This window comes from Benincasa hispida, chromosome 8 (assembly GCF_009727055.1).
Source record: "Benincasa hispida cultivar B227 chromosome 8, ASM972705v1, whole genome shotgun sequence".
NCBI lineage: Eukaryota > Viridiplantae > Streptophyta > Magnoliopsida > Cucurbitales > Cucurbitaceae > Benincasa > Benincasa hispida.
The window spans coordinates 42,870,601-42,922,611 of record NC_052356.1 but is presented as its reverse complement, the minus strand read 5'-3'; the positions used below and the strand labels follow the sequence as shown (position 1 = coordinate 42,922,611).

Sequence of the window (52,011 nt, the reverse complement as noted above, 5' to 3'; positions counted from 1 at the left end):
TGACCTAGGAAGTTCATTGCTTGCGATTGTCTTGTTTTATTTTGTGCTAAATACCCTTTAGAGCTACTCGAGAGAGAGTCTAAAGAAAGAACCTAATGACTCGAGAGAGCTAGGTTAGAATCTGGACTCGAGAGAGCAATATTAAAACTGTATACAAGAGATAGGGACTTAGACATAAGCTTTGTTTGTCAACCTGCATCGCATGCATCCTAGAGATGGGAATGATATTATGTGGTCGCCTTATTTGTGTCTGTGTCATTTTGTCATCACATAAATAAGAATAGAGGCTTATGTGTAGGTCCTATAGACTTAGCACATATATCACATGCGTTCTAGCCATAGAAGCTGTGGCATTCGCACCGAGTGGTGGTTTACTGTTGTATGCATGTTGCATGATGATACGTTATTTTATTAAGTGGAAATACGGATGATATGCGTTGATGGATTGCATTGTGCACTCAAGTTTCCCCAGCGGAATTCAAGTGTAAATTCCTCTGAGTTTCCTGGTAAGTCTAGGGTCGAACACAGGGACTTGTGAAAATAGTTGCGTTGATAATATTTATGAAAACTTTGTGGTAGCCAAGTAAATAAATAAAGTGTTGGGTGTGTTGTTGCGTTAATGAAAAAGAAGTAAATAGAGGCGGCAGATTTGAGAAAGAGAGTTGCATTGATAGATTCAATGAGTATGCGATGAACGAATTGAGAAGATCTTTAGCTAGCATTACTCGAGAATGCGTCAAACTTTGCGATCATGTTACAACCATGCACAGCAAGTCATTTCCCAATGTAAATGCGATGCTTTTAAGTCTAGGACGCATGTGTTGAATGCAAAATGTCCATAGAGCTTATCCCTAAGTCTCTACTCTTGTCCTATGCGTTGATGCAAAATGCATGAAAGCAAGGTGACTGCATACAATCATATCTTATTGCTAAGATGCATGCGATGCGTTAATAACAAATAGTGTTCATTCCTAAGCGCCTATCTCTTGTTTATGCATTCTAATCTGGTTCTTCCAAACCTAGATTCTGACTTGACCTTCCCAAGTCTAGATCTTGTTCTTAGACTACCCTCCCGAGTATCTCTAATAGACGAATGAAGCATAAGTAAACAAGATAATCACAAAGAATGAAGATTCCCTAGTTGTGCTATCTAAATGCCTCTCAACCCATTCAACTACTTTAGCTACTCATGCATGAGTTACAGAGAGTGAACAGATGTAGAGAAAGACGTTCCATTCTTATAACTGAATTGAGTACAAAATGATAATGGAAAATAAAGGTAGAGAGCCTGGTAGCAATTCCTTGCTGACTGAGGCTTTTTACACTGAATCTCTATTCTGATCTACAAATATTCCCACTTCCGCAGGCGTCGGCCCTCTCTCTATCTTGGAGCTTTCGGTGCTTTCCCAAGCTTGCCGGAACGATCTATCGGCCACCTTCTTCATCGCGTCCGCCTTAAAATGAAAGAAGACTATGGACAGAGACGTGAACTTGTAGAATGATGAAGTAATTGACTATTTAACCCCATCTCTGAAGAATGCACTTGGTATTTATAGAGTTTCCATGGTAAAAGGCGGCTTCTCTCTCCTGGTTGTACAGATGGGACAGCTTTAATTCCTGACTGATGCGCCGGATAATTGTCACCGATAAAGCTGAATATACGCATCATCAAGCTTCATTGCCCAATCTTTCCGCGAAGGTTTTACCACCTTCTGAAGTATCGACTTAATTTCACGATTGGACACTTCAGCCTGGCCATTTGTTTGCGGATGGTATGTGGTGGCCAGCTTGTGGAGGATATTGTACTTACGCAGCAGCTTCTTTATATTGTGATTGACAAAGTGTGATCCTTCAGCACTATTGATGGCATGGGGAGTGCCAAAACGAGTGAAAATATTTTCCTTGAGGGTGGGAGACTACCGCCACATCATTTGCGGCGAATGCAATTGCCTCTACCTATTGGAAACGTAATTGACGGCCAATTAAGATATAATGCTGCCATGCGAAGGAGGGAATGGTCCTCACCCATGAAATTCAATCCCCCAGACTCAAAATAATTCCAGCTCCAAGATTAGTGTTCATTGGTATTGCGTTCTTCCATGAAATGTTGCCGGTGCGTTGACAACCAGTATCAGATTTCATTGCATAGTCAGCAACATCCTTTAAATAATGAAGGCCAAAAGAAATCCCTTTGCAAAACTTTAGCTGCAGTACATTGCCTCTCCAAGTGCCCTCCATATGGCGAATCGTGGTACTGTGACATTGCATGTTGAGGCAGCATTTTTGGTACGCAATAATCGAATAAATTTGGTCTGCACCTCTTCTACAGATTCGGCTCATCCCCAATAATAGTGTTTGCATTCATGTTTGAGCTTCCTGTTAATGGTAAAGGTGTAATCTTCATGGGAAATGTTCACAAACCAAATAATTAACGATGTCCGCATACCCAGGAAAATTCTTCTATGTGAAATAGCTGCTCATCCTGGAACCACAGCACTCGCTTTAGATTCATTGCGTGCCTTGGGATTTTCCAATATGGACAAAGTGATCCGCAACTTGATTTCTCTGCCCCTTCTGATCAATTATCCTCGATATCAAATTCTTGAAATCAGAACGAACCCATCTGATCAACCTTGGTTTTTGCGTCATTCTTTGTCATCAAATATTTGATTGTCGAGTGACCAGTGTAAATGAGTACTTGGTTCTAATAGATATGCCCGAAATTTTTCCAATCAAAAATCACAGCCAGAAGTTCTTTTTCAGTGGGTGGTATAATTGATTTGAGTAGGGTTTCAGAGTTTTTACTCGCATAATCAATGGGGTGCAAAATAGTTTTCTTCTTTTTGCCGCTATGCGGTCCTCGCCATACCGCTCTTGCGTGCGACATGATTTCGAACAGTTGTGTCCAATGCTGGCGTAATCAAGATGGGTTTTGCGGTAATCAACAATTTTTAAAACTTGGAATGCGTTGAGGCAATGGTTGTCAAATTAAAACCTTTTATCTGCCTCTAACAACGCACTCAGTGGTCGTGCTATTTTAGAAAAAGTCCTTGACGAATCGTCTGTAAAATCCAACGTGCCCCAAGAAGCTTCGCACAACCTTCACGCTGGTTGGAGGTGGAAGCTTTTCAATTGCATCGATCTTTGCTTTGTCTACCTCCAACCCTTCTCGGGATACCTTGTGTCCCAACACTATACCCTCTTTCACCATGAAGTGATATTTTTCCCAGTTGAGCACTAGGTTCGTCTCTTCACATCTTTTCAGAATTTTCTCCAAATTGGCCAGGCAGACTTCATAAGTGTTCCCATAAACGGAGAAGTCATCCATAAATATTTCCACTGAGTCTTCGAGAAAATCTGAAAAAATCGCCATCATGCACCTCTAGAATGTGCTCGGCACATTGCAGAGACCAAACGGCATGCCGCGAAAAACGAATGTCCCATATAGACAGGTGAATGTGGTCTTGTCTTGGTCTTCAGGAGCTATCATGATTTGATTGTACCCGACATATCCATCCAAGAAGCAGTAAAAATCATTCCCTACTAGTCTTTCTAGCATTTGATCAATGAATGGCAGAGGGAAGTGATCTTTCTTTGTGGCCGCATTCAATTTACGGTAATCCATACATATGCGCCATCCAGTGATTTTTCTTTGCGGTATTAATGCATTGTTCTCATTGGGGACTACCGTCATTCCACCCTTCTTCGACACACATTGCACGGGGCTGACCCTCGTGCTATCTACAATGGGATAGATAATGCCCGCATCCAACCACTTGATATTCTCCTTTTTAACGACCTCTTTCATCGTAGGGTTGAGTCTGCGTTGATTTTCAATAGTTGCTTAGTGGTCGTCCTCAAGACGAATGTAGTGCATGCAGTACGCATGGCTAATTCCTCTGATGTCAGCGAACGTCCAACCAATTGCTCGCACATGTTTCTTGAGAATGCTTATCAATGCATTCTCTTGATCTTCGTTGAGCGCAGAGGAAATTATCACTGGTAGCTTCTCATTCTGCCCTAGAAATGCGTATTTCAAATGTGTTGGTAGGGTCTTCAGTTCAAGTGTTGGTGGTTCCACCAGGGAAGGTTGCGTTGTTTTTCTTTCTTCTTTTGGCTATTCTTCTTGTGTTGCAATCATTTCTTCTTCTTTGATTGTGTTTGCTACGATCGCATTGCAGGCAGTTACGGATGCGTTGGCATCCTCTTCTTTCCACTCTTCATTAAACTTTTCTTCTTCAATCAAATTCAGGTCATCGTCAGAATCTTGTAGGTCTTCCTCATCCGGGAATTTCATGGCACGAATTATGTTAAATTTGAGCTTCTGTCCATTTATACTGAAAGTGATTTCTCCCTTGTGCACATCAATTTGCGCACGACCCGTTGATAGGAAAGGTCGCCCCAAAATGATGGGCACATTTTTGTCGGCCTCATAGTCTAGAATGATGAAGTCAACTGACAAAATAAATTTATCAATCGTGATCAGCACATCCTTCACCTTACCTTCTGGATGAACTAGAGATCTGTCAGCTAATTGTAGAATCACTGATGTGGGCACGAGTTGCCCCACATTTAATTGTCTAAAAATTGACAACAACATCAAATTATACTGGCCCCCAAGTCACACAGGGCTTGCCCAATATAGAGTTCTCCTATGGAACAAGGAATAGTGAAGCTCCCAATATCGCTCATCTTTGGTGGAATAATTGATTTGGAACTTTGCGTTAATGCCACTGTGGCAAATTTTCCAGTGCCTCTTTTCTTAGTTACCATGTCCTTCAGAAACTTGGCATAGGCAGGGATTTCTTCAATCGCTTCACTGAAAGGAATGTTAACATGTAGTTGCTTTAACATAGATAAGAAGCGTTGATACTGTACCTCTTCGTTTTTCTTCTTTCTTAGCCTCTAAGGGAAATGTGGTAACTGGACTTTCATGGTTCCCGTTTCATTTGACTTTTAGGTCGACGCAACCTCAGGTTCCACTGCTTCGTTTTCTCTTTCTCCTTCTTGCGTTATCGCAATCTCGGGCTCAGTTGCGATGGAAGTTGTTCTACTCTGATCCTTTTTTTCTCCCTCCACAGTCTTTCCACTGCGCAATGTCACAACCTGACATTGCTCCTTACTTGATCCCCCTGGGTTGCGTGGAAGCTCGATAGAACTTGGCAACGCCCCTTGCGGTCGACTCTTCAGCTCATTCGCGTTGCGGATGGATGTAGCTTGACTTTGAAGTACTGTCTCGTTTTTCTCTATATATTGCTTCAATAGGCTCTCTAGAGAAGAAGATTGCGTTGGTTGTTGCGAGCTACTTACTTGATTGCTCTGTTGACCGTTGTTGCGTTGAAAGAATCCCGGTGGCCCTTCTTTTTGCGCCACATATTGGAAATTTTGTTGTTGATTCTTCCAAACAAAATTGGGGTGGTTTTTCCATCCGGGGTTGTAAGTGTTTGAAAAATGGTTATTCTTTACAAGATATACAGACTGTGGATTTAGCGGGCAATCTTCCATCGTATGCCCATCATCGCAAGTCATAAACCTCGCGGTGTTTTGACTGATTGCGTTAATTTGCCCACCTTACGGTGTTGGGTTGCTGATCGTCATTCCTTGGATCAAATTCATCATTGCGGTCATTTGGTTTTGTAATGAAACAATGGCACCGTTATTTGCATCGGAATCTTTGAGTCTCAATCTCTGGTCATTCTCCCTTCAGTCTTCATGGTTCTTAGAGATGCGGTCCAGAATATTCTTTGCCTCATCGTAAGTTTTGTCAAGCAGATCACCAGCGGCTGCCGCATTGGCAGCAGTCTACGAAGCAAGATTCAAACCGTGATATAAAATTTCAAGTCTGGTAGCCCATTATATAGAAAATCTCGGACCAACCTTTTAAACCTCGCCCAGGCATCGCTGAGCGATTCGTCCATATCTTGTTCAAAATTTGTAATAAGCTTTCTTCGTCTTGTGTTCTCGGTAGGTGGAAAATACTTTTTCATGAATTTCTCCACTACCTGCTCCCAAGAAGTAATCTCTTCTGGTTCGAGTGAATAAGCCCATTTTCTGGCCTGATCACAGAAAGACAACGTTAGTCGAACTTCTTCAGCAGAGATGTTAGGGAACACAAAAGTATTGCATATTTCAATAAAAATTCGGAGGTGGGCGTGCGGATCCTCGTCACGCCTTCCTCCGAATTGACCTACAGTTTGGATCATCTGCAGCATCACCAGTTTCATCTCGAATCTACTTCCGTCGAGGGTAGGCCTCATGATTCCCAGAGAGAAATCATAGAGGTTTGGCGACGCATAGTCCCTAATGGGCCTATTGCGATCGTTTGCCAACAGAATCGGATTCACCATGACATTATTATCATTTGGTGCTCTTCTTCCAGGCTGCTCCGCCATCTCTTCTTTATCGGATTGTGGTTGTTTTTGGCGGTCTCGTAGTCTCCTTTGAAAAGTTCTCTCAATCTTCGAGTCGTAGTTTGCCAAAGATTGAGAGTTCTGCAAAGAAATCACAAAAATTACCGTTAACAACTATTTTGCCGAAGTCCTCAGCAACGGTGCCAAAAACTTGATGCGTTATTTTATCAAGTGGAAATACGGATGATATGTGTTGATGGATTGCGTTGTGCACTCAAGTTTCCCTAGCGAAATTCAAGTGTAAATTCCTCTGAGTTTCCTGGTAAGTCCAGGGTCGAACACAGGGACTTGTGAAAATAGTTGCATTGATAATATTTATGAAAACTTTGTGGTAGCCAAGTAAATAAATAAAGTGTTGGGTGTGTTGTTGCATTGATGAAAAAGAAGTAAATAAATGCGGCAGATTTTAGAAAGAGAGTTGCGTTGATAGATGCAATGAGTATGCGATGAACGGGTCGAGAAGATCTTTAGCTAGCATTACTCGGGAATGCATCAAACTTTGCAATCATGTTACAACCATGCATAACAAGTCATTTCCCAATGTAAATGCGATGCTTTTAAGTCTATGACACATGTGTTGAATGCAAAATGTCCATAGAGCTTATCCCTAAGTCTTTACTCTTGTCCTATGCGTTGATGTAAAATGCATGAAAACAAGGTGACTACATACAATCATATCTTATTGCTAAGATGCATGCGATGCGTTAATAACAAATAGTACTCATTCCTAAGCGCTTATCTCTCGTTTATGCGTTCTAATCTGGTTCTTCCAAACCTAGATTCTGACTTGACCTTCCCAAGTCTAGATCCTGTCCTTCGACTACCCTCCCGAGTATCTCTAATAGACGAATGAAGCATACATAAACAAGATAATCACAAAGAATGAAGATTCCCTAGTTGTGCTAGCTAAATGCCTCTCAACCTATTCAACTACTTTAGCTACTCATGCGTGAGTTACAGAGAGTGAACAGATATAGAGAAAGATGTTCCATTCTTATGACTGAATTGAGTACAAAATGATAATGAAAAATAAAGGTAGAGAGCCTGGTAGTAATTCCTTGCTGACCGAGGCTTTTTGCACTGAATCTCTATTCTGATCTACAAATATTTCCACTTCCGCAGGCGTCGACTCTCTCTCTGTCTTGGAGCTTCCGATGCTTTCCCAAGCTTACCGGAACGATCTATCGGCTACATTCTTCCTTGCGTCCGCCTTAAAATGAAAGAAGACTATGGACAGAGACGTGAACTTGTAGAATGATGAAGTAATCGACTGCTTAACCCCTTCTCTGAAGAATGCACTTGGTATTTATAGAGTTTCCATGGTGAAAGGCGGCTCCTCTCTCCTGATTGTACAGATGGGACAACTTTAATTCCTGACTGATGCGCCGAATAATTGTCATCGATAAAGTTGAATGTACTTTGTGACCGTTATTGGCTGTCAACTTAATTTGGATCTGATTGCCGTCAGCTTTTTGTCCCATCGCTCTTAATTGTCCTTTTCATCCGAATGCGTCCACCATGTTGCGCTGACCAAGTTGCGGTGATTCTTCTTAGGCGAATGTTTACGAGCACGATCAACACAAAGTCTTGCGGTGAAGTTGCGCTCGACCAATGTATTCCTATGATCGCAATCTCTACATTGCGTTAACGTAAATTCTGCACAAAAATGTAAAGATCAACTGCTCTAATGCGTTGGACACATGCAACCGCAATATTATAGAATTTATGTTTAATGGACGCAATTTAACATATTTCATCAACGCAATCCAACATTGTTTAATAACTTAGTGCTATGATAACGTGCATTTCTGCCCGATATCACATGATCGCATAGCATGAACGCATCCTAGGAAGTGTTAGCCGAAACTTTTCTCAACCCGTTCACCGTATACTCATCGCATTTCCCGTTTAATCAACTCTTTTCAAACTCTGCCGCATTTTTTTATTTTTCATTAACATAAACAACAATCCCAACAATTTATTTATTTATCCGGTTATCGTAAAGTCTCATAAAAATTACCAACGCAACCTGTTTTCACAAGTCCCTGAGTTCGACCCTGGACTTACTAGGAAATTCAGTGGAATTTACACTTGGATTCCGCTGAGGAAACTTAAGTGCACAACGTAATTTCACCATCGCATATCATCCATAATTCACTTGATAAAATCAGCCACCAGCGATCGTTTAGCGTGATGTGGATGATCGTTTAGGCGGAGAAGAGCTATCGTACAGTCTCTCAATTTTCTTAAGCAATCATTTTGGATTCTCCAACGCGCACTTCACGAAATCTTTTGGGCGAATGATGGACGATGCAAAAATGAAAAATATTCTTTGTATTTGATGAGTTTTCTGTTCAATTTTGTGCTTTAATTCATAATTATGTTTTTTCTTGAATCTTGTTTAATTTAGACTTGCTTTTATGTGTTGGATTGATGCTCTTATCATGATTGCATGTCTTAGCTAGTTAAATTCAGGCTTGCACATATCCTTGTAATCGTCCATGCTTTGAATTTACCCTTGTAGCACAGATTAGATGAGCATGTTTAGGTTTATAGGTCGGTCTTGAATCTCTGCATTGCACGTTTAATCCAGATTTAAAGATTTTCTTTTAATTGATTAGTTGAACATGGTTGTCCTGACACTTAATCAACATAGTTGAATCTTGAATCTTAATGCACCCGTTTCTAGTTCTTTATGGTTGTTGTGGACCCCATTGCATCTAGGAACATGTAGGTTGGTTGAGGCACGGTCTTTCCACCCTTAATTACGAATTAGGACGCTTGATTGGTTCAGATTAATTGATTTTCAAGCTTGTAGAGATTAGTTAATTTGCATCGATTGGGTAGTTATGCATGCATAATTCGAATATATGATATGTTGGCTGAAAACAATGATTTAGTATACATTGAATGGCTACTTGATCCGAGAACTAAATGAATCCATTGTCATTCCGTATATCCCTTGCAATTTTCTTTTCTTACATGTTTTCAATTTCAAATCCAAAAACCAAAACCCCATTTTTACTGTTTTTCCATGGTCAAATCTAACCCAAAAGAAATTAATCCTTCGCTTCTATGTGGTTCGACTCGACACTTACCACTGTTGCTATGTTTTAGCAGTAATATGAGTAGTTCCGTGATTTTATAAATTTTCTCTTGACTAGATTTGAAGCTTATTAACGACGTAGGTTTCGACCCTGTCAATCTTCAACGCAGGATAGCCTCATCAACGTATGCCATCCGATTGTCACATGCCTCAAGACCGACACTTACACCATCGTTCACTTCTTGGCCGCCTATCCTAGTCCAACGCCGCAACATGCCTATTGCTAAAGGCTTGCCTTGCCATCGCATCTCTTAGTTCCCTAACCTCGCAAGGCTTGATCATCGCATGTCCCCTATCAACACATGAAATGCTCTTGGCTAAGCTCTTGGCTATCGTCCAACAACCAACTTAGTGTTGCACGCCTAAGCCATGCCTAAGCTCTTGGCTATCAACACATGGGCCACCGCCTCAAGCCATACTTTTCCTAGCATCGCATAGCTCACAACTGCATGCCTCAACACATACCCAGCACCTTGTGCCCACACTCGTGCAACCCCTTGGGCCGCATGGCTTCTCGGCCAACGCATGCCTTGGCATGTCTTATGCCTAAAACATCACTAGCCTTGCTCGCTCACACTTGCCATCGCCTAAGACACCTGCCACCCCTTGCCCATGCCCATTGCCTCAGGTCTTACTTTTCCGTATGCACAATCCAGCCCAACTAACCTCTTTTGGCCTTTGACTAGCGCATCATCCACCCTACTCAGCCAACATTTAGCCTAAAAATCAACTTCTTCTTCCACACCTACCATGTGATCTACTAACCTCCATTGAGCATATCTTCCACCCACAAGGCCTTACGCACTAACACATTAACTCTCCAAACGCAAGGCCCATTTTGGCTTCCATACTTAGCCAATTTTTCTTGCTAAAGGTCTCAATACCTTGAACGTTTTCCATTTTTTTCCCACAACAAGCTTGTCCTACCAACATATTATCAACTTTTCCTTAATTTTGATCAATATGTTGATTACTTACTAATTATCACACTAAGTAAGAAAACTAGGGTTTGGAGTTTACATTTGATATATTCCAAAGTGTAATCCAAGGAGTATGAGAGCCCAACTCCAAAAGTACATTAGAACTAATCGACACCACTTTTGCTTTGTGTTTTCCCATATTCTTCTATAGCCTCTTTTTTATCTCATTTTTTTCTCTATTAAAATTAAGACAACAGTTAGCATAAAATACAAAAATAACATTTTAGTTTTAGGCAAATAGTTCAAACATAGAACTTGTTAGAAATCTTGTTGGCAAGAAGTTTTTAGAATACAACTAACAACCCAAAATTGACATTTTATTTTTATAGTTTCTAAATGATGTTTCCAAAGTTTTCCAACACAACATGTTGACTCCACTTTTTTTTCTTTTCTTTCTTCAAATTAAAAGAAAAAACAAAAATTTTAACGACTTATTGAACGCTGAGGTGACTAATTTTAAAGAGTGTGAGAATTAACGTATGCTAAAAAAGTGATTTTGAACACTAATCAACTTTGTCAAACACATAAAGCGGTTAATTTTTCTCTTATGTTTGGACTCGTTTTTTGTTCTCTGAAAAGCAATCTAAAATACAGATTAAAAACAACTCCATTATAATTGGCTTTGTTAATGGCTAAGAACGGCCATTAAAGGTTCCTTTGGATGACATTGTAAAATCGTCATTGTTTATCCCTTATATGTCAATATTTGCATTTTTTCTATCAAAATAGGCACATTTTCTCCAAACCCTCACAATTTGACCTATTTTGCGATTGATTTAGGTGCTTTTAACATTTATATTTGTTTGTTTAGTGTAACTTGGATTATAATATGTTCTATTTGTGCCAATTTGGCATAAATTTGAAGTTTCAAGCCTAGAAAAGAAATGTTGCAACCATTGAACTTGATAGGACAATATTGAGATGCTACATATTGCGCCTAATTTCTAAAATTTTCGGAAGAGTCGTTTGAGTTGCTAAACCGGTTGGCTACTATTGCAACACATGAAGTCTATTTCAAAGTGTCTTCTCCAATTGGTATCCCCAATGAAATAGATTTTAGCATTATTTTAGATTAATTCAACTTTCATATGCAAGGTTTTGAAGATAAAAGTAGTTTTTGGTATCTATGATACTTAACCAACGAACTAACTAACCCTAGAGACGACACTCGGACTAAATTCACTATATTAAAACTTGATATTGTACTCTTGTGTGATTTATTATTGTTAACAATTTTGAAAAGAGTAAAAATAAAAGTTAATAAAATTTGTTAATTCAACCCTGAGGCTAGTTTCCAGGTAGATGTGTTTACTCACAATCCACACAAATACCTCAACCTAGATAGATTGTCCATGAAAGGGTTTCCTTATAATAAAATTTTATTTTAAAATCATTAATGGAGTCCCAAATTAAAATTAAAATCTAGATTAAAACGCAATTGAACTTTACTGTAGTTGGAATGCCCAAATTAAATATGGAGATTTAAATAAGGGAAACTATTCACACAAAATAGCAAGATTTAATCTTCTTTTATAGAGATTGTTAGAAACTGATAGAAGTCTATCATATTATGTGATAGACACTGATATAGAAGCTTATCAATGTGTATCAATATTTTTTTTATATTTATGTAAATTGTTTAATATTTATTCTAGTTGCAAAATTTTCCTTTCTTTTTTCTTTTTCCTTATTTTTCTTCTTTTTTCCCTTTCTTTTAAGCTAGAGTTTATTTTTTATTTCCTCACACCTCTTTATTAATAAACAAAAGAAAATTACTAAAGTAATGAAAATATAAAACACAAATTAATTAAATAAAATCGAATCGGACCAACTTCGGTGTATACAATAAGTTTTACCCTTGAGATTTGAGTTTTGCTTCAATTTGGTTCATAAGATTCAAAATTTTACATTTTAACAACAATTTCTTGTTAGATACTCATTTTTCAATATTTTTAAAAGTGATGAAAATAGTGAAACTTAATTAATTATATTATCTAATTATTTTTAATTTATTAATATACATTAACGCTTAATATGAAAAATGAGTATTTAGTAAAAAATCAAAGTTAAAAGTGTAAATCTAGAAATCTAAGAACTAAATTAAACTAAAACTCAAATATCAAAGACAAAATTATAACAATTTGAAATCTACAAACTAAATTGAATCTAAACTTAAAAGTTAAGAATTAAATGTTTAACAAAATTATGAACCAAATAGAAATTTTATGAAAAATTAAATAACCAAAAATATAAATTCCCCTACCGAATATGAAAAGAGATGCTTTGAATGGGACATCCACGTGGAGTTTGGAGATGATGAAAATGATGGAGTGGAGAGGGTAGAATAGAAAAAACGATTAGATCGGTAAAATAAAAGAAAAAGAATGGTTGTGGGTAATTTCTAAGGAGGCTTTATTTTAATATTGTAGTTGGAGAAAATAATCAGAAGAATATAGAAAAATAGTGTAAAGATTAAAAAAAAAAATGCAGGTTCGAAGCTACGTCCTAGACATGCACACTGCACACCTACCAGCCCGCCGTGCGTCTGGTCACATCGTCGGTGTCTGCCGCTCGTCTGATCACATCACCGGTCGTCTCACTGGGTCAATTGGTTGCAGGTTGAAAGCTCGACCACTTTTTTTAACCTCCGATTTCTCCTCTTCCACACTCTTCTTCACCCACAGAAAGAAGAGAAAAAAAAAACCTCTGATTTCAATCATAACCCACACTCCTTGACCCACTAAGGAGAAAAAAACTCCTCGGCTGCGATCACCCTAGTTGTGAGGTTTGTATACTCTCAACTATTTTTTTTTAAAAAATAATAAATTATAAATTTTATCCATATTTTCGTATTATTCTATTATTTTTTATATATATATGTTTCTGGCTATTAGGTAACAAAGAAAAAAAAAAGTATACTTTTGCTAAACTAAATCCTTAAAATGGGTTATAGATTTTGTCCATATTTTCGTATTGTTATATTTTTTTCCGTAGTTTTTATTGTTGTTTGGAATCAAAGAATAAAAAAAAGTACACTTTCACTCAAATATATATATATATTTTTTTAAAAAAAAACAAGTTATAGATTTTATCCATAATCTCATATTATTCTATTTTTTCATCATTTTTGTTGTTATTTTGATAACAAAGGAAAAAGAAAAAAAAGGGACCAAGGGACCATTTTCGCTTGCAAAAAAAGTAGGACTGATGTCGAATTTGTGAGCTTTTTTTTTTTTCATTTTTATTAATTTTTTATTTTTTATATTTATATTATGTTAGATCTACCATGTTAATGTTCATATTTATTTATTTAATACTCGTTGAATTCATGAATATTTGTATTTTGAGTTTAGGAGTTTTTTGTCCTATAGTTTTATGGGGTTTATAATTGAATTTTCTTTTGCATTTTAAATAATATTAAATTTTGTTAGTATCAGAGTTTTTTTAGCATGTAAGGTTTTCTTAAAAAAAAAAAAAATAGTATTATAGTTGTTTTTCTAATACAGAATTAGTTATTTGAGTGGATTTTTTTTTGTTGCATTTTAGTATTAGAGTTTGTTTTTTATTACAATATAATTATAATTTGAGTTTTTTTTTTTTTTTTTGCGTTTTAAATAATATTAAATTTTGATATTATAAGAGTTTTTTGGGTTTATGGTTTTCTTAAATAAAAAGTTTAATATTAGGGTTTGTTTTACAAAATTAGTAACTTGAGTGTGATTTTTTTATTACAATTTTTATAATATTTGATTTTTTTTTTTAATTAGAGCTTTTATGTTTATGGTTTTCTTGAAAAAAAAAACTAGCCTAAATGAGAGAAAACCAATTAGAAATAGTATATAGACATCTTAATCTAACACCATCATGATCAGTAAAGTTTATGTCATTCTCCATTCCTAATGAACAAGCGATGAACACGATGTTTTCAATCGCAATGTCGCTCCCAAATTCAGTGCATTTATATGTTAATATAAGTAGGGTAGACTTGGATATAGACTTGAATGCACAACCCTTTAGTCAATTTGAAGACTCTAATTAATATATTGACCATGATCTTAAATCAGTTGAACCAACTTGTGATGATGAAGATATGGTGGTTGTAAAGGAAATCGGATATGAGATTTCCATGAACAGCGGAACAAAATTACTCCAAATCACAATCATAAATGAACATAACATTTACAATCGACTTCAAACAAGCGGTTATACAATTAACAGAGAAATTACAGCATGAATAAATACAAATGCAGAAAGGAAGTACCCTACGAACATTTGCAGCTTGGTCTCCACGCTCCGTTGTGCATGAACTCTCGAACTACACGACCGCAACACAACAACAAACACAACACAAACACTTTGCGCTCATCCTCAATGATCACCTTGGTCACAAACTCCTCCGCAACACGAACGGCCTCCAGAAAATCTCGACGGTGTCGAGTTGAGTCTGACACCACCAACAAGGTTACCTTGGTATTCTCAGTGTGAGAATCCAGAGGGTGGACTCTGTTCGGACTTGGAATGAGGCAGACAAAGGAGGAAATACCGATTGCATACACAACTGGGCAAGTAGGAGATGACGGAGACCTATCGTATAAGTCGATGCCCAATCGTTTAGATAAAGCTATACGATCATCTAGAAAAGGCTATACGATCGTTTAGCTCATCGTTTAACTCGATCTGTCGCCTATAGACTTTATACGATCGTTTACTTTAGGCAAGCGATTGTCTAGCAAAGCTATGCGATCGTTTAACTCGCCACTGCACGATCGTTTAGCTCGTCCAGCCGTCGTTTAGTAAATCTGTATTTACTTTGACGACTACCATGAGTTTCTTTTTGCCGAGAGAGAAATCTCAAAACTTTTTACAAACCTTTTGTAAAACTCCTTTCAAAATAGGAAAACCACTTTCCTTTTAAAACTCACGGTTACCATTAATTTAATAACCACCCACTCACTTGGTTATTAAAGAAAAAGAATTAATTATCCAATAATTAATATTATTATAAATATAAATGATAACCAACTTATCATACTATATTTATAACCTATAGTTTTAATATTTCATCTCATGAAACATACAAATCATAGTTCTTTTTCTATTCCATGGTACTTAATGTAAATCTCATTTACATCAATATTCCACTAGATGTATCTCATACATCATACCAATTATATCAGATACAATCAAAATACCTCTTGTCAATTCGAACATTTCGAATCAATACCAATAACTGATCCTCAACTAAATCCATTGAGCTACCAATGGGACCTCATGAACCTGTAGCTCGAAGCTCCAATGGTACGTGAATAACTAACTAAACTCTTTAGTCACGGATCCACTATCCGTTAACTGCCAGACACTCCACTAAAGATCGATAACTGAACTCTTCTTACCACAGATATATTATGTGTCCATCTTAACTAATCAACAGTAGGACAACCCTTCACATATCCTAAAGTCTCATGTTCTGTGGTTTGTAAATAGTACATACGAACACCTGTGATTGTTAATATATGATATTTACTTCACATCTTGTTGTTTTGCTCAGTTATTTGTTTTATTTGCTTTACCACAAATTAATAAACATAAAATCCCTGGTTATCTGTATGTGACTCAAGCATGTATGTGGTGACATACAAGTGGATCATGTCTTGAATGATAACCAAAATGGTCTGTAGTATAATTATGAGATCTGGAAAATGGACATCAAGATGGCCTTTCTGAATGGAAATCTTGAGGAGACCATTTATATGGTGCAGCCCGAGGGATTCATAGCTTAAGGTCAAGAGCAAAAGGTTTGCAAACTAAATCGATCCATTTATGGACTGAAACAGGTGTCTCGATCTTGGAACATACGATTTGATGCTGCGATCAAGTCGTATGGATTTGACCAAAACGTTGATGAACCTTGTGTCTACAAGAAGATCATCAACGCTTCAGTAGTCTTCTTAGTATTGTATGTAGACGATATCCTACTCATTGGGAATGATGTAGGTCTACTGACTGCACTTAAGAACTGGCTAGCGACCCAATTCCAAATGAAAGATTTGGGAGATGCTCTGTTTGTTCTAGGTATCCAGATCTTTCGAGATCGTAAGAACAAAGTTTTAGCATTGTCTCAAATATCGTACATTGACAAAATGTTGCTCAAGTACTCGATGCAAGACTCCAAGAGGGGTCTATTACTGTTTAGGCATGGAGTCACTTTGTCTAAGGAAATATGTCCTAAGATGCCTCAAGAGGTTGAGGAGATGAGACGGTCCTATATGCGTCTACCGTTGGCAGTTTGATGTATGCAATGCTTTGTACTCGTCCAGACATCTGCTACGTTGTGAGTATAGTCAGTAGGTATCAGTCTAACCTAGGCCAGGGTCACTGGACCATAGTGTAGAACATCCTCAAGTATCTTTGGAGAACGAGAGACTACATGCTCGTGTATGGTTCTAGGGATTTGATCCTTACAGGATACACAGATTCTGACTTTCAGACTAATAAGGACTCTTGCAAGTCCACATCAGGGTCAGTCTTCACTCTTAATGGAGGAGCTGTAGTGTGGCGAAGCACTAAGCAGGGGTGCATCGCCGATTCCACTATGGAGGTTGGAGTACGTAGTGGCTTGCGAAGCTGCTAAGGAGGCCGTTTGGCTTAGGAAGTTCTTGACAGACCTGGAAGTTGTTCCATATATGTCTAAGCCCATTACCCTCTATTGTGATAATAGTGGAGCAGTGGCGAAATCCAATGAGCTAATGAGTCACCGGCGCGGTAAACACATAGAGCGGAAGTATCATCTGATCTGCGAGATAGTGTATCGAGGGGACGTGATTGTCACGTAGATTGCTACGGAGTACAATGTTGCTGACCCATTTACGAAGGCTCTCATAGCTACAGTGTTTGAGGGTCACCTATGAAGCATGGGTCTACAGGACCGCTCGCGGCTGAACTAGGGCAAGTGGGAGATTTTATTAGGCTTTAATGTGCCCTAGTTTATTGTTTGTACTAAGTTTTTGTACACCCCACTTCGCTTTAGGACAAGTGGGAGATTGTTGGGGTTGATGCCCTAAAGTCTCGTGTCCTGTAGTTTGTAAACAGTACATACGAACACCTGTGATTGTTAATATATGATATTTACTTCACATCTTGTTGTTTTGCTCAGTTATTTGTTTTATTTTCTTTACCACAAACCAATAAACATAAAATCCATAGTTATCTATATATGACTCAAGCATATATGTGGTGACATACAAGTGAATCATGTCTTGAGTGATAACCAAAATGGTATGTAGTATATGGATATAAGAGGGAAATCTTATCTTAGTAATGCTACGGACGCAACTCGCTTTGTGGAAAGGTCACAAGTGTGTGACTTGCCACAGATGATCTGATCCTGATCATTCGTGTTGGGGACATGCGAGCGGGGCGTCCTATACAAAGAGTTTGTATAAGACCTGACCACGAAGTGCTAATATTTCGTTATATAACACCGTTCATGACAGAGATTTCACTTCACTAGGATGACCATAGGTAACATGACCTCAATCCTGAGTGAGTTGGGAACTTCTACCATTGAGGGTGGTCCTTTGATTTGTATGGGTGTGAGTGGTTAAGTCGCCAATTCAAACCTACCATTTTGTAGATACGTCTGATTTGGGAGCTGGGAACTCAACTACACAAGATGAAATTCACTCATTCCCCGAGACAGGGGTAAGTAGATAGATGGCTCCCTTAAGGGCTGATTTTGGGGCTTGAACAATGTGGCGCCACACACCTTATCTTGGTCTGAGAGGTGTTCACACATAATTGGACTATGTTGTATTGTTCATTAGAGGAATCAGTGGTACTTAAGGAATGAGATGTAACTACAGGGGCAAAATGGTAAATTGGCCCAGCTGTACTTACGAGCATCTGTGAAGGGTCATTGTACTCATGATTGGTTATATCCAATGGACACAAAAATATATATGTGGTAAAAAGAGTTCAGCTGTTGGTCTTTAGTGGAATCACTGACAGTTAACGAATGGTGAATCTCGTGGCTAAAGAGTTTAGTCAGCTATTCACGTACCGTTGGAGCTTCGAGCCACAGGTCCATTAGATCGCTTGGGTAGCTTGGATAAAGTCGAGAACCAGTGTTTGGGTTAATTTGAAATGTTCAAATTGACAAGAGGAAGTNTGGATAAAGTCGAGAACCAGTGTTTGGGTTAATTTGAAATGTTCAAATTGACAAGAGGAAGTACAATTATATATGATATAATTGGAATGGTTAATTATATATATGATATAATTGGCTAAATGTATGAGATACATTATTTTGGAGGAAATTATATATAAATATAATTTATATCAAGTAGAGGAAAAATACTATAGTAGATATATGATATCAAACTATATGATATAAATATAATATGATTATATTTATTAAATAAATTAATTGATTAATTATTTAATAATTAACCAATTAATTCACGTATGAACATGGGAACGTGGGGGCCGCGAAGGTTAAGGTAACCGGCGGGTGAAAAATTGAAAATCCTTTTAATTTTTGAAGAATTAATTCAGTCGTGCTTTGAGACCCCGCACCTCAGAAGAAACTGTGAAAGATCGATCACCGAGAGCCTATACGATAGATTCTCATTCGTCTAAACGATCGTCTGGTTCACGCGTACCCTAAATGATTGTATACCACTTTCCTAAACAATCATATAGTACTACTATATGATAAGCGTCCCCGCTATACGATAACAGAGTTCTTCTTGTGCGCGCTTGTCGTCTACACAAAATCCTCTCCTCCGTCCTCTACCAAACTCACTAGAGCCCACATTTTGAGTTTTTGATGCCAAGGATACTTGGGTTTCCCTGGTGGTGGTGTTGTCCCTGAAGCCTTGTTCATGTACGTTCGGATTGTGTAGTAATAGTCGAGTGACTCGTCGGGTGTTGGTAGATCGGTGGAGTTTTCCGCTGTTGTGGGTTCACACACAAACGAAGTCCGTCTTCCTCTGGTATAACCCCTTTCTTTACATTTTATCGTATCCTGAGCATGCTGTTGATGAGTTTTAATATTCATAACTGTTAGTGTAGAATGTATATAATTTATATTTCGGTCACTGTTAAATCGGAGCGATCTAAGCCCGCTCATGGAACTCTCGTTTTGAGATCCTTCAATATGTACACCTCAACTGAAAAAAACATCAAGGTTAAACATGAAATAAATGTGTGTTTTTTTCCTGTAATCTCGATGGTAATCTTGGGGTTCTTTTCACCAAAAACATAAATCTAGATTAGACGTGTTTCAACTCATATATTTTGACCAATTGGACACCTTTTTTTATAGTCTCAAACTCTCTACCATGAATACAGAAATTACAGAAAATATTCATCTTCCACACCACAAATACACGAGATCAACCATACCACAACAATACAACTCATCAAATCAAACAAGAAAGAAACAAATAGTATGGTACTTAAGGCTGAGACGTGAGATCAGAGGACAAAGGTCTACGATTGATCGGAGGACGAAGATCTACGATTGATGGCAAATGGCAAGACTGAAAACTCCTTTGGCTGACGACAAATGGAAAACGAAGATCTACAACTGACGGCAAACGACAAGACTAAAGACTCCTCCGACTGACGGCAAATGGCAAGCAGTGATCTACAGTTGACGGCGAATGAAAAACTGTGATTTACGGCTGTCGACGTCAAACGAGTTTGAAAGTGAAGAGATCTGAATCATCTGATAAATGAGAAAGAAAGTAAGAAATCTTAGGCGGTGTCCGAAACTAAAACGTGAAAGAAGAGAATAAACATTAAATATACTATATATATATAATTATATATTTTTAATATATTCATTTAAAAGCGGTTTGGTTCGACTTCAAATCGGTTTTTGTATTTGAAACTGAACCGAACCGCATTAATTCGGTTTCAACATATGTCCAAACCAAACCGAACCACATTAATTCAGTTTCGGTTCAATTTTGGTACAGTTTCGGTTCAATTTAATATTCAGTTCGGTTTCAGCACTTTCATTGATCAACCCTAGGTCCCTTGTTCAAGACTCTGAGTCAGCAGTAGGAAAAAAAAAAAAAATTATTGTATTGATGACATTTTATTATTTTCTCATTCTGGACAATAGTTTTGAGATAATGATATCTTACAACATCTTTAACTAATACAAATCTAATAATAGTCATGACCATAATTTTAATATTAAAGATGAAGTATTGAAAATTTATTATTTTCTATAATATCTCTCAAATTTAGAATGGTTAAAGATGGAAAAAGTGTTACATACTTTTACAATTAAAAAAATATATATGGTATATGTTTTTGTTTTTAAGAAAAGGAACCGAAAAGCGTATGTATATATATTTTTTTTTTAAAAAAAAAAATTAGTCGCAAGTTGAACTTGTGACCTCAAAGGAGGTCGCATGTTCAAAACTACAATACTTTCTTAAATATTATGCAAAGGTACAATACATTTCAAATTTTTTCCAATTTATATTGTATTAAGTGAAGTGAGAGAGGAAAAATTGAGGATTTTAGGAAGAGACACGTGGAGAGCATGAAATGACATTTGGATTAAAGAAATGTTAATAACCAACCACCTCTCCATAAATTTTATAGGTTAAAATAACGTCTCCATTCTACTAAGAGTATTCCATTTTAGTGTTTCTTATATGTAATAAATCTTAAATTTAATTTCTCTAAATTAATTTTTATTATAATTTACTAAATAATAATAATAATTTTATGTAAGAAAATAAAATATGGGAATATGTTTTTAAAATTGATAGTAAATTTTTTTATATATAACCTAAAATTAGAATTAAAATTGAATGAATTTCAATATCCATTTAAGAAAACTTGTGCATGGGTGGGATGATGGGTAAAAATAACGGTAAAACTCTTTAATTCCCAAAACCATGGGTACAAATATACTTTGAATTTATAAATAATAATTATTTTTATTCTGTGTTTCTCCTCTCGCAACTCTGAATCTCATCATTCATCTTCTTCCTTCCCTCTCTCATGAAACCCTATCCCTTCTCTTTCTTCATTTTCTCTGCTTCTCCATTATGTCACGAAACCATCCTCTCTGTTTCTCCATTTCTCTTCTTCTCCATTTCTTCTTACGAAACCGACAAAACCCACCATATCATCATCTTGATTCACGCTATTGCAGTTCCCAATGTTGGCACGGAACTCAATAAATGATGGATTGGGTTGCTATCGTTTTTTGCGTCATCCAGTATTATCTTGCATTAGAATACGCCATGAACCTCCATAACGATAATCTTCAACGTTCCTATCCTACTCAGAAAGACCCACAAAATTGTGCTTCATATTTATACGGACACCTTTGCTCTACAAAGCCACCGAATAGATTTCACTTGAGGAAGAAGATAGAAGAGCAAGAATATGGGATCACTTGGAATGTATTCTGCATCAGTAGTAACGAAGAAGGGTAGCAGAGGCTACGATGTTCCAGAGGGAGTGGACATTCGAGGACGCTATGATGAAGAATTTGCCAAAATTCTCAACAAGGAAGCCGTGCTGTTTGTGGCTGATTTACAAAGAACTTTCAGAAACCACATCAAGTATTCGATGGAATGCCGCAGAGAAGCCAAGAGGAGGTATAATGAAGGGGCGTTGCCGGGGTTTGATCCAGCGACTAAGTATATAAGGAATTCTGAATGGACATGTGCCCCAGTCCCGCCAGCAGTTGCTGATCGGAGGGTGGAGATCACTGGACCTGTGGAGCGGAAGATGATCATCAATGCACTCAATTCTGGAGCTAAAGTTTTCATGGTCTGTTCTCTCTTATTTTCCCTTCTAAGAGTTTGTTTGTATATTTTAAGAGAATGTAGTTTGATGAAAAAACAAATCAAAATCGAAACAGGCGGACTTTGAAGATGCACTGTCACCAAACTGGGAGAATCTGATGAGAGGGCAAATTAATCTTAAGGATGCAGTAGATGGGACTATAAGCTTCCATGACAGAATTAGAAACAGGGTTTATAAGCTGAATGATCAGATAGCCAAGCTCTTTGTCCGCCCTCGAGGTTGGCACTTGCCTGAGGCTCATATCTTCATCGACGGCGAGCCTGCCACCGGCTGTCTTGTGGATTTTGGGCTCTACTTTTTCCACAATCATGCTAATTTTCGTCGCTCTCAAGGTCAAGGTTATGGCCCTTTCTTTTACCTTCCCAAAATGGAGCACTCTAGGTAAAACTTCATCCAAATTTTATTCTGTAACCAATTTGGCAAGTTTTTCTGAGAAATTGAGCTGTGTTTGCAATGAGAATCTCTTGTAGATGATGCATAATGGTCTCTGGTAAAATAGGCTAGAAGATAACTATATGTAAAGAATGAAAACCCCTGAAAAATAGACGTTAGTTTGAGGATAAAAATTACTCTCTGTTGAAAATCAGTACAAAAGAGTGGAATTCTACAATCGTGTCTGCAAAGTATAGATCATATAAACCTGATCTAATCATCTAAGACCAACAAAAAAAAGTCTCTTTAAAAGCTAGATTCTAGGGCCTTTTTACTGGGGTCGTAATAGATTCAGATAACAACATTCAAACAATTTGATTAGAAGAAGTATTAGATAATTAGTAGTATATTTTAGTTGATATTTGTTTAGTTGTTTATTTAGATTAATTAGTGTTTAATTAGTACTTTAGAATTAGTAAGTTACTTATCTTATTGTTTAGCCATGTAATAGAGAGCTTTTGAAGTATGATTTTGAAATACAATGTTGTTCTTAGAGAGTTCTCTCAACTTAGAGATGGACTTTTCTTGTTTGGCCATGAATTTGGCCTTATACATTCACCAATTGCATCACAATCTTACAAACTGTCTAATATGTGATGTGTAGGGAAGCTAAAATATGGAACAGTGTATTTGAGAGGGCAGAGAAGATGGCAGGGTTAGAGAGGGGCAGCATCAGGGCCACCGTGCTAATTGAAACACTTCCAGCAGTGTTTCAAATGGATGAAATACTTTATGAGTTGAGGGATCACTCTGTGGGATTGAACTGTGGTAGATGGGATTACATATTCAGCTATGTCAAGACCTTCCAGGCTCACCCCGATCGTCTATTACCTGATCGGGTCCAAGTCGGCATGACCCAACATTTCATGAGGAGCTATTCTGATCTCCTCATCAGGACTTGTCACAGGCGTGGTGTGCACGCCATGGGAGGCATGGTATGTATAATGCACAATGTTGCATCTAATTAGACTTCACATCCAGAGTTTTGACAGCTACCTTTTGTATAGGCTGCTCAAATTCCGATTAGAGACGATCCGAAGGCAAATGAGGTAGCACTTGAGCTAGTGAGGAAGGACAAATTGCGGGAGGTAAAGGCAGGACATGATGGAACATGGGCAGCACACCCAGGACTAATCCCAGCCTGTATGGAAGTCTTCACCAACAACATGGGGAATGCCCCCAACCAAATCCGGTCCATGAGCCGTGACGATGCTGCAACCTTGAACGAGGAAGACCTCTTACAGCGACCGAGGGGCGTTCGTACAATGGAAGGGCTTCGCTTGAACACCCGAGTTGGAATTCAGTACCTAGCCGCATGGTTAACCGGAGCTGGCTCTGTGCCTCTATACAACCTTATGGAAGATGCAGCCACAGCAGAAATCAGCAGGGTTCAAAACTGGCAATGGCTAAAGTATGGAGTGGAATTGGATGGAGATGGGCTTGGTGTGAGAGTGAACAAGGAACTGTTTGGGAGAGTGGTGGAAGAAGAAATGGAAAGGATTGAAAGGGAAGTTGGGAAAGAGAGATTCAAAAAGGGAATGTACAAAGAGGCTTGCAAGATGTTCACAAGGCAATGCACAGCTCCAAGTTTGGATGATTTTCTGACCTTAGATGCCTACAACTATATTGTGATACATCATCCAAGGGAATTGTCCAAGCTCTGAAAAGTGAAAATCACCACCAAAACAGTTCCTTTTGCTTCCCTTCTCTTCTTGTTGGTGAAAATAACGTATTTGTAATGTAAGACTTTGTCGATTTCTTTTCCAAGTTGTGTGGTTATTTCAAGAAATCCAGCAATCGCAAGCAAATTGGAATTCGGTACTTCTCTATATATAATCGTATTTTTGGCCGTTAGCTTATTTAACTCTCTTTATTGAACTCTCACATCAACTATGTTCATTTTATAATTTTTGTTTTCAATCTGGAAGTAGATAATAAGCATATTTAGAGTACACCTCAGTTGACATGAGTTAGCGATCTAGCGGTATGTGATTTGAAGATAAGCGATCTAGAGGTATGTGATTTGAAGGTTATATTTAAGTTGGGACCAAACTGATCGTCTTATACCATGAGAAGTCCACAGTCTAGCTTGATCTCTAATTTCTCTCTCACATAATCATAAGCGTTTTAGCCCAGCAAGAGATTGAGTGTATTACAACATTCAAAGATTGATCTTTACAATTACAACAAGAGAGATGAAAAGCGGCCTGATTCACAAGGTTAAAAAGCCCTTATACTAAGGTTGAATTATGCAGAACTTTCTAAAATTTGTGATAAATTTTGAGGTAAATATCAAATAATTTTTTAATCAATTAAAACTATAACTTAGTGGTTTTGTTAATTTAAATTCTAAAACTTTTAGAAGTGATTCAATTTCATTTTTTATAGTGATTTGTTGCTATTTTTCTAGATTCTATCTAAAAATTACCTTAATTTCACACTTAAATAGAATTATCTTTTTCTCCCCAATTTGTATAAAAAATAACCAGAGAAATTATCATGCAACCCCAGTAGAGAAATGAAGAAAGATAAATAGATGATTTGTATGCTGGTCCGATTTTTAACTCGATATTGTATTGTGATAGCTTGACTTGTTATTTATGTATTTTGGATTAGCATGTGGTTTGTAAAGACTTTTTGAGTGCTTTTAGTGTCTTCTGTATGTTCTTCTAAAAATTTTTGTAGTATTTCGAGTTTTAAACCTTAAACTAAAGTTTTTCGTGTATTATGGGCATTGATTGTTGTGGATGTAGATGGATGAAGAGAGTCCATTATCAACATAGATGATGTGTGACAATCAAGCTGCAATAAGTATCACAAAAAATCCAGTTCATCATGATCGAACAAAACATGTTGAAATTGATTGACACTTCATCTAAAAAAGGTCAACAACGAAGTGGTTTACCTCAACTATGTTCCTACTAAGCATCATATTAGCAGATATACTTGCAAAACTTTTTATTAAGACCTACATTTTAAGATTTGAATAGGCAAGTTGGGTTTGTATAATATATACCACCCATCTCGAGGAGAAGTTGTAATTTATTAAAGTTAGGGTAGTGTTGTATTTTACTAGATTAGGAAACTATTTCTCCTTTATTTTGGTTTATTTAAAGATTTGATTGAAGATTATTTCCTTCTTTTATTAGGCTAATTTTTCTTATATAAATAGATGAGTCATTTAGTCAAATGAATAAGATTAGAAATTAGAAAATTTGAGAGACTAAAACGGAACTTTAAGTATTAAGGAATAAATTTGCCCCCTAATATATATATATTTGGCCAAAATTAAAAAGAATGGACAATGATTAAGTTCAGCCTAATCCCATATTTCTCTTTTTTAACACATAGAGAAAAAAATTTAAAAAAAAACCATTTTTTTAAATAAACAAAAATTACTATGTGAATTTATTTGGACAACTATCTAAGCTGTACAGAGATAGATACAATGCAGAGAGCATGTAAGTATTTTTGAAGATCTACTTTTGTCCTTTTCTTTTTTGGTCTCCTTTCATTATGCAAGCTTACTTGGTAGGTACATGTTTGGAGTTGTCTGCTTCCTATTCTCACCAACAAACCCCATAGACACAGTATATATAAAATGAAAACCACTCAACCCAAAGGGCTACCTACCCACCCACCTTAGCATTTACCATTAATGATTCTAAGTTTAATCTTTTTAAAGTTTGAGTTAAATTAATTCCTAAACTTTCAAATTAATAGCTAATAGATCATTGATAAATTCAAAACCTTTAAAAATTAATTGCTTTGATAGATATAAATTTCACTTTTATATCTAATGAGACTTTATGTTTTCAGTTTTGTGTTTCTAGTAGATTTGTTTAAAAGTTTAGAGACTACATTTGTAATTTCAAAAGTTTAAAGGACCAAATAGATACATACACAAAAATTTAGGGACTAAATTTTCAAATGAAGTTATGATTTGAATTCATTGATTTTTTTTTTTGTTAGTTTAACCATATATGGATTGAGATTTCGAACCTCTAATCTTAATGTTAATGTATTTTTTAAAAAAGAATAATGTTAATGTATTTTTTAAAAAGAATAATAGTCTTCATTCTATAATTATTCAAATGGATGAATTTTGGTGACGATAATATAAACTCTTTATTGCAAGTTATTTGAGGAATATAATAAATAAATTTTGATATACAGTAAATTTTTAGGTTTAAATCATACTTTATGAATTTTGAATCTGGTTCTATTTTGAACCTTAAATTTTCGTAAATATTCGTTTTAGTCTCAAAAGCGTTTATTTTAGTCTCTACTATTCAAATTAAATGTAATGGAACTTGTATTTTTGAGTGACCAGACTCTAGATATATTGAGCAAAACGAAGGTGGAGTAAAATGACAACAACCAACACATCAAAATAAAATCGTGTTTTCAATTCTTTCGCTTCGCCACGTTATTCAAAATTAAAACTCTAGATTTTTTAGCATAACTAACTTTTTTGGTAGCCTAGTTATAAGAAAATATAAATCAACTCGCCATTTTGTTAAAGAGTTAACAAAACCTTAATATATCAAGGACTAAAATAAGCACTTTCTAAAAGTTCAAAGATTAAATTGTTCATTTTAATCAATTTACGGATCAAAATAAAACAATATTCAAAATTTAAGAATTAAAACGAATATTTTTAAAAATTTAAGGATCAAAATAGAATATTATTCAAAATTTAAGACTAAAAAAATAAGATTAAGACTGATTTTTTTTTTTTTCAAAAAATGAAGTGAGTTAAAATATTAATTAAGATCCATGAATATGAGTATTGATTTTAGTAATTGTGATACACTTCATAATCTTGACCTCTTACTACAAAGTTTTAGTTAAATAAAGATTAAGATATATAATAATGAGACGTTATGGATCAAATAAAAATTATATTAAGCATAAAAAAGGACGTAACTATCATTTTAATTAAAAAAATTTAATATATCTTAAACTACATCTATCTTTTTTAAATCTTTCGATGACAAAGGAAAAACAAACTCAAGCATTACTCAAATAAAAAGGGACATTAGTCTACCGTCTATCTCGTAATAAAAAAACGTATTTCTTTCCTATAATTAGTTATTTTTTGTTTTTTGTTTTTTATTTTTTACTTTTAGATAGAAGTGAAATTATGTTGAAATATGTCAGGTTAAAGGAGTTGTTTTTCTCGGTACTAAAAGAAAAAGTTGTTTTTTTTCCCAACAAAATAAGGAGTCAAAGTCAAGGGGCATAACTGTCATTTTGGAGAATAGTTGGTAATGACCGTCGACCGATGCTTGAGTTAAAAGTATCGTATTGCTTTAATTTGGCCTTTAGGGTTCTCTCCCCTAGACCAACCTCTTTTGGAAAATCCGTTAAGAAGACACAAAAACAAAAAGAAAAGCACAAAAAAATTCAAAAAAAAATTCAAAAAAAAAAAAAAAAAAAAAAGCTTCGGAGCAGAGCAACAATGGCGGCCAATTCGGCAGCAGTGGCCTTGGAAGACGTGCCCTCCGTCGATCTCATGACGGAGCTTCTCCGCCGCATGAAGTGCTCCTCAAAGCCCGACAAGCGTCTCATTCTCATTGGTAATCTTACCGGACTTTCCGTTTTTATGCTCTTATACTTAGATTTCTGGCTTTGTATTTGCTTGTTCTGGGTCAATTTGCGGTAATCTTGAGGTTTTGGGGCGTTAGATGGATGTAAAGCGGCCAGGGTTTGCATCTATGCCTCTTGTATCCTGTTTTTCTCTCTTTCAAATTGTTAGGGTTAGACTCTACATCTGGAGTTTAGCTCTTTTTTTCAAGTTACTTTTATCATGAATGATGGGTTTAGGTGCTTTTGAAATTCCCATTTCGAGTAAAAGGGTAATGTTTTAACTTGGATCCCACTAAGGATTTTACGTTTTGAGGAGATTTAAGTGAAATGGGAACTTACTTTCCTTTGTGTTCTCTTCGACGATGTTCACTTACGAACAGATTGTTTCTGTCCGAGGGAAAATTATTACTGTGTTATTTTTGTATATTATCTTATCGTTTTCAATATGGAATAACAAATTTTTTAGGGGAAAAAAGCAAATCAACTAAGAGTTTATGAGCTGCCGCCTGCCGCTACCATATTTGTTTGCACATTGCGAACACACAAGTATGATGGATTATGATATAATTTCTTGAATTAATGCATAATGGTTTGTCAAACTTTAAGAATACTGGATGTTACCGAGCGACCGTTTCTGATTTCTAATTATTCCTTGGAAATCTGTGCTAACTGCTAAGGACTTAAAAGTGTTTGAACTGATTAAATATGAATATTTTCCTTCGTCCTTGGTTGTTGGGAAAAAATGGATTAAGGAATCTAGCTGAGAGGCTGATGCAGAAAGGGGTTAATCTTGTGCTTACGAATACATCTAATAATGCAAAGACATCTAGTGGGATAGAATTCTAGTTTCTCTATATTTGTAATACTATTCTGTTTGGAGTGCTTGTGACACTGGTCAACTGATTTTCATTGCATTATTTGGTATGTCGTAATTTATGATAGTTATGAATATCTGGTGTGTTGCAGGTCCACCTGGATCAGGTAAGGGGACTCAATCACCAATCATCAAGGATGATTACTGCTTGTGCCACTTGGCTACTGGTGATATGTTAAGAGCTGCTGTTGCTGCTAAAACTCCTCTTGGTGTCAAGGCTAAAGAGGCTATGGACAAGGTAGATTTTTCCTCATGCTTTCTGCTATTAGTTTCTTTTCCATGCTCCATACTAATTTTATCTTTGCTATCTCGTTGAAGTTCTTAAAATTTCTATATTGTAGGGTGAACTTGTGTCTGATGACTTGGTCGTTGGCATCATTGATGAAGCAATGAAGAAACCTTCATGTCAGAAAGGCTTCATTCTTGATGGATTTCCAAGAACTGTAGTCCAAGCGCAGAAGGTGAGAGAATCGTTGGATCTTTGTATGTTCCATTTTCTCTGCTTGTATAATTTTAAGTCCATACGCAAGTATTATGTTTTTGAATTACTCCATTGCAGCTTGATGAGGTGCTCGAGAAGCAAGGAGTGAAAGTTGATAAGGTACTCAACTTTGCTATTGATGATGCAATTTTGGAGGAGAGAATCACTGGACGATGGATTCACCCATCCAGTGGCAGAAGTTACCACACAAAATTCGCTCCTCCAAAGACTCCTGGTGTGGACGATGTAAGAGAATTCACACAACTTATCTTTATCTAGAAATAAAATAGAAGTTGATATTTCACCCCAACAACCATATATGTGCTTTAATGAGCTGCAGCAAAAATTAATTACCCTCTTATTTTGTGTTCAAGGCAACTGGAGAGCCTTTGATTCAACGCAAAGATGATACTGCTGCTGTATTGAAGTCACGCCTGGAGGCATTTCACAAGCAAACTGAGCCGGTATGGTTGCTTTATGTTTTCCTTTCATCTATTCAATGAGGATGAACCATCATGAGTTGGCCTAGTGGTAAATAAAAAGGTTTGGGTTTGATAAAGCGGTAAGAAGGAACATGGTTCTATCCATGGTGGTCACTTACCTAGGATTTAATATCCTATGAGTTTTTTTGACACCCAAATGTTGTAGGGTCAGGTGGGTTGTTCTGTGAGGTTAGTCATTGCATGTGTAAGCTTTCCAGAAACTCATGGAGACAAGAAAATATAAAAAAAGTCAATTCGAAATGGGGAAAAAATGTGCCTTCTTTTGTCCTACATAATATATGCTGTCCTGTGGGGTTGGGCAAGGGTCAGTTATTTAGTTTGTGATAGGAAAGCAGACGGTAGACACTATACATCCATTCTCTATTGTACAAGTGGGGTTTTTTCTCCCCTTTTTCTTTTATTCTCTGCTTTAGTTTGTGATAGCAAAGCAGATGGTAGACACTAAACGTCCATTCTCTATTGTACAAGTGGGATTTTTCACCCCTCCCTTTTTCTTTTATGGAAAAATAATTCTAAGCAGTGATTAGAAGACGTTGAGTGTGCCTTCATGTTTCTAAAATGTTGTGGCATTGCAGGTGATTGAGTATTATGCTAAAAAGGGTATTGTTGCTAATCTGCATGCGGAGAAGCCTCCAAAAGAAGTTACAGCTGAGGTTCAGAAAGTTCTCTCATCATAGAAAGAACGAATGAGTTCATTTGCAAGGGGAAAACGAACCTCCTGAGCCCCTAGTTAGTTTTACTACTTTTTAGTCCTTTTACTGTTGAATTGTCTGATAATCATTCTCATTTGTTTTCCATTTTTTGAACTTCCATTTTCCGGCTGCTATTATCGAACTTTTTGAGGGCTTTGAATGAGTCGAAAATCATTAGAAATAAAATATTTTCCTGGACAAAAGTTGACCATTCTCTGATTGAACTTTTTTCTTTCTTTCTTTTTGTTCTTAGTATTATGTTTGTTGAAGAGATTTGCCTTCTGTAATGTGGCAGATGAAATGATTGAGTTAGATGAATTGCTTCTTGAATTCTATCCATTGTTATAGTTGGGCAGGTGATGAAATCAAATGAAAAGATTTATGTATGTTTTAAACTAATTGTGGTACTACAGACATCTTCCAATACTGGGGAAACATAAAATGAAAACAAGATCGAAATAGCTTTTGAATGGAATAAAGATATCATTTTTTTTGGTAAGTGGCACTTTCATATCACTGGAAAAGAATAGATGTGTTCGTGGCCCATCGTCCTACACGATCATTGTAGAAACTCTATTTGATCTAGAAGTTAAAACTCAGAATCACTCTATTTTCATATACATTATATATTGGATAGAAAAGTCGAGGTGTACAACCACATCCATGTGATTATTTCAAGCTATTGAAGTTGATTTCACACTCATGCTATCTTTAGCTTTGATGGATACCATTGCGGCCTTGACTAATGCTCTTTACACAATCAGGAAAATTATCAATCATAAGCTTAGTCTAATTAATCCTATGCAATCATCCCATATCCTCAACAGTTCTCATACATATGTTGTTAAAAGGTTTTAATTAATGTAACCATAAGAACTATCATTAATGGATGCTATGTTAGTATTAACTTTGAATTAATTGAAGATGTTACATATCTGTAAGGTAAAATGTTCAAACTTTCATCTTTTATATAATTAAACTAAAAACAAAGGTTTAGTTATGCAAGTTACACGCTCGAGAATGGACTTTCATCTAACATGATTTACATACAAACAAAATAACCAAAATTCTGAGAAAATAATGATAAATTCTCTTAGTAGACAACGGTTGAGATGATTTACATGTAAACAAAATAACCAAAATTCTGAGAAAATAATGATAAATTCTCTTAGTAGACAACGGTTGAGATAAATTCAATGATCGAATAAAATGGTAAAAGATTGATTCTCAGTTGGAGCTTTTTTTGCCGCCAGATTCAAAAGGCCATCCCTCAACTGGAAAAACGGTCATCCTTCAACACCCTTTAATGTCCAATTTTAATCTCAAATTCAAAACCCCATTTCTCATAATCTACATTTCAACCTCCTCCTCCTTCTTTCTTCTTCTTGCAAGACTCGCAGAATTACAGAGAAAATGAAACATTCCGCCATGACCAGACCAAGAAACAGCAGAAACTCCTTCTCAACTCTAAACCCACCACCATTCTTTGATTTGCTATCACTCACCATTCTTGCTTCCTTCTTCTCCCCCAAGAAATTCCCCAGAACTCTAAACCCTTATCTCTCTCTCTTCTTTCTCTCCCTCCTTACTTCTCTTGTTTTCTTGGGAATCTCCACCATCAATTTCCTTCATTCATCCCCATTTTATGCAGACCCCTGTTCTCTCAAATCCTCAATTTCCTTCCCTTCAATGTCTTCCTCTTCTCAGTCTCGCCTTCTCCTCTCTCTTCTCTCTCCAGTGGCTTCTTCAGCCAACCAGAATTTGCCCAAGTTGTCAACCAGTGTAGTGGTTCCATTGCCAGCCCATGGAGTTTCTTCCAATCTCTCTGATGAAGAAACAGAGTTTTGGAAACAACCTGATGGAGAAGGCTATAGGCCTTGCCTTGATTTCAGCTTTGAATATAGGAAGGCATCTGCTAAGATCTCTAAAGAGAAGAGGAGATTCTTGATGGTGATGGTTTCGGGTGGATTGAATCAGCAGAAGAATCAAATTGCTGATGCTGTTGTGATTGCAAGAATTCTTGAAGCTGCTTTGATTGTCCCTGTTTTGAAGGTTAATCTCATATGGAAAGATGAAAGGTAGTGATTCTTTTTTTCCCTTCTCTGTTTAGTTCATTTCTTTTCATTTTTTGGGATGTTTTTAGAAATGGGTTTTGCTAATTCTGCAGTAAATTCTCGGACATTTTTGATATCAAACATTTCAAGAAGACGTTACGAGCTGATGTTCGAGTCGTGTCGTCTCTTCCATTCAAGCATTTCAAGTCGAAAGAGACCAAGATTCCTCATGATGTTTCTCCTCATTGGATTCGTTCAAGATTTAGAACCCAAGTGAGAAACTCTTCCAACATGTTTGCTGCAATTGGAGATTAACATTTTTCAGTTAATGGCCTTAAATTGTTAGTTAAGACTTTATGTTCTTTCTTGTAGCTCAATAAAGAAGGACTTCTTGTACTAAATGGGTTGGACTCTAAGCTCACCAAAAATCTTCCCTTTGACCTGCAGAAGCTCAAATGTAAGGTAAACTTGAAAACTTAAATTGGCTCAATCAAGAAGTCATTGAATTTGTGAGTTGACCATTTGAATGAATTACTTCTTCAGTCCTGTTCGATAACCATTTCATTTATTGTTTTTGATTTTTGAAAATTAATCTTATTTCCTATCAATTTTCTATAATGACTTACATCTTTTAAGTGCAAGGGTTGAATTCTTAGCCAATAAATTTCAAAAATAAAAACAAGTTTTTAAAATCTAGTTTTTTTCATAATCAAAATTTGACTTTGTTTTTTGAAAATATTGACAAGTAGTAGATAAAAGTAAGAAATTTTGAGGTTGAAGAATATTTATATGCTTAATTGATTACCAAACACCCCTTCATCCTTAACTTTTTCTCTTCACTTTTATGATCAGGTTGCATTCCATGCACTAAAATTTGCAGCTCCAATTCAAGAGCTTGGAAACCAGCTAACAAGGAGAATGTGGATTGAAGGACCCTATATAGCCATCCATCTCCGTTTAGAGAAGGATGTTTGGGTTAGATCTGGTTGCCGTACCGGTTTAGGTTCGGATTATGACATCGTCATTGCCGAAACTCGGAATTTGCAACCCGAGTACCTCACGGGAAGGATAAACATGAGTCACATTCAGCGTAGACGTGCCGGATTATGCCCTCTAAATGCTTTGGAAATTGCAAGGTAAAACAGTGAAACTATAACTTGAGAAGTTTTGAATCAGAAGAAATGAGAAGAAAACAAACTTATATGTTTGGTGATGATAAAAATAGGCTCTTAAAGGCTCTCGGAGCTCCAAAACAAGCAAGGATTTACACTGCAGGGGGAGAGCCATTTGGAGGAAAGAAGGCTTTGCAACCACTTATCGCAGAATTCCCAAATATAGTAACAAAATACACATTGGCAAGAGAAGGAGAGCTTTTACCCTTCATTAACAAGTCATCTGCCATGGCTGCCATTGATTACATTGTGTCCTTGAGCAGTGATGTGTTCATGCCATCCCATGGCGGAAACATGGGTCGAGCTATGCAGGTAATCTGACTCAATCCTGTTTATGAAAGTTCATAGACTTATCAGACACTTTTAAAGTTATGTTAGAATGCCTTGAATTTGTTATCTGGTGCTTTGAATGATCAACGTTGTATTCATATTTATGTTTTTGCTCTATTTACGATTTTAGCCTTAAGGTTTAGAAGAGTGCATTGTATAAACTCTTTAACTTTATTGGTGCTCCTGACTCTATAATCTGAAATTTTCTCTCTAGTAAAAACTGATCTCTCTCTCTACCCAATGATGTAGCTAACGCATTGTTAGTGAATCATGTAAATATGTGTCGATTCTCTATTATCTTATGTTTTCTATTTATCTTTGATTGTTGATTTCTTAACATGTTCATTTTTCGTGATAGGGGCATCGTGCATATGTAGGACATAGAAAATACATAAAGCCAAACAAAAGAGCGATGCTCGAATACTTTGATGATGCATCCATTAGTGAAACCGAGCTAGGAAGCATCATGAGGAAGATACACAAACGGTCTCAAGGCCAGCCTGAGCCTAGAACAAAGAGGAAAGACCGTGATGTTGTTGCATATCCTGTGCCAGAATGCATGTGCAAAGCTAACGCTGCTTCTCTTATGATTTAAAATCTTCAATTCAATACAACAAAACTGCATTTTGATTGTAACTCCTTTTCTTGAGTGTTAAAAATGGAGAAACTCGACCACAAACTTTTTGATCGTTAACACATACTTATGTTAGGCTCATTTTGGCACAGTTATTCTATTTCCAAGAAAAACACGACTTAGTTTAGAATTATTGTAGCTTTTAAAATAATTGTTGTTGGTTGTGTTTTTAGAAAAAATCAACTAGGAGAGGAAGTGAAATAGTGTTTGACACATTTTAATTTTAAAATAGAAAAAAAAAACGAGTTACGGTATTTGGTAGATTATTAATACTAAATTTGTATAATTTAGTTATATGAGCTAATTTAGATTATTTTTTTCATATTAATATCTAATTTACAATTTATCATAACATAATTATTTAAAAATTTATATGGTTTAAATTGCAAATAATTGTTTTTAATCCGAATTATTTGATAGAAGTTTTTTCTTTAAAAATTAATTGTTGTAAAAAATTTAATCAATTAAAATTTGTAAATAAATGTGAGAAAGTAAATGAATATGGAATGATAAACTCGAGATTGGTAAACAGTTAGGGAAGGTAAAAGATTTTTAGGAAAGCTAGATCTAAAATTTGGTATATTATTAAAAGCTAGAATAAATTTAAAATTGATTAGTATAATAATAAATAATTTAGTTTATCAAACCCCTTAAACGTAATATTTTTCACTATAATCGCTTTTTACACTTCCAAACAGGGCATAAGTCTCTCTTTAAGGCACAATTTGGCTAAACTTTCACCATAGTGATGAGGTGGCTAATTTCTTCAATAAAATGCTTTTAGTTACCCTGTTAATGTTGGCCAATCATGAACTATAGCTGACTTAATGTTAATGTTAATTTTTTTTGAGTACATAGTTAATGTTAATTTAATTATAAGGCAATTTATAGACATTTACTTCTAGAAATTTTTCTAACTTTGATAAGCAATGGTAATCTATGGTTTTTTATGTTTTGTTTTGTTGCTTTAAGTTAAATTTTTAGAAACTAAGTAGTGCTAAGAAAATTGTTTTTTGTTTTTCAATTTAATGTGTAATAAGTCTCTATAATTAAATTTGAGGATCAAGATTGTATATTTTCAATACACATTTGAAATTTTACCCAATTAATTTTATAAACAAAAATAAATAATACGGTTGACATACTTATCAATTACCATTATTTGAGTGGAAAAAAATGCATTTGAAGTAGTTTAAAAACTAAAGTTATAATATATTTTTCATGTCATCTAGTATATTATATTCAACATGAAACTTTTTAAAGGTGTATTTTTTGTATAATTTAACTAAAAAAACATAGGCCAATACAATACTACAAAGTTGGATATTTTGTTAATTACTTCTTTGGCGAAATTATGTATTCATCTTTATTTCCAATTTTACCCATCAATGTTTCTTAATCGTTTTTGTAGATGAATTTTGAATATCTTATGGAAAAATTAAGACAATTTGATTTGGTAGCCATTTCCGCTCCATTTAAACAACTATTTAATTTTTAATTTGGATATTTTCAAATAAAGAAAAATGAACAAACTTATTTATAAATATAACAAAATGTCACTATCGATCAGTGATAGATTCTTATAAATGTCTATAACAATCTATCACTCATTGATAGATATTTATCGTAGTATATCACAATTTATTACTAATAGACAATGTCATTTTTCTATACTTGAAAATATTTTCAGTAGTTTTACTATTTAAAACAACTACCTATTTTCAAAATTTAAACCAAGTTTTGAAAATTTAAAAATAGTTTTTTTAAAATTTAGCCAAGAACTCAATTGTTTATTTAAGAAAGATGAAGATATGATTAAGAAAGTGATAGAAAATAAACATAATTTTCATAAATAAAATATTAAAAACTAAAAAGTTATCAAATGAAATATTTTTCTTAAAAAAAGTTGGGTTCGCTTCACAAAATTTCTTAGTCATGGTTTACAAATTTTTTATACACACATTTGAATTCTTAGTTAAATTTTGAAATAAAAATAAAATTTAAACTTTTAACGGTTGATATAGTCTTTTTTCTTTTCTTTTCTTTTTATGCTTTTTTTCCTTTATTTATCATGTATATACTTTAATTTGTTAAAAAGAAATCAAAATCTATTTTCTTTTATTTTCATAAAATTTGGCTTGTATTTTGAAAACAATCTATAATATTGACAACAAAATATAGATATCAATAGATATAATGACGCTCCAACTATCTCAATAATAATATAATATTATCCACTTTAGACATAAAGTCTTATGATTTTGCTTTTGGTTTCACCCTAAAAGGCTTCATACCAATAGTTGTTTCTCTTAAATACCCATGATCTTTATCTAACCAATGTGGAACTTTGGTCGCATTTCCAATAAAAATTATAAGATTAACTTAAAAAGATAAAAAAAAAAAAGCAAAAAATCAAATACTTAACGAATAGAGTTCATATTGTTCAAGCCATACATGTAGAAGACCCCGAGATGTTCATGGGATAGTGACAATAACATATGGATATAAATAATTATTCTTCCTCTTCATAAAGTTGTATTTCACCTCATATATTATATAAAAAAAATAATAGTCTATAACATGATAAATTAAAACTCCAACTTCGAATTTCATATACTAAAGAGTCTGACGACATTTAAAAAGATTAAAAATGATGATATGATATAAAAAATAAAATTAGGAGCTTCTATTATTTTTATATATTTAAATAAACTCTAATTAATTTTATAGAAAATATATGGTTTTTTAAAGAGTAGAAATGTAATAACTAATTATTGAGTTAGGCTTTTGGTGATACACGTTAATTTATAGTACTGAGTGTAGGAAAGAAAAGTAACTAAAATTTCTAACGACCTCTTTGGTAGGCAATTCAGATTCAGATTCATCGAGTTCAGCGAATACGTGTTTGGTTGACGGTCTGGATTCTGTTTCCGAATTTTGTGATCTAAACAGTCCAAATTCTGAAAACAACTTTTTTATGTTTTCAGTGGATCCAGATTTGAATTCAAAATTTTGAAATGCAGAATTATATTAAAAATGATAAAAAACAATAACACAATTATACTATTTCATGTTATAAACTCAATTATTTTTGTTAAATTTAAAATATGTATATTGTATATTATAGAATATTACAAAATAATAATTACACAAAACCTTTAACATAAAACAAGTTTAGAACTTAATTAGTAATGATTTATATCCAATCTAGTATTTAGTGACTAACTAAATATATTTTTAATCACATTTTAAATATTTGTTTAAATTGGAATTTAATTTTTAAATCTGTTAACAAACACATACCTGAAACATGAAAACAACCCTGTTTTTATTGAATCCTTCGTTTTCAAATTTCTATTTTTAGATTGAAGCGGCCCTACAAATTTGGGAAGTTAGACTAATAATCTTTTTTGGACTATCAAAACCTAAATCATACTATAATTGTATCCCCTAGGGAGAATCTACATCATTGGCCAAATTAATGAACCCAATATTGAATTAGTCATTTTTTTTCAGAAAAAAAAATGAATGAGTCATCCTAATAGAATAATCATAATAATATTTCTATATTCAACATTATTCAACCTCTTAATTGAGTTTTTGTCAAACAGATATAATTCAGTTGGTATATGACCGTGTTAATAACCACCATATCCATAATATGAATCTTTTTATCTTCAACCATTCTTTTCTTTCCCTTTTGAGGAGAACTTCAATGGGGTTGTATTAACGACCATTGATTCCTTCGTGGCGTCCTTCACAATTTTCTCGACGCCCTTCACCTCCTTCTTGTCTTTCCTCAGTTCGTGGTTCAGAAAGTCTCTAATTCCTCTGTTGACGATACTTAGCTCCATGTTGTGAGCGCGGGTCACCAATTCTTCAAAGGTACGAGGCTTTATCCGCTATAGGATATAGAGGAGTTCCCAGTGCATACCCTACGTGCACATTTCCACAGCAGATAATTTAGTGAGTCGATCTTTGCAATCCAGACTCAAAGCTCTCCATCGGCTAATATAGTCGACGACTGGCTCCCTTTTCGTTGTTTGTCGTTCATCAGCTCCATTATACTGACGGTGCGCCTGGTGCTACAGAAGCGATTCAAGAATTCTCTTTTAAGTTGCTCCCAGTTGTCAATCACCTCTAAGTCTGTGTACCAGTCAAAAGCGTTCCCTTTGAGGGTTCTAACGAACTGTTTGACTAGTAGGTCTCGACCTGTTCCCGCATTTTCACATGTTTTTACGAAGTGGGCGATGTGTTACTTTGGGTTGCCTTTTCTGTCAAATTGTTGGAACTTTGGGGGTATTTTTACGAAGTGGGCGATGTGTTACTTTGGGTTGCCTTTTCTGTCGAATTGTTGGAACTTTGGGGGCTGATACCCTGTAGGCATTCTCAGGTTGTCGATCCTCTAGGTGTATGGCTTGGAATACATGAAGGAAGTTTAGGCCGGGCCCTTCATATATGTACTCTTTATTGGACCGACAAAAGGCCACCGAGGCTGACTGTTGCAATTGGTTTTCTTGTAGCACGGTCTTCCCCTTGTCGATTGCTTTGATCGTGGGTGCTTGGCTTGATTCAGCAGCCTTTCGAGACTGCATTTGTTCTTTCAGGACAACGCTCGACGGCTTTCATCGAGTTTTAAATATTTGTTTAAATTGGAACTTAATTTTTAAATATGTTAACAAACACATATATGAAACATGACTTCATTTTCAAATTTCTATTTTTAGATTGAAGAGGCCCTAAAAATTTGGGAAGTTAGACTAGTAATCTTTTTTTGACTATCAAACCCAAATCATACTTTAATTGTATCCTCTAGGGAGAATCTACATCATTGGCCAAATTAATGAATCCAATATTGAATTAGTCATTTTTTCAGAAAAAAAAAAATGAATGAGTCATCCTAATAGAATAATCATAAGAATATTTCTATATTCAATATTATTCGACCTTTTAATTGAGTTTTTGTCAAACCGATATAATTCAGTTGGTATATGATTGTGTTAATAATCACTAGATCCATAGTATGAATCTTCTTATCTTCAACCAATTAATTGAGTTGTCAAAATATTGAAATAATAAAAAGATGAAAAAGATATTACTGTCAAATCAAACATAAAAAAGAGAGATAATTAGCAAACAAGTAACGGATTTTTATAAATGAGACAAATCAATAAAAAAAAAGAAAAGAAGATAACTAGATATTTTATATTATAATAATTATATATGAATAAAAAAGTCAAGAAATAGAGGTGGGAAACTTTTAACTAAGAATTGATCCATTAAGAAAAAACTACCTAATATTTTCCCTAAAAGAGGTGTATAATTAAGTACTTGGTCCCATTCTTCTCGAAAAAGTTAATAATAATAATAATAACAATAATAATAATAATAATAATACTAATAAAATAAAGCCTAAAATAAATTTATATTCATACTAATGAAAATAAAATTTGCTCATTAATAATTCAACCTCTTCTACTTAGCTTTTTTTTTTCATGGAGGAGAGATATGAATTACCAATAATTTAGGGTGTGCTCTGATTAAAAATTATGAGAGAATGAAAATGGACTAAATGATACATTAGACTTCTTTATCAAATTCAATTTCACATGGAGTAATCTGGTTCTATGATGGTGCTCATTGTCTAGATCTTTTGGGTTCACCATTCTGATGGAAGCTCATTTGGACTTTCATGAATTTTGATATCATATTAGATAATATGAGATTCTATCTCAAAGCCGATTGACAATATATGAGGAAAAAACAATCTATTTTATAAAAGAGTGAGGTCCCTTTGGAAAAATCTTCAGTTCAACTATGGGAAGACATCACTTATATGGCTGCTCTTTAGTGTACCAAATCTAGTAACTTTTGTACTTATGATGTATCCACTATCTTGTTAAATTGGAAGACTTTTCTCTAGCCTGTCCCCTATTGCATTATCAACTTCTCGAGCTCTCTTCTAGCTCCTCTCTATATATTCTTTTTGTTGATCAATATAACTATGTTTTGACATTGGAGTATGCTGAAAGTGTTAAGGATGTGCCAATCTAGTTGAGATATCCTAGTGTAGTTCTTGATCCCTCTTCCATCGATATCTAGTTAAAAGAAAAAAGACTGAGGTCCCTTAATGTTTCCAATATGAAATTTTGGACACTTCAGTGGTTGATAGAAAATATTTTCCTATATATATTTGAAAAAAATGCCAACTTTTTCCACAAAATTGGTCTCATATTCCCAATAGAATCTCAAATAACAATATAATAACTCCAAGTATACTAAATTGAAAGTGCTTTCAATCAAAACTTCTCCTCAATTTAAATTAATTAAAAGATACTGTTCACACGAGATTTCCGAAGAAATGTGTTTCGTGGAGTTGAACTCGAGTTCGTGTTGATGTTGAAGTTGATTTGATGCGATGTGGTTCGATCTCTAATACTTGATCCTCTGATTCTCTCTTAGTTGGGTGAATGTGCTTGACTTGGAGAAGAAAAGTACCGAACGTTCTTGAAGTAGAAGTCTTGGAAGCTTGAAGTAGAAGTCTTGGGAGTAGAAGTCTTGGAAGAGTTTTTGTGTCTTCAAGGGTCTTCTGTCTTATAGGTGTCTTATAGGAGTGCGTCTTCAAGGGTCTTCTGTCTTATAGGTGTCTTATAGGAGTGCGTCTTCAAGGGTCTTCTGTCTTATAGGTGTCTTATAGGCTGTCTCTTATACACATCTAGATGTGTATAAGAGACAGGGTTTCGTGGGCTTGGTTGGTCCATGGGCCTAGCCCTTAGGCCCAATTAGTTGATTTTGGGTCCAATTCAACTTTTTTTTTTTTTTTTTTTTTTTTTTTTGTAGTTTGGACTTTGAACCCAAATAATAATATCAAATTGGGTCAATTTAATCTCATCTGATTCAACCGTGTGACGTCATCGAAACTGGTCTTCAATTCAATTCGGAACATGTGTCAACTTCTAATTGGACTCAAAGTTAATGATTTAGAAATTCATCATTAATTTAGCAAACGACGTGGTGACTTGTGATTGGTCCAAAATTTTATCCTGATACATAGAAACGAAATATGATTAAATTTGTATACTAATTAAAATGTATTCTCTTTATTAAGTTTGTCCACTTTTTATGTTGTTGTCCCTCCTTTATTGCTATTAGAAGAAAAAACGCATCATAATGAGATAATTCTTTTGGGTGCTCATTTAAGTTACAACTATTCTCTTTTTATAGTACATACAAAAATGAACTATTTTCTTTTTCTTAATATAAATATTTTAAAATAATATTTTGTTAGTGAGGTTTAATTTTTTGTTCAATAAATATAAAAAATAAAAAATATACTATGAATTATTTGAAGTAAAAACAAATTACTTTTTAAAATATGATTACTAAAAATCAAAGTATTATAAGTTTAGAAAATATTAAAATATAAAATATATAACGTGAAAGAGTACAAATATAGGAAATCAAGTAATTTCATGTCATTACAAAATTCTAATCAAAGTTATTTTCATAAATTTAAATTTTATTCCATTTAATCAAATAACTAAGCTTTAAAAGAAAAAAAAACTTATAATAATAATTAATGACCAAATTAAAATACGAAAGGGATTAATCCATATAAAAAGAAAAAATCACTTGCAAAACGCGTGAGAAATGTCTAGTATACATAAAAAGAAGATTTTCATATTTTTATATTTTGCTTTTCCTTTTTAATTTTTAATTTTTATCATAGTAGTTTTATTCTCCTCCAAGATCCTCAATCCTCTAATTAAATTTACCATTGTAATAAAAACAATAAACAATAAACTAAAATGAATATTATTTGTTTTTTTAGAAAGAGAACCAAAAGGAATGTTTGCTACTTTATATACCAATTTAGGGTTTGTGAAAACAAGTTTTTCACAATTGTTCAGCTCTTATTTTCTTCTAAATTATAATATAATTACATATTTAAATTATAAAGTATATATATTGAGGTGTTAAACATAACCACGATATCACAAGGCAATGTGATACTACTACAAAATCGTTATATTTTCATTGTTTGAATTAATTAAATGAACATTTTTGTTTGTGTAATTATCTTAAAATAAATCTCAAGAATATAGCTACAAGTTTTTCTAAAATATAATTAGTATTAAATTAATTGGATGAATTCACATTACTTTTCATGCCCAAACTAGAACCTCTCATCCCCAATTTAGAATCATTAGTTTTTCTAATTTAGAACCCTAACTACCCACTTGGCTCTCACTCAAACAAGCTAAAGCTAGTAGCTATGCCTTCTTTTCTTATAATAAAAAAAGTTAACTAAGCATTCTTAGAATAAAGAGAAGAAAAAATTGCCCTTTTTAGCCTAGAAATTATGTATAACTAAGTCTTGGTATAGATATATGAGACTATTGACCTAAATGCTTTCAAGATAAAGGAAGTGCTAAGAAATAAAAAGCCACCAACCACCATGTAATATTCTTGGTCATTGAATTCATGTAATAAATATATAATGAAGACATTTTATCAATACTAATAGTCTATATAATTTACCATGACAGTTTAACTTGCATGAAACTGTATTATAAATTTGAGATATTTTGAGATTCGATCTTCCTATCTCACATATTGTTAAAAAAAAAAAAACAGTAATTATAGTTTATAAGAAATGACAAATTAGAACCCTAACTTCAGATTCTATATTTGACATTGATTCTCCACTATCAAAAGAATAGTGTGGTGAAGATAGACACATTTAAGAAGATTAAAGATGATGATGATATAGTACATAAAATAGAGTTTTTATTATTTTTATATACAATAAAACTCTAATTAATTTTATAGAAAATATATGATTTTTAAAGAGTAGAATTGTAACTAATTAATTATTGAATTACGCTTGATACTGATTGATTAATAGTATTATGTATATAACCAATATGAGCATAGTACAATTGATATCTTCAAACTAGAAAATTGAAGGGCTAGGAGATCAATCACACACTGTTTATTTCTTATCATAATTGTTGTATCATCAACCTTATTAAAAAATTTTAATTAAAATTATTTCATAACTTTTAATCCATATAAAAGGAAAAAAAGGTTCACTCGCAAAGCGCGTGAAAAAATCCCCTATTAAGTTTACATATGTAATATGAACAATAAACTAAAAGGAAATATTCTTCCTTTTTTAGAAAAGAAAACCAAAAGGAATATTTGCTATTTTCTATACCAACTCAAAGCTTGTGAAAACAAGTTCTTGCAATGGTTCATCTCTTATTTTCTTCCAAATTACTATATAACTTAGATATTCAAATTACAAAGTTAATATATATATATAAAATTGAAATATTAAACATAAATATGATACCACAAGGCTATGTGATACTCTTTTGCAAAATTGTTATATCTTCATTGTTTGAATTAATTATATGAATATTTTTGTTTGTATAATTAATCTTAAAATAAATGACAAGAATATATAGTTATAAGTTTTCCTAAAATATGATTAGCATCAAATTAATTGAATGAGTTCACATTGTTTTTCTCACTAAACTATAATTCTTCATTCCCAACTTTAGGATTAATTGTTTTGCCAATTAAAGCCCTAGCTAGTCTACCACTTGGTTCTCACTCTAAAAAAACCTAAGCTTCCCATTTCTAGTACAAAGTCCTTTTTTTTCCCACATTCCAACCATTAGTTACCTTGATTATTAATTATAAGCTCATAATTATGTCTTGAAGAAGAATTATATTGTACTTAGAGGCTTTCTTAATCATTTTAACTATGTTACTAATTATCCCAATCTCTCCCTATATAAACACTGGTTCCATTAGCTTAAGGAAATACACCAAACCCCTTCAAACTTCCCTTTCATTTCATCTCTTTATCTCTCATTTTTCTTACTATCCCTTAATTTTGCTTTGTTTTTAAGTTTCTCTTCCAACTTAAACCATAAGTTCATGATAATGCTCTTCATCAAGTTTGTAGCCAACAGTTTCTTTGTTTTTTCATGCATGAACTTTGTTGATAGCTTTACTTTTAACACTGTTGTCTCTTTAGATGGAACTGGAAATTTTAGAAGCATTAATGCAGCTATAGCAGCTGCACCAAGTAATAGAAAATCTCGATTTTACATTCATGTGAAACCTGGGATTTACAAAGAACATGTTGAAATCGAAAAGAAAAAGACTTTCATTGCGTTAATCGGTGACAACGCTGCAAACACCATCATTGTTGATAGTAGAAGCCATGCTACTGGTTTTAACACCTTCCAATCCGCTACATTCGGTAAGTTTGAACTTGCCACTTTTTGTTTCCATTGCTTTGCTTTCAAATATTAACAGTGCATATTTGATGTTGAGTTATCCCTAAACTTTTCTTTTGTAGTTGTCAAGGGTGATAACTTTATGGCACAGTCCATAACGTTTGAAAATTCTGCTGGACCTGAAAATGGTCAAGCTGTTGCCCTTCTCAACAACCGCGCCAATCATACGGTATACTACAAATGTGTATTTCTTGGCTATCAAGACACTCTTTATGTCAATGGAGACAATGTATTCTTCAAAGATAGTGAAATTTACGGCACGGTAGATTTCATATTTGGATATGGACAAGCTGTGTATCAAGATTGTAATATATATGCAAGATTAGGCAATAGAACGATTACAATCACAGCACAATCTAAACAATTATGGAACCAAAGAAGTGGCTTCGTTTTCCAAAATTGCAGTGTAATGGCCTCTCCTGAACTCAGGTCGATAGAAAATCTAAATTTTGAAGTTTATCTTGGTCGGCCTTGGAGAGACTATTCGACTGTAATTTTTATGGACTCATTTTTGGACTATCTAGTTAATCCAGCAGGATGGTTGGTTTGGTCGGCAGAGCGGCCTCTCAATTTATTATTCTATGCCGAATTTAACAATAGAGGTCCAGGAGCTGATTTAACTAGTAGAGTCAAATGGCCAGGTTTTCATGCGATAAATAGTCCATCAGAAGTCATTAATTATACCGTGAATATTTTCATTGATGGAAATGCATGGTTACCAGAAACTAGCGTACCATTTAGACCTACCTTATAGTTTAGATTTGTTTTTATGTTTTAGTTTTTGATGCGCAATTGTATATTTTCTTTGCATATGTTATATGAATGAATTACTTTTAATTGTCCTTTAATTTCTGATTTAAAAGTTTTGAAAAAAAATTCACAACGGTGTGTTATATAAGAATTTCATAGGAACGAACTTAATTAATTAATCAAGGGGTAATTGATGATTTGGTGGAATAATAATAATTTAATTAAAATTCATTAAAACGTCAACACTCTCATATATTTGTGTGTAACAAAAAAAAAACAACTTCATATACATGAACTTCCATGACTTTTTGTCATAACCAAATTTAAATTAAAATTATTTTCATAAAATGAAAAAGAAAAAAAAACTATTAAATTTTATTCCATTTAATTAGTGATGGAGGAAACAAAATCATAATAGTAATTGATAAAAGTTAACTCAATATATTGATATTGATTCAATTAATTTAACTAATATAATTAACCGTGCTAAGTAATGAATATATATACTCACAAATCTATATAAAATACAAGAGGTTAGTTAAGAGAAAAATGATCACGTGCAATGCACATGAGATACTTGGTATTCAAAAAAAAAAAAAAAAACCATTAAAAGAGTATTTGGCTCGCAGATTGCGATATTTTTAGGTAAAATTTATGTACTTATATTTTGCTTTTTCTTTCTTAATTTTCTATTTATAGCATATAGTTTTATTCCCCCTCATAAGCATCAACTTCCTAGTTAAGTTTATATTTGTAATAATGATAATAATAAAAAAGTAAAAGGAAAAGATTTCCATTCTTTTAGAAAGATAAATAAAAGGAATATTTGCCAAGTATATAAATATTTTATATACAAAAGAAATATTTGTTATCTTCTTTTCTTCAAAATTTGCATTATATTTGTATATTCAAATTAATACAGGTGAAAAATTAATAATAATAAATTGAGGTGTTAAACATAAATATTACTATCGATGTGATATTACGTTAATGTGAGCATAACTCAATTAATATAAAATTTATATTATCTACACATATGGTCAAAAATAAATAATATAAAGTTTCGGGAGATATTTCTGTTATCGTAATAATTTTTCATGCTATAAATATTTCAGTTTATTGCTTTCTTTTATTTCTATGTTTATTTCGGTGGGTGGTTAAGGTTTTCCCAATCATTTTTATTTATGACTTTTTTGAAAAAAAAAAAAATTGAAGAAGATTTTTTTTTTTAAATTTTCATACATGTGCATTGTTTGCAAAATTGGCAGCAAAGGCTAGAAAATATTATTTTTATTATATCTTGCCTATAAAGGCATTAACTATTAAAAATATATATGTTTTTCCCATACCAATTTCTATGGTTAACATATATATATATATTTGAATAATAATGAAGAACATACGTTTTTTTCGAATAAATGAAGAATATACGTACGTTATTTATGAAGAATATCGCTTAAAAAACATATATGATTTTTTTCTAAAGAAAAACATATATCATTTTGTAATCTCTTTTAGTACATGTTAATAGCTAGTATCCATATTAGAATGTTTTCTTAAAATATTTATATGAGATATCCTTTTAATTAAATTCAAAATTTCATTTTCATTTCAAATAATTTCCAACACTGAGATTTATGATCCAATACAAATTATTTCATAGTCTCTCTCTTATTTATGGGATCTCTTCTTTTATAATAAGATTCAATAGGTTTGTCTTTTTAATTAATTTTTTATACTATTGAAATCTTATTTATAATTTGAAAAGCTTCATTTTTACCATTCAACTTAATTTTTTTTTTCGGAATTTTAAGAGATATACAAAAAATCATATTTTATAGTAATGTTAATTTTAAATAAGAAAAAAAAAAAGGAAAGAGGGAAGAAAACGGAAAAAACGTATATTACTCCAAATTCCGTTTTAAGATATTAATTATGTTTTCTCTGTTGGAAACGTAATTATTAACTTTCTAAACAATACTTTAGAGGAAGAATAGTTTGTTTATAAATATCATCTCAAGGATTATATGCTTCCACTCAAGAAAAGAAATTATCAAAGAGATCAAAATGACTGCGGAAAGACTCTATGGTTTGGTTTTTTTACTACTTTCAACTATGAATTTGTTGTGTCCTATTGCTCAAGCCAATCAATTGGGGACCTCAAATACTTTCATCAACGACACTTGCCAAATATTCGAAAAAGAAAAACTGACGGCTTTTTGCATTGATGTGATCAATTCAGATTTTCGCGAAGACTTGAAATCAGACGTAAGAGGGTTGTTCACCATTTCCATAAATCATTCTATTGCTACTAGCGTTGATAATTATTTGTATCTTCTGGACCAGCTCAAAACATCTGACTTAGACAACAAAACACGATCTGTCTTTAATGATTGTGTGGAGCAATATGAGTTTGCCATAGCTCTTTTGAAATCATCGTTAGAGGAATTGTTAAAGAATCACGATAGAGATAAAGTGATGATTAATAATATGTCTGATGCGTTCGGTAGCATTGATAGTTGTGAATATGATTTTGAGGACTTTGTAACTGAACCGCCTGCTTGGTTGGCTCGTTATCTTACCTTACGTCCACTTTTTGGACTTTCAATAGGGTTTGCAAGTTTATTGTAATCAAGTAATACCATATAAGTCGTATTAGTATGGAAAAACTTTGACATCATTGTCAATAGAGAATATGTCATTATTTAAATAATTCTCATATAAAGCAACATATGTTATTATTGTAACTATTGATTGGATGTTCCAATTTAAATTATTATTCCATACAATTGGTTTTATTTTATTTTATTTCTTTGGTACGAAAAATTTTGTGATTCGTTTATATGAATTTTTGGGGGCAATTCGTTGATCTTATAATTTCTTATTTCGTATAAGTTATAATATGCTAAGGATTCAATTAATCATCAATTTCATATATTTCCAAGTACGGATGAATCAGTTTTGATAAATATATTATATATGATTTTATATTGAATGAAAAGAAAAATCAAGAATCCATTTCTTATAGGATAAACACACATAATATTACAAATTAAAAAAAAAATTAAAGATTAAAAAAAATCTACACTGTGTTAATTTTACTGATAATTTTTCGAAAAAAAATTGTTTGCTCAAATTTGGAGATGAAATCTATTAGAAAAAAATGAAATGTAAAACCATATGCAGTTGGATTATTTATATATTAATATTGTAGTATTTTGTCTATTTATTACAGTATTTTAGTTTCTTTTCTCAAGAAAAAAAAATATTTTCAATTAATTCTTTAGAATGAATTTGGAAATCAATTTCATATATTTCAAATAAGGGGAAAACTAGTTTTGATACTATATAGTATATAATTTTTTATATAATTGAATGAAAAAAAAATTAAGTATTCATTTCTTATAGACTAATAATATAATTTTAAAAATTATAATTAGAAAATAAAATTTCTACACTGTTTTACCATTACTGATAATTAAAAAAAACATTTATTGGAGATAAACATATTGGAATAAATGAAATGTAAAATTACACATGCATCTAATAACATTTTTATCTAAAAAAAAGTTCTAAATCTAGAAAAATAATGGATAAACTTGAAAAAAAACATACTAGGTATTGTTTGACGACTTTTTTAACAAATTGACTTTCTAAGACATCTCTTAGAGCGGGAACTATATGCATGCATAAATATTTATATTTATTCGCACGAGGTTTCCAGAGAAATGTATTTCGTGGAGTTAAACTTGAGTTGGGATTGGTGTCGATGTTGATTTGATGCGATGTGGTTCGATCTCTAGTACTTGATCTCTAGTATAAGTTTAACTAAAATTTGTAATAGAGGAGGGCCAAAATATAAGAAAAATCTGAACCTTAATCTCAGAATTAATTTGTTTTGGAGAGATAAAATGTAGGAATTCTCAAATTTCTTTTCTCTTTTGTTTTTTAAAAAAGAAAAATTCAGGTTTCATCCAAAATTAATTTGATTTAGAAATGGAATTTATACATTTTGAACTTAAATGAAAATTAAGTTTCATTCCTAATTTAATTTGATTTGGAGGTTAAAACTTGATTTTGGTTCTAAGAAAGAAATTTGGGATATGACCAAATTTACAAAAACAAACTTCAAGCTTTGGTCCCCAATTTAATTTGATTTTAGGCATAAAAAATAAAAAAAAAAATGGATTTAAAATGAAGATTCAAGTTCCATTCCCAATTTAACTTTGTTTGGAGGTAAAACTAAAAAAATTTGAACCTAGGATGAGAATTCAAGTTTCACCCCAATTTAGAAAGATTTGGAGAAAAAACTTAATTAATTTGAATTTAAAACAAAAATTCAAGTTCCATCCCCAATTTAATTTGATTTAGAGATAAAAACTTAGAAATTTTGAATTTAGAACGGGAAGTAAAACTTAATTAATGAAAAAGGGTTGGTACGTGGCCAATAATTTTAGAAAAAGGAGGGGTAGAAAAAAATTAAAAAAAATAAGGGGTTGAAATAAAATTTTAAACCAAACAGAATCTAGATTTAACCAAATCTTGTATTTTTTTTTGTTTGATTCTGAATTCATTGAAGTCCCTATAAATAGGACTCAATGCCTCTGCATTCTCATCCCATCAATCATCAATCTTGTATTTTCTCTTCTTTCTTTCTTTTTTTTGCTCCGAGCTTCCAACCCCTCTGTTCAGACGAGTCGAGTCGCGATCTTGAGCTGCCATCTGTGAGTCTGAACCGCGCAACCCCTCTATTCAGACAAGTTGAGTCGCGATCCCGAGCCGTCAACCGTGAGCCCCTCTCCTCTTCACTACGCGCGTTGGCCAACCTGGTGCCGTCTGATCGTGCCGCCACTCATGCCTTCGTCGCCATCCACCGCTCGTCGTGTCGACAGGTTCCTCGCTGGCCGTCGGGGAGAGGCGACCCTAGGGTTTCCTCCCATCTGCCCCCCTCTTTTCCCCCCATTTTTTTCTTTTTTTTTTTTTAAAAAATTTATATATATATATATATATATATCATTATTTTCCTTTTTTCTTTTCTTTACTAAAAAAAAACTTTATTTTTTCTTTTTTCCTTTTTCTTCCAACAAATTTTGTTCTCTTTTTTTTTTTCCAGAAGATTTCGGTTTTCTTTTCTTCTTTCATTTTTTACTCTTTTTTCTTTATTTTTCTTTCTTCAACAAAAAAAAAAAAACTCTCTTTTTTTTCTTTCTTCCCTCTTATTTATTATTTTATTTTTCAATAGAATTTTTTCGTTCCCTTTTTTTTTTTCTTTTCTTTAGCAATTTTTTCATTCTTTTTATTTAAAAAACGGTAATTATCCTTTTACTATCTCGCCCTATTTTTGTTTATCAGGAACCCAATTCGAGGTGGTTTTTTTTTTTTTTTTTTGTTGCAGGTATGAACAATGGCAGGTGGACTGAGGGGTTGATTTCAACATCTTTTCTACAAGCACGATCTCAATCCGTGACTTGAAGACTTCGCCCTAAGTTCTTGAGGACTTTGGCACCTGATTGGCTTCGATCTTAATATGTGGCCTGAAGGGTTCCGTCGGTTCCAGTCTGATTCTTTGACTTGAGCACTTCGTCGATTTCCAACTCAATGCTCTAACGACTCTGATCTCCGCCCCTCATTGCCTTTGATCTTAGTACGCGACCTGAGGATTCCACCAGTCCCAGCCTCAGTCTTCGACTTGGACATTCCGTTGGTTTCAAGCTCAAGTGCTCTAACGGATTTGATCTCTATCTCTTACTAGCTTCGATCTTAGCACACAGCCTGAGGATTCCGTCGGTCTCAGCCTCAGTCTTTGAATTGAGCATTCCGTCGGTTTCCAACTCAGTGCTC

The 52,011-nt window shown here is 33.9% G+C and overlaps 4 protein-coding genes across 4 annotated transcripts; all 4 read left to right on the top strand.

Annotated features, from left to right (window-relative positions):
• The first annotated feature begins 21,534 nt into the window (after nt 1-21,534).
• Nucleotides 21,535-24,631, top strand: LOC120083204 (malate synthase, glyoxysomal). The gene is made up of 4 exons (XM_039038855.1): nt 21,535-22,304; nt 22,396-22,721; nt 23,377-23,707; nt 23,780-24,631. The coding sequence occupies exons 1-4, from the start codon at nt 21,915-21,917 to the stop codon at nt 24,434-24,436; spliced, it is 1,704 nt and encodes a 567-aa protein (XP_038894783.1). The 5' UTR covers nt 21,535-21,914; the 3' UTR covers nt 24,437-24,631.
• Nucleotides 24,632-28,098: 3,467 nt separating this feature from the next.
• Nucleotides 28,099-31,133, top strand: LOC120082495 (adenylate kinase 4). The gene is made up of 6 exons (XM_039037687.1): nt 28,099-28,354; nt 29,331-29,476; nt 29,580-29,699; nt 29,798-29,965; nt 30,094-30,183; nt 30,798-31,133. The coding sequence occupies exons 1-6, from the start codon at nt 28,237-28,239 to the stop codon at nt 30,897-30,899; spliced, it is 744 nt and encodes a 247-aa protein (XP_038893615.1). The 5' UTR covers nt 28,099-28,236; the 3' UTR covers nt 30,900-31,133.
• Nucleotides 31,134-31,848: 715 nt separating this feature from the next.
• Nucleotides 31,849-35,184, top strand: LOC120082494 (O-fucosyltransferase 37). Its single transcript, XM_039037686.1, has 6 exons — nt 31,849-32,992; nt 33,082-33,241; nt 33,341-33,430; nt 33,821-34,104; nt 34,194-34,452; nt 34,829-35,184. The coding sequence occupies exons 1-6, from the start codon at nt 32,328-32,330 to the stop codon at nt 35,063-35,065; spliced, it is 1,695 nt and encodes a 564-aa protein (XP_038893614.1). The 5' UTR covers nt 31,849-32,327; the 3' UTR covers nt 35,066-35,184.
• A 9,925-nt stretch (nt 35,185-45,109) lies between these two features.
• Nucleotides 45,110-48,801, top strand: LOC120084059 (putative pectinesterase/pectinesterase inhibitor 22). The gene is made up of 3 exons (XM_039039961.1): nt 45,110-45,383; nt 45,483-45,725; nt 48,413-48,801. Exons 1-3 carry the CDS (start codon nt 45,110-45,112, stop codon nt 48,799-48,801), a joined length of 906 nt encoding a protein of 301 aa, XP_038895889.1.
• Nucleotides 48,802-52,011: the final 3,210 nt, after the last annotated feature.

What these genes read in the sequence shown, in the direction of transcription:
- LOC120083204 (XM_039038855.1), top strand. Translation starts at nt 21,915, where the DNA reads ATGGGATCACTTGGAATGTATTCTGCATCAGTAGTAACGAAGAAGGGT. An exon ending in CTGGAGCTAAAGTTTTCATG is followed by an intron (nt 22,305 to 22,395) that starts GTCTGTTCTCTC and finishes AAATCGAAACAG; the next exon opens with GCGGACTTTGAAGATGCACT. An exon ending in CCCAAAATGGAGCACTCTAG is followed by an intron (nt 22,722 to 23,376) that starts GTAAAACTTCAT and finishes TGTGATGTGTAG; the next exon opens with GGAAGCTAAAATATGGAACA.
- LOC120082495 (XM_039037687.1), top strand. Translation starts at nt 28,237, where the DNA reads ATGGCGGCCAATTCGGCAGCAGTGGCCTTGGAAGACGTGCCCTCCGTC. An exon ending in CAAGCGTCTCATTCTCATTG is followed by an intron (nt 28,355 to 29,330) that starts GTAATCTTACCG and finishes GGTGTGTTGCAG; the next exon opens with GTCCACCTGGATCAGGTAAG. An exon ending in CTGTAGTCCAAGCGCAGAAG is followed by an intron (nt 29,700 to 29,797) that starts GTGAGAGAATCG and finishes ACTCCATTGCAG; the next exon opens with CTTGATGAGGTGCTCGAGAA.
- LOC120082494 (XM_039037686.1), top strand. Translation starts at nt 32,328, where the DNA reads ATGAAACATTCCGCCATGACCAGACCAAGAAACAGCAGAAACTCCTTC. An exon ending in GTTCAAGATTTAGAACCCAA is followed by an intron (nt 33,242 to 33,340) that starts GTGAGAAACTCT and finishes TCTTTCTTGTAG; the next exon opens with CTCAATAAAGAAGGACTTCT. An exon ending in ACATGGGTCGAGCTATGCAG is followed by an intron (nt 34,453 to 34,828) that starts GTAATCTGACTC and finishes TTTTCGTGATAG; the next exon opens with GGGCATCGTGCATATGTAGG.
- LOC120084059 (XM_039039961.1), top strand. Translation starts at nt 45,110, where the DNA reads ATGAACTTTGTTGATAGCTTTACTTTTAACACTGTTGTCTCTTTAGAT. An exon ending in CTTCCAATCCGCTACATTCG is followed by an intron (nt 45,384 to 45,482) that starts GTAAGTTTGAAC and finishes TTTCTTTTGTAG; the next exon opens with TTGTCAAGGGTGATAACTTT. An exon ending in ACAAGCTGTGTATCAAGATT is followed by an intron (nt 45,726 to 48,412) that starts GTAATATATATG and finishes TGATCAATTCAG; the next exon opens with ATTTTCGCGAAGACTTGAAA.